This window comes from Prionailurus bengalensis, chromosome D4 (genome assembly GCF_016509475.1).
Source record: "Prionailurus bengalensis isolate Pbe53 chromosome D4, Fcat_Pben_1.1_paternal_pri, whole genome shotgun sequence".
NCBI classification, from domain to species: domain Eukaryota; kingdom Metazoa; phylum Chordata; class Mammalia; order Carnivora; family Felidae; genus Prionailurus; species Prionailurus bengalensis.
Window position 1 is genome coordinate 52,610,252 of NC_057359.1, and position 72,089 is coordinate 52,682,340.

The window sequence follows — 72,089 nt, forward strand, 5'->3', positions numbered from 1 at the left end:
CTCCACCTCAGTTAAAGATAATCCTTTTCTTTTAGTTGTCAGGTTATAGTACTTGAAGTCATTCTTAATTATTCTCTTCCTCTCATACTCCTCATCCACTCCTTTAGTAAGTTATGGTTACCTTGCTTTTAAAATAGATTCATCATCTTTTCACTACCTATACTCCTACCAGCAGTTTGGACCTACCATCGTCTTTCTTCTAAACATCTGCAATAGCCTCCTAGCTGGCTCCTTGTTTTTAACCTTGGTCCCCTATTTATCTTGAACTTTATTGTCATACATGAAGCAGCCAGAATGAATATTTTAAAACCTAACTTAGCATATGTCACTCAAATCTGACCAAAACACCACATTAAATGGCTCTCCATTTCATTAACAGTAAAGCCAGAATCTTTCCATAGTCTACAAGGAACTACAAAGCCTTCCGTCACCAGCTGTAGATTTCTTCTTCTTCTACTTCGCACCTTGTTTCCCTAACTCTTGATGCCCCTCTAGCATTCCAGGCCCATGCTGGCCCTACTGACGTTGCTCCAATCTTGTGCCTGCAGCTGCTTTTCCCCAGATATGTGCTTGGTGCCGTCTCTTCAAGCTGTTCCCAATTTTCACTTTCTCAGGTAGGTTTTTCTTAACTACTCTAATATTACAGTCTGTTCCCTTTACCTCTTTTCACATCATTATAACTTTCATCTCTAACCCCTGTTACCATGCTCTACTCTTATTCTTTATACTTGCTGTAGTTTTTTTAACATTGGTTTTTTCTTTCGTTCTTTTGTAATATCAATTTCTTCTTTAATTCATCTCTTTTGTCTCATACTCTATCCCAGGCAGATAATAGAAGCTGGAAATCCTCTAGCTGGAATCTCACTAGCCAAAGCAATGAGCTTCATTAATTCCACCCCCCTCCATTTTATCTGGTAAATAACTATGGGTTACATCTGTAGTGAGGCCTAAGATCACCCACCCTTCAGCTTGGTTAAGGGAAGAGCAAATCAAGCACCCATGGTGGTCTCCCCAAAGTGAAAAGACAGAGAGTGACTAAGGTGACTGGAATTTGTGGAACAGAATACTAGAAAGTAGGGAGCTACACAGAAGAGTTCCCATAACCACTTAATGTAATTACTAAGGAGATATAGTGAACAATTCTATAAACCTTTGCTCTTCCCTGACCAATAAAATTCCTGCCTTATTCTCTTACAGAATTGTCTCTCCTCTAAATCATCACAAATACTTTGTATTGTAGGTACTTCTCTATGCTTTGCTTTTACCTGCTTTGTATTCTGTAAATTTTTGGAAGGAAGGTGGTCATGCATAGCTTTGTATCCCCACCAACAATCAATAAATATTTGTTGAATAAAAAAATTGATAAAATGTCTAGCATTTGGATGTAGAAGCTGTTCATCTTATGTCTTTAAAATAAATGGGATAACAAACACTGCTATTATGAACACATATTTATTAACTATGCTCTAACTTTTGGTAACACAGTTAATTGTTATGTTTTTATCCTTGAAAAATTTTAACATATATTTAAAACCTAATTGCCATTACATGTACTCTTTAACAGTGAAAAGCTGCTACTAGATACAATCTTTATACCTAATTTTAAAATAAAACTGCTTATGAGATATATGGTTTTTAAGGGTTAAAAAAAAAAGGCTAGTTCTGGTGGGACACATGGATGGCTAGGTTGGTTAAGCATCTGACTTTTGGTTTTGGCTGAGGTCATGATCTCACAGTTTGGTGGGTTTGAGCCCCACCTCAGGCTCTGCACTAAAAGTGCAGAGCCTGCTTGGGATTCTCTGTCTCCCTCTCTGCCTCTGCACCACTTGTGCTGTCCCTGTCTCTCTCAAAAAAAAAAAAAAAAAAAAAACAAACTTAAAAAAAGAAAGCTAGTTCTCGGTCTCACCCTCATAAAAATCTAAGCTTATGAATTTTATCCAATTACCAATATATGATAAAGAAGTAAAAATTATTAACAAATTGAGTTTTTAGTTTTAAATAAGAACTATCCAAATTAGCTAACTTGTAGCAGCATTTCCTTTAGCATTTATCTATAAAATATGGTGATTACATAGGCAGGCTGTAACCCCTTATCTATTATCTTCCCTTAGTACTCTCTAGAAATGGAACATGATGAGTGGCATAAGCCTATAAAATGTATCTTAAAACTCTCCAAAGTTTCTTTATGAAAGCCCACATTATGTTCTAAAACTCTAACATTTCTGACTATTTTACTTTATAGAGATCTAAGATTAAGAAATAGGAACAAAATATTTCTCAGGTATAAATTATAGCCTACTAACTCTTAAAAACCTTTTTCAAATGGAGTCAGCCTAATGCCAATTTAGTTATGATGTTCCAATTCAGATTTAAAGTTTCATTATCTTCTCAGCCTAATCCACACTATTTTTTACATTATGATCTTTAAGAAATGTGTTGCTATATCTTTAGCTAATGACTGAATTGATGGATTTTATTTATAAATTGGTAGCATCATTAAAACAAGATTATATTTAACACATTTTTCCTAATTACTTCTAATTCTAAATTTGAAATTAATGAGGCTTATTTTTAGATTTAAGATGATATATGTGATGGTCTTAATTAACCAAAAATCCTGAATTTATTATTAAACAAAAGAGGGGAAGTTTTTAACCACTTTTATCCCTTATAATAATTCATTAAAGTATAAACAAGACATACTGTTTTGAGTCAATAATATCTTGTTGTCTAAAATATTATTCATTGTACTTAAATATGTCTTTATTGCTACTATTTTTTAAATCACTGTTAACTTTCCAAAACATGGTTGTGGATCTAACCAATAGGCTAAATGTGGATCTAACCAATAGGCTAAATAATGCTCTCCCCCAAAATAAGCTCATGCCCTAATCCTCAGAATATTACCATATAAGTGAATACCATATGTGAATATTACCATATAAGTAAAATATGGGATTAAGTTGTGGATCTTGAGATGGGGAGATTATCTTGGTTTATTCAAGTAGACCCTAAATGCAATCACAAATGTCTTCATAAGAGGGAGGCAGGAGATTTGACACAGACAAGAGAAGTCAATGTGACCATGGAAGCTGAGAGTGTAGTTACAAGGCCACCAGCTAAGGAATGATAGAAGCAGCAAAGGACAGATTCTTCCCTAGAGCCTTCACAGGGAGTATGGCTTGGCCAACTTCATGATTTTGGCCCAGGGAAACTGATATTAGACTTCTGGCCTTCAAAAACATGGGAGAATAAATGTATGTTTGTGATAATTTGTTACAACAGCTGCAGGAAACTAACAGAATATTAATAATTAGTCTTTAACAAGAGGAGCAAATGAGATGTTTAGAATCAGGTGACGGAACTCTTCTGTAAATTTTTGTATTTAGGAAAATTAAAGACACACAAACATTTGGAGTAAGTCCTTATATTTTTTTCCAGTTCTAGAACCTCATATGTATTCTGCTGTTCTTAGAAAAAGGATAGCAAGAGACTTTAAGGTGCAGAATTCCTAGGACCTTTCATTTCCCCTTTTGAAAACTCAATTACTTTATTCTCTTGGAGGAACAGTGAATCTGGGTGGTTAGCCTCCATTTCCCTATCTCTGTTTTCCACGTTATTTTATGATTTCCTTTTCGTTGGGTGCAAAGCTTGAGTTAAGGATAAGCAAAAGAGCACTAAAAAAGATCCCATCTCAGCCAACAACTTATGTTATGGTTAAAAATACAAAAGTGGGAAAGGTAAATGCCAGGAAAAGAGGGTTCCCCAAAGAGAAGAGGTTTGTAGAAAAGTTCTCTGGACTGGTCTGTATTTTCTCAGATGTAGGGAAGTGAATATTAGCCTGCGACGGAAGGAAAGGATACTCCTGAACTTTCTCATGCTCTGTTTCACTACTACTATCAATTTCTACCATCTGAAATCTAGCGATTAGATTTGTCTCAGGTCCTTTCAAGTTGCAAGAAAGGAGAATACAGTCACAAAACAACAGATGGAAAGGGCTTATTAAGTTCACATGAGAAAAAGAATTCCAGAAAGCTAAGTATCTGGTTAGGTCTGTACTTTAATAAGTTACAATTGCATTTTTATTTAAAGCAGCCAGAATTTAAGACCACTATTGAGAGCCATAATTAATGTTGATATGTTTTTGATAGGGAGGAGAAATTTCCCCCAACTCTGTTGGCTTTAAAATAGGTTGTGAGGAAGGAAGCTGTAGAAATATTTGGTAATTGCATCTTCCTGGAGTAAACATGGTATTTATGGTAGCTGGTGTTCCAAGCATTTCTATTTTCTTGATTTAATTACTTCTTTAGATTCACAGTGCTTCTGCCACTCCAGCAACAGAAGTTCATGCACCTTCCCTGTAAACATCAGTTGCATTTTATAGAATCTATTAGGTTTTATTTTTTTTTAATTTTTTAACATTTATTTATTTTTGAGACAGAGAGAGACAGAGCATGAACAGGGGAGGGTCAGAGAGAGGGAGACACAGAATCCGAAACAGGCTCCAGGCTCTGAGCTGTCAGCTCAGAGCCTGACGCGGGGCTCGAACTCACGGACCGCGAGATCATGACCCGAGCCGAAGTCGGCCGCTCAACCGACTGAGCCACCCAGGCACCCCTGGTTTTATTTTTTTAATTCTCTTCTGATATTTGTACTTTTTAAATAAGTTTATTATTTTGAGAGAAGGAGGGAGAGAATGAGCAAGTGTGGGAGCAGGGGAGGAACAGAGACAGAGGAAGAAAGAATCCCAAGCAGGCTCTGTACTGGCAGCACAGAGTTGGATGCAGGGCTCAAACTCATGAACCAAGAGATCATGATTGGAGCTGAAACCAAGAGTTGGATGCACAACTGTCTGAGCCACCCAGGCACCCCTGATTTTTGTACTTTGTGACTTACTGATTAGGCTTCTGCTCTTTCTCTTAATGTTATTTTTCTGTTTTTCTTACATAGCATTTCTTCAAGCTCGCTAATTTTTTCTAAAAAGTTTTGCAATCACTTCACTCAACCTTGGGCCTTATGCATAATGAAGTTGGCAAATTCCAATCTGCATTATGTTTTAACCTAGGTACAGGAAATGAGTAGATGCATTACATACATATAACAATAGAATTAATTTGTACTCAGTTTGTCTTTTTTAAATTACCATACAATAATCATGCTAAATAGTATCAGTGATAAAATATTTTCCCTTACTGGGACACATGGCTTCCACTGCTCCCCTTCATTTGATACACCAAGCAGATAGTGCTCATCTTTTGCAAATGTTTATATGAATTATATCTTTGGTGAATTTTTTCTTACTATATTTTTTTTGAGAAATAATTTATATATGATAAAATACTCTTTAGTGTACAGCTTGATGTGTTCTGACAATTTAGCCCCTGCAACCAGCATCTCAATCAAAACATAGAACATACCCAATAATATTCCTCTAGTTTAATTCCAATGAATTTGAAGACACTCGCCCAAACCATCAGAAGCAACTCCTTCCTGGTTTTATCAGTATCAGTTACTTTTTTCCTATTCTCAGCTATCATTGAAATGGAATGGACTAGCAACATTTGCTCACAGTAACATTTAAAAAACTTAATTTGTTTTATTTTTTTTTAGTAATTTTATAATTTTCTTTATGTAGTTTCAATACATTCATAGATACTTATGCCTAGTTACCATTTGGATTTTGGAGCTGTGGTGAATATAATTTTTAAAGTTTTACTTTGTACATTACATTTTTTCAGAAAACTTAGTTTAATGAGTAAAATAGTGAACTAATTTTTAATTAGTCCTTTTATATTTTATATTGACAATTTGCATATAATTTAAATAGTGATGTTTCTTTCCTTATGTTTTCCCTTTTAGTTTCTTTGTGAGTCAGAATTTTAGGATAAAAATATTAAAGTCCAAGCTTTTTATAAGCAAATGAACTTTCATATAAAAACACATTAATAGTATCAGAGTCAATAATGAAAGTAATTTGTAGTCTGTGTAATACTAGAACTTCAGTTTTTAGGGTTTTTTTTCCCCATAGCACTTGTACAAAAAAATCTGAAATAAAAACAACTCACACACACATCTGAGATATATTTTTGCTGTATGTCCGTTCCTGGTCTTATAAGATAAAAATCATACATTCAAAGTCATCAATGCCTAATCTATTTTTGTTAGTCCATTTATATTTAGATTAGTTTTTTGTTTGCTTTTGTTTTAAATTTGTCCCTTAACCTGTCCCTAGATGGATAAAGAATATTTTTTTAAAATTTTTTTTTCAACGTTTATTTATTTTTGGGACAGAGAGAGACAGAGCATGAACAGGGGAGGGGCAGAGAGAGAGGGAGACACAGAATCGGAAACAGGCTCCAGGCTCTGAGCCATCAGCCCAGAGCCTACTGCGGGGCTTGAACCCACGGACCGCGAGATCGTGACCTGGCTGAAGTCGGATGCTTAACCGACTGCGCCACCCAGGCGCCCCAAGAATATTTTTATTAAAATTATTTACAAAGTATTTCTTTGTGGGGCCCTGGGTGGCTCAGTCGGTTAAGCATCTGACTTGCTCAGATCATGATCTCAAGGTTTGTGAATTAGAGCCCCGTGTCGGGCTCTGTGCTGACAGTTCAGAGCCTGGAGCCTGCTTCAGATTCTGTGTCTTCCCTTCCTCTTTCTGCCCCTCCCCTGCTCATGCTCTCTCTTTCTCTCCCAAAAATAAACATTAAAAAAAAGTTAAAAAAAAAAAGTATTTATTTTTTAAGTCCCAGTATCAATTTTATCTATTTTCTACACATTTTTCTCATGTAAATATATCACAGAAGGCTGAAAATGATAGTTTTCAACTCCTTAGAAATACTTGCCAGTAAAAAAAAAAATACAAAGGTTTGTATTTTTAAAAACTAACATTTTTTTCTTTTCTTTTTTTTTTTGAGAGACAGCGAGGGAGGGGCAAATGGAAAGAAAGAGAATCTCAAGCAGGGAGTCTGACAAGGGGGCTCTGTCTCACAAACAATGAGATCATGACCTGAGCTGAAATCAAGAGTTGGATGCTTAACTTCTTGAGCTACCCTAAAAATTAACATCTTGAGCCAAGTGTTATTTTTGAGAGAGAGAGAGAGAGAGACAGAGAGACAGAGAAAGCAGGGGAGGGGCAGAGAGAGAGGGAGACACAGAATCCAAAGCAGGTTCCAGGCTCTGAACTGTCAGCACAGAGCCTGACGTGGGGCTCATGAGTTCATGACCTGAGCTGAAGTCTGAAGCTTAACTGAGCCACCCAGGTGTCCCTTTAAACTGTATTTTTTATTCTTTGTTGTGTTAATGTGCTGTGTCACATTTATGGATTTGTGAATGTTAAACCATCCTCGCTTCCCCAAAATAAATCCCACTTGATCATAGTGAGTGATCCTTTTAATGTATTGTTGAATGTGGTTTGCTAATATTTTGTTGAGGATTTTTGCATCTATGTTCATCAGTGTATTGGCCTTTTCTGTGGTGTCTTTGTGGGGGTTTTGCTACCAAGGTAAGGCTGGCCTCACAGAACATATTTGGAACCTTAATTTCCTCATGTATCTTTTGGAATAGTTTGCAGAGAATAAATATTAACTGTTTTTTAAATGTTTGATAGAATTCATCTGTGAATCTAGCTTGTCCTGGACTTTGCTTTTGGTAGTTTTCTGATTATCAATTCAATTTCATTGCTAGTAATTAGTCTGTTCAGATTTCTGTTTTTCCCGATTCAGTGTTGACGTACGTTTCTAGGAATTTATCTACAAATACTATCTTATTATAGGATACTAGTGGTGTTCTCCAAAAGAATTTGTATCAAATTTTCTTAGTATTACTATGATTAGGATTTCAAGATTTGCATAAAAGTGGAACCAACAAGATGCCTGTCTGTCCAGTTGTATGTCTTCATACTTTATTTTTATAAAATGCTGTTTATTTCATGCCTAAAATATTCTTAGTAGTTACTATTTCTGTATAATTTAAGGCAGTAGCATAAAGTAGTTAAGCTTCATGGAAAGTATATTCACCTAACACTCAGGTGACATATTGCCTGATTTCTAGCCCCCTTCTAAAAATTGCCGTTGTTTAGAAAATAATATTTAGGGGGGCGCCTGGGTGGCGCAGTCGGTTAAGCGTCCGACTTCAGCCAGGTCACGATCTCGCGGCCCGTGAGTTCGAGCCTCGCGTCGGGCTCTGGGCCGATGGCTCGGAGCCTGGAGCCTGTTTCCGATTCTGTGTCTCCCTCTCTCTCTGCCCCTCCCCCGTTCATGCTCTGTCTCTCTCTGTCCCAAAAATAAATAAATGTTGAAAAAAAATTAAAAAAAAAAAAAAAAAAGAAAATAATATTTAGGATTAACTCCAGATCTAACATTTAAATAAAATTGACCAGTACATATTAATGGAAAAAAGATTTTGATCAAAGAAATTATGCAAAGCTATGAACATAAGTTTTTCTATAATAGAGAATAAAGAAATACAGAGATATTATATGAAATTTGATAGATTATAAAATATTTTTACTGTAAATAAATTTCTTCACTTTCAAAAGAAAAGTCATGGAAAAAGCAAACAATGATAGGCAATTTAAGGTACGTTAGGCATTCTCTAGGGAGTAACATAAAGTCGTTGCTTATTCACTCTTGCCTATTAAATTGTCTGAAGCTTTCTTTACAATGAGACTCAATAGTGTGAATGATGCTCCTGAAGAAAGTCAACATACAGAGCTATGCATATAATATGAAGATGCATTTCAAAAACTGGTAACTATTATATTTTAGTAAGATCTTCTGCAGTTATTTTTAAAGATTTTTTTATAATTTAGTTAACTAGTGCATGCTATTTTCCAGATAAACCAAATATTTCCCGCAACATTCAAGCTAGATGAGATTTTCCTAAACTTGCATAAGGCACATGATTTTCAAATATAACCTAACTAGAAAATATTTCCAAACCTAGTTTTCCTTTCTTCCTAGGCTGCCTGGTAAATTGCAGAATTCAGAGATTTGAATAGGCTGTACTGTCTAAGCACAGATACCATAGCAAAAGGGCACACAATCTATTTTAAGTTAATTTTAAATATGGGTAAAGTATACCTTGTATGGTAAAGATTTCTAAACTGGCTTGCTTTATTCAGCTCCTGTGACTTGTTCATTTCACAGCAGTGACCACCCACTAACTAAATCCATAATTATCTTTGCTGCATTAATAAAGACACTGGGAAAATTATCACATTAGGCTGTCTCTGCAAGAGGAGAAAAATTCTTGTTTCCATTCTTCAGCATTAGCTATTTGGAGTATAAAGGGAAATTTACTGGTACTTTGATGATCAACTTTAAGTCCACTGAAGATAGTTACAAAGGTAACAGCAGTGACATCATCTAATTTGTGCCCAAATCACGTACAAGTAATGTGCAAACTAACAGTGAGGTCCAAGATCCCTGTATGCATTTTGATATACTGCCCACACTTCAATTAGTTACTTAAAAGTTGTATTTACTACTCTGTTGGCTAAATGGGATTCTAGAAGGAGATAAAATTATTGCATCTTTTGAAACTCAAGGGCATATCACAGAGGGCATGCTATATGTATTTTTCTTGTTCAAGATTTATTCTTTTTTTTTAATGTTGATATATAATTGAAATATAGTGTAAGTTTAAGATGTATGTGTTCATTTGATACATATGTATTGCAGAATGATGACTACTGTAATATTAGCTCACATGCTTCTCATGTCACATAATTACTTTGTGTGTATGATAAGAACATCTAAGGGCTCTCTTAGCAACTTTTTAGCACTATAGAGTAAAAATGCTTTACATTAAATCCCAGAACTTAATTATTTTATAAGTAGAAGTTTGTACCCTCTGACCAACATCTCCCTTCCCCCGCCAAACCACCCAGTTTCTGGTAACCACCACTCTGTTTCTAGGAATTAGGCTTTTTTAGATTCTACGTGTAAGTGACACCACACTCTATTTGTCTTTGTCTGTCTGGCTTATTTCCCTTAGTTTAAGGCTCTCCAGATTAACCCATGTGGTTGCAAATGACAGGATTGCCTTCTTTTATAAGGCTGAATAATAATCCTTTGTGTGTGTGTGTGTGGATAGAGATAGATATGTATCCATACCCCATTTTCTTTATGCATTCATCGATCAGGGGACACTTAGGTTGTATCCATACTTTGCCTATTGAATAATACTGCAATGGACATAGGAGTATAGTTAACTCTTTGATCTAATGATTCCGTTAACTTTGGATATCTACACAGAGGTAGGGTTGCTAAATCATACATATGGTAATTCTATTTGTAATTTAAGGAACTTAAATACATTTAAGTACATTTAAATACATTAAATACATTAAATACATTTAAATACATTTTTCCATAATGGATGTACTGATTTATTTTCCCACCAACATTGCACAAGGGTTAGTTTTTTCTTTACATTCTCATCAACAAGTACTCTCTTTCTTTTCCACGATAGTCATTTTAACTGGTGTAAGGAGATATCTCATTTTGGTTTTGATTTTCTTTTCTTACTAACATTCAACACATTTTCATGTACTTTTTGGCCATTTGTATGTTTTATTTGAAAAAAAAGTCAATTTAGGTGTTTTGCTCATTTTTAATTGGGTCATATTTTTGCTATTGAATTGTAGGAGCTGCTTATATATTTTGGATATTAGCCCCTTATCAGATGTGATTTGCAAATATTTTCTCCCATTCTGTAGGTTGCCTTTTCATTTTGTTTTTTGTTTTGATGTATCCTTGTTTAGTTTTGCTTTTGTTGTTTGTGCTGTAGGTATTGTGTACAAAAAATTATGGTCAAGACCAATGTCAAGGGTATTTTCTGTATTTCCTATAATTTCTTCTAGGTTTTTTAGGTTTTCAGTTTTTATGTTAAAAGCTTTCATTTTTAACTTATTTTTTAAGATAAGGGTCTGAGGGTGATTATCCACTTTTCCCCGCCATTAATGAACAGACTATCCTTTCCCATTGAGTATTCTTGATTCCTTTGTCAATTATTAATCATATATGTGAGAGTTTATTTCTGGACTCTCCATTTTGTTCTGTTGGTCTATGTTGTGTATTTTTATGCCAGAACCATACTTTGTTGACAACTATAGGTTTGCAGTATGGTTTGAAAACAAGAAGTATGATGCCTCTAATTTTGCTTTTATTAAGGCTGCTTTCAGAATTGGAGTATTTTAGATTTTTTATATTTCTGTAAAAAATGCCATTTGCGTTGAATATATACATGTATTGGTGTAGTATGGACATTTTAACAATATCCTGTCTTCATGGATGAGAGAAATATCTTTCCATCTGTTTATTCCTTCTTCAATTTGTTTCATGAATCTTGTAATTTTCATTGTATAGAACTTTCAGCTCTTTGGTTAAATTCATTCCTATGTACTTTATTTTTGATGCTGTTGAAAATGATGTTTTTTGTTTTCAGATGTTTTGTTATTGTATAGAAATGAAACTAATTTATGTTGATTTTTGTATCCTACTTTATTGAATTTAGCTGTTTTTAGAATTTTTTTGTGTGTGAAGTCTTGAGGGTACTATTCTCTATATAAAATCATATCTGCAAATAAAGACAATTTTACTCTTCCTTTCCTATTTGGATTCTCTGTATTACTTTTTCTTACCTGATTGCTCTTAGACTTCTGGTACTGTGTTAAACAGGCATGGTGAAAGTGGGTATTCTTGTCTTTTTCCAGATATTAGAGGTAAAGCTTTTAACCTTTCTCTGTTAGGTACAATATTGCTGTGGGTTTGTCCTTTATGGCCTTTATTGTGTTGGGAGTCTGTTCTGTCTATACCCAAGGTGTTGAGTGTGTGTTTTTTTTTTCCTTCATAAAAGAATGTTGTGTTTTGTTAAATGCCTTTTTGTCATATGTTGATGTGATTATATAGATAACTTTTACTTGTCCTTCTGTCATTATGGTACATAACATTGACTTGCATATGTTGAAAATTCTTGCATCTCAGGGATATATCCCACTTGATCACGGTGCATTATTCTTTTAATGTTTTCTTGAATTTGGTATCTGAGAGTTTTGTATCTCTATTCATTAGGGATATTCGTCTGTAGTTTTCTTGTAGTGTCCTTATTTGGCTTTGGTGTCAGGTTATAATGCTGGCCTTGTAAAATTAGTGTGGAGGTATTCTGTCATCTTCATTTTTTTTTTTTTTTGGAAGAGTTGGAGAAGCATGGACATTAATTCTTTAAAGATTTGGCAGAATTCACCCATGAAACTATCTGCCTCTGGGTCTTTCTGTATTAGGAGGTTGGTGATAATTGATTCATTTTCATTATTCATTTTTGGTCTGTTAAGATTATTTCTTGATGGTTAAGTCTTGGTAGGTTGTATGTTTCTAGAAATTTAATTTTCTCTCAGTTATAAAACTTGTTGGGATGCAAGTATTTGTAGTAGTCTGTTAGGTTCCTTTATATTTCTGTGTTAACAACTATAGTAACTCTTTTATTTCCAATATTGATGTTTCTTTTTTTTTTTTTTTTCCAGCAAAAGGTTTGCCAATTCCATTTATCTTTACTATTGTTTTTCTGGTCTCTGTTTCATTTATTTCCATTCTGATCTTTGTTATTTCCTTCCTTCTACTTATTGTAGGTTTACTATTTATTTTTGTAGTCCCTTGAGGTATAGACAGGCTGTATTATAATTCATTTGAATTCTTCCTCTTTTCTTCAAGTAGGTATATATTGCTGTAAAGTCCCTCTTAGAACTGCCTTTGCTGCATCTCATAGGTTTTGATATGTTGTGCTTTTATTTGAAAAAATGTATGTATTTTAAATTTCCCTTTTGGTTCCTTATCTGACTCATTAGCTGTCAAGAGTATGTTAATTTCAACATATCTGTGAATTTTCCAGTTTCTCTATTACTGATTTCTAGTTTTATGCCATAGTGGTTGGAAGGATAAGTGGTACTATCTCTGTATACTTAGCGTATGGTTCAAGTCCAACATTATGGTGTTGACTTTCTGTCTGGGAGTTCTATTCATTGATGAAAGTAGGCTATTGAAAGTCGCTTCCTATTTCTGTATAGTTGTCTATTTTTCCCTTTCAGATCAGTTAGTATTTGCTTAATATACTTCGGTGCTCTCATGTTGGGTGCATATGAATTTACTGTATTTTCCCAATAAACTGATGTCCTTATCATTATAGAATGACATTGTCTGTCATGTTAATTTTGGCTTAAATTTGTTAATTTTGTCTGATACAAGGATAGCTACCTTGTTTTCTTTTGGTTTCCACTTTCATGGTGTATCTTTTCTTCATCTCTTCATTTTGAGCCAACAAATGTCTTTAAAGTCAAAGTGAGTCTGTTATAGGCTTTTTTTTTTTTCCACGTCTCTCTAGCCACTCTACATCTTTTGGTTGGGGAATTCAATCCATTTACATTTAAAATAATTATTGATTGGTAAGGACTTACTGCTGCCATCATACTAATTGTTTTCTGGCTGTTTTACAGTCCCTCTTGATGTCTTCCTTTGTGAATAGTTTTCTGCAGTGGTATGTTTTGATTCCCTTCTCTTTATCTTTTGTGATCCTACTGTAGATTTTTGCTTTGTGATTACTATAAGACTTATCTGATCAATATAATAGTATATTTTACACTGATAACAATTTAACTTTGATTGCATATAAAAACCTTACCCTTTTACTCTCACTTTTCATGTTTTTGATGTCACAATTTCTATTTTTATGTTATGTATCCTTTAACAAATTATTATAGCAGTAGCTATATTTAGTACTTTTGTCCTTTAAAATTCATACTAAGAGGTTAACACACCACTATATTATATTATTCTCAACCTTTATACTCACCTCTATGACTGGTTGTATATTTTCATGTGTTTTCATATTACTAATTAGAATCCATTTATTTCAGCTTGAAGAACTCCTCCCAGCATTTCTTGTAAGGCAGGTTTAGTGCTGATAAACTCCCTCAGCTTTTGTTGATGAGGGAAGTACGATCTTATCTTCATTAATGAAGGACAACTTTCCTGGGTAAAATATTCTTGATCTTTCTTGGGGGACAGAGGCTGGATTCTTCTGTCTCACCATTTTGTTGGAGATGGTGTGCTACTTAGGATAAAAAAATATTTAAAGATTTTAATTTACAGATGAATTTCCTTTTATTATAGCCTCAAACTGCAATTCTTCAAATTTGAAATGATATGAATACATTAACAAATCTGCAATATCACAAAATAAGTTGTGGGTAGCTCAGCCTAGACTCAGCCAAATACCAACAGAGACATTTTGTGATAATATTTTATTTAGAATGTAATCTAGTATTTGGTCTCTGCAGTCAGAGTTATGCCAAATCAGTGAAATCTAATTTAGAAAAAAAAAAAAACTTGTCTCAAATTTTCAATAAACAAAACTTTAATGAAAACTTGTACATATCAATATTTTGTTTCAGTATAAAGAATATTATGTGAACTCAGACCGTTTGTCCAATGCAATGATATAAATTATACAACAGAGCTTCTTAGATGGAAGTAAAAAGTACTTAGACCATGGGGAAATAACCCAAAATAAGAGTACTGAGTTTGGCTTACATTTAGTCTGCATTTTTACAAAGTAAAAAATAATTGTGAGACAATGATCTAGATTTTTTTTTAATCTTCCTTTTATAGAAATGCAGGTTTAGCTGCTTTATTTTTGATTGATAACCCGTGGTAACGTACCTGAACTTTAGAAGTTTTCTATGTTGTAGCATTTATAGACAGAGACTTAAATGTTAAATTCTAGAGTTGAATTTTGGTTTCACTACAGCCAGGAATAATGAAGTGTACTGATGGGGTTTGTAATAGTATCTTAATATATTTATTCCTCCAGTTATGCGACATTTATTAAATGCCCACCACATACAAGAGGCTGAGCAAGGCAATTTATTCTGCTTAAACAAAAATAACATCAATTTAACAGCTTACCCCTGAACTTTGTTGTAGTTATCTTGGTGGGAGTAACTCGAATCCCTTTGTTCTCCACAAGAAAAATTCAAGTCAGACAGTAAACAAAAGTATGGGAAGAAAAGATCAGGAAAGCCCATAACATTAGAGAAATGTAAAACTGACAATGTAGAGGTAGAAGTTACCAGGGTTAGGATAGTGCCTTGCAGTACATTGTAGAAATTTAATAGTTAGTTGTTCATATCATTACAAAATCCACAAAAGAGGAAGTTGTATCACTCCACATTCTAGCTAAATGCTTACAGTACTTTCAGAAATTTTTCTAAGTGCTCTCTTCCTCAGTTTCCTTCTACTTGGTAAGCGGATACTGATAATTCTCTCATTTGATTGTTATACAAAATTGACAAAATGAAAATAAAAGTTCTCACCATGTTCTTGGTACAGATTAGGCATTTATTAAGTGTTCATTCTCTTTTGCTCTTGTGAGAGTTGTGTGATGAAAAAAATCTGTGACATATTCAAGCTTGTGGTACCTGTGGATGTGACTCATTTGAGTGTTCAACCCTGTCATCACCCTCTTTTGGAGTAATTCTAGATTTTAAGGTCTAATTTCACCAAAATCCATATAATTTCAAAATTAAAAGCTGAAAAAAAAAAAAACACCTTGTATTATTGTCAGAAACAGAATGTAAACCTAGCCCTTCTGATTGCAATTTCTATCCTGTACACTAAACATTGTCATCATTTTCATTAGTGAAACCACCATCTAAAGTAGGATACTTGAGTGGTTCTTCTCTTAGTCTTTCATGTGTTAGTAACTCTTACTGCCATGATGTCACAACAAGCACAATCAAGGAACTAAGTCATGCTAACCATTTTGTTAACTACATTTCACCAGAGGAATTAGTATAATAAAATTTCTAGATTTTCACACGAAGAGAGACTTATCTGAGAGAAAATTTTACTTCTTCTGTAGCTCTTTAAATCAGATGTGATTGTCAATAGGGTTCTGACTTTTTGACTATAAGATAGGGAAAACAAGCAAAGCATTAACTGATTTTATCTGTTTATAGAGCATACATCTTCTAATAGAACAGAAGGATTCTTCAGACTTTATGAAAAAGTTTCCCAAGGATCAAGATTACCTCTACGAAAGCACTCCCATTTTTCTCCCTGAATAACTGTTTAACATTGAGAAAATGTCTTCATTAGATTAATAGCAATTAAACTCATAGATTAAATAGGACATTTTTTTTTAAATTTTTTTTTTTCAACGTTTATTTATTTTTGGGACAGAGAGAGAGGGAGACACAGAATCAGAAACAGGCTCCAGGCTCTGAGCCATCAGCCCAGAGCCCGACGCGGGGCTCGAACTCCCGGACCGCGAGATTGTGACCTGGCTGAAGTCAGACGCTTAACCGACTGCGCCACCCAGGCGCCCCAAATAGGACATTTTAAAACATCTTGGTTGTACTTGAAATGCACATAGACACAGTTCTCTTTGTCCAGTCCCTTACATCTTTCCTCCCAGCTTCCAGACCTCATTGTTGACTCTGCTTTTGTGCCATCTAACACAGTAAGTTCTACAATATTCTCCAAACTCAGATGACAGGATAGTAAAAATATTTGGATTCTTCTTCCCAGGTTTACATCTCTTTGCCTTTTAGTGGAGTGTTAGCCTGAGAAACAGAGACAGAGATTGAGAGTACTGACTTTTTTCTTCCATAGAAGTATGTAGCTTTTAGACAAAAACAAACAAAGAACAACAACAAAAACAATTATTTAAGAGTAATATGAATATGTAGGTCAAAGAAAGCAATGCTATGATCCTTTATTTAGTTGTATTACAGGGCTTTTAAACACTGAGAGTTGGAAGTTAGTCACCTCATTGGCTAGATGATCTGTGCACCTGTTCCTTAAATTTCTCATGTAGCTTGCTCACAGGAAGGTTCTTTTCATCTGACAGATTTAGAGTGCAGCCTCTTCATTAACACCTATAATAGGTTCACCACTCATCCCTTAATTCACATCAAAGACAAAAGGATTCCTCCCTGTATTCTCAATAAAATGCCTCAGGCATGTTTACCACAGGGTACTTTTCTATTGCCAATTCCCATAAGTTCAGATTTTAGCTTTGCTATCATACATCATGTTCTGATACCTTTTCACAAGATCAGTTGGAAGATTGCCATTTTGATCTCATGTGCTCTATTTTTTAAGTGCTAAGATTGTGCCTTCTGCTTTTGTTTTTTCTTTTAGACCCACAACTTTATGGCTGGATCTTGACTAAGCCCTTGTTGACAGCTAATCTTGGACTGTTTGCCTTTCTCTGGACCTGAAAGTTGGTTTTTTATTTTTTTTCCATAGAATGTGGGAATAAGCATGGGTTCTAGAATGAGTACACCCTAGATATTGACTCTCATAGGAACAAAAACTTAGTGCCTTTCTTGTGGTTGAGAATATAGAGCTGTTCAAACTTTTTCTTCTCTGAACAGGTAAACAAAATGGATACAAGAGGCAACTACAGGTTTGATTTCTGGAATGTGTGGTAATATTAGATTTTCCACTGTTCTAAAAGCATACAAGCTAGGGCAGAGTGACAAGAGGAATACTTTCCTTGACCCATCTTTAAGATTCTTGGTCAACTTTAACTGCTTCCATTGCAATTCCCTGTGCCACTTAAAGTAGACTCCATAACACCTGTAAAAGAAGAGTCATGACTACTTAAAATTATGATGCCTGGCTCCTACTAGCCCCTCATTACTTTTACTTCTAGTGATCCTGGCTAATTGACTAGGAGGAACTTCTTTCCTTGGCTTAATAACATAACATTTTTGAAACAGGAGTATAATGCTTTATCTGGAGGGCACATGCCCAGAAATGTTAAATGCTTATTATACATCTGATAGCCACATATGAAAAATAACAAAATACAGCAATTGTATGCCAGATGTCACAAGGCATTATGTGATTAAGCCTCCAATTAAGGCAAAATTCTGGTTAGCTTTCATGTGTACAAAAGTATAGCTACTTCTCAACGTGTTAACTTATTATGACTTTGCTCACTGCAAATCCAAGCATAAGCACTCCAGGCCTTGTCATAGAATGCACCTGTCTGCTCTTATCACACATTTTATTTAGACACATTCTATTTATAGGATATGTTGAAATATATGGTTCATCCATTTGGGGTTAGCTACTCATATGACCTGTACTTTTTCAAGTCGGTCTCTAGAATAACATATACTTAGTCTGCTGAAAGGCCATGTTTCCTAAGGTGCAGTTTAATATTTAAAATGTGGTCTTTATCCAAGAGCACTTTAAAGAGTCCCCACAGAAAACCCATTACTGCATTAGCTGTAGCATGTTTTTCAGGAAAAAGCTATTGGTGATAGTCCCCAGTTTCAACTTCCTGAGGCTCCACAAAACAAAATTATTTTAGAGACTGATGTCACAAATAGCTTTGTTTTCACTGAGAATCATGCGTTACTTTCCACTATAAATATGACTGACCCCATCTTCCTCTAGTTGTTGCTGTAAGGAAGGTAAGCACAAAATTTGAAACCTAAATCAGTCAGCAAATTACTTCAAATGTTATCTAAAATGAAGTCTGGTAAAAAAGATGAGGAAAGGTATACAAAACAAATGGGGGAAGAAGAAAGAAAAAAAGAGTATATGTTTTTATGTTTTGACTACTAATACTTCTGACATTAATTGCTCAAAATGAATTCTGGAAATACTTCTTGTCCAGTGTATTGTTCCTCTGAATAGAAATTAATTAATTTGCCTTCTTGTACCTAATTTACACACAAAATAATTACAAATGCCACTAGAAATAAGCATTCAAAAATCAAAGCAAATTATAAATTAATATTGGCATGGAAACATGTACTGCTAAGCATATAGGTCAATAGTGATAAATGGCTCCAACTGAGAATTGATATGGAAAATGGTGAATAATTGTCAGATTGGAAAAATACAAGATAATCACTGATTAGATTTTTCTTTCACAGCAATCTCTAGGTGATTTAAATAGCAGTTCCATTTACTAACAACAGATTATCTGCGAAAGAAGGGAAAAAAAACTCTTACAGCTCAATAGCAAAGGCCAAATAATCCAACTTAGAAATGGGCAAAGGACCTGAATAGACACTTTCCCAGAGAAAATATTCAAAAGGCTAACAGGTACAGAAAAAAACATTTAATTAAACATCACAAATTATTAGGGAAAGAGAAACCAAAACCACAGTGGCATATAAACTCACGATTGTTAGCTATTCTCACAGTCATGGGTTTTATTCTGTCATCAAAAAACAATAGATAAGACATACTGATGAGGACATGCAGAAAAGGGAACTCTTGTGCACTGTTAGTGGGAATGTAGACTGGTATAGCCACTACCATTTGATCCAGCAATCCCACTATCTAAATAATTTGTAATATACATATACACGTGTGTATATATACATGCATAAGTGTATATACATACATACACACACTCATACATAGGAATGCTATTTAACTATAAAAAGAGAAGGAAAATATTTCCATTTATGACAACAGGGATGGATTTTGGGGCATTATGCCAAGTGAATGAAATAAGTCAGAGAAAGCCAAAACCTGCCTGAACTAACTTCTAGAATCTGGAAAAAAAAAAAAAAAACTCATTGAAATTTGATTGCCAGAGGCAATGAGTGGGAGTGAGAAAATTAAGTTAGGTGGTCAAAAGGTAGAAATAAGTTCCCGTTATAAGTAAGTTCCGGAGATGTAACATACAACACAATGACTGTAGTTAACACTGTATTGTGTATGTGAAAGTTGCTAAGAGGGTAAGTCTTAAATTCTCATTACATGGCTGGAACAAAATTAGAACTATGTGAAGTGATGGATTTTAACTAATTCTATTGCGTTAATTATTTTGCAGTATTAAATATATCAAATCATGATGCTGTATATACCTTAAACTTATACAATGTTATATGTCAATCATAGCTCATGAACATTTAAATGATTTTCTTAAGATGTTTCATTAGCATATTCTTATAGAGTTGAGCTATAAGGAAAGTAAAGAGAACAAATTCTTATTTAATGCCTGCAAACAAACACTTTTGGTTACTATTTAGCAAAGTGGGTAAATTAAGGTTACACAGCTAAATGACAGAGACAGGATTCAAACACAAGTTATATAACTAAAAATTTTTACACTTTTCTGCCTTATGTCCTGCCCCCCCATTATTGAACATTTTTAGTATTCTACCTCTTAGTGAAAATACCAGAAGGTATCTTCACTCACTGACCCAGTATTTTAAAAATGTCCTTTCAATCATTGATTCATTCATTCTTTCAAGAAAGAACTTTTGGTTGTCTGTTAGGTTTTTATACACTGTGCTTCTTATAACTAGGTGCTTGGAATAAAAAATGAAAAAGCTTGTTTCATCATGGCGATATTAGTCACAGCAGTTGGCCTAATTCTGACTTGAGTGATTCCATTTTCACATGCTTAAATCTTTCTTCTCAGGAAGAGAAGTGATTAAACATGACAATTTCATTTTTACTTTTTTGCAGCTAAGCTTCTGTTGTGCACCCTCTTAGAAATATATATACTTCAGAGAAGATGAATGGATATTTGTAGGTACTCAAATATTAAACAACAATTTCATAAGCTACTTTAGGATTTAATATGGGGATTTGGAGCTCCCTTTGGTTCTCAGGAATGGTTAGTTAAAAAGAAACAAACAAAACTTTTTCATGTTAAAGTAAAATTCTAAATGCTTTCTACTTGGACTATATTAATACCTAAATTTATTTGTGACTAAGCTTTTATGGGATTTAAGGGAGTTCACCAGACTGTTATATATAACATTTAGCTGATTTTAGTGGTGTAAAAGAAAGTATGTAGAATAAATTGATGCTTCCTTTTCTGTAATTACTAAATACAGTCTAATAAATTCTTCTGGGTTATCGTTTCTTCTGAAGACAGGCAATTATACCTCTAGAGGCATATGCATAAAACATGGGATTTTGAAAGCAAGCAACAGCACAAGTGGATAGTTCCATGCATTTACTTAATATGAAAATGAAAATACATACCTTTCAGTAAACAAAAGAAAAACCACATATTGAAGTTCAATTTTTATCAATATTCAATAAAAATTGTCATGAATATTTTGGTTAAAATTGTAGATAAATTGATGCAAGGGAAACAGAAACCCCATATAATTTAAACAAAAATAGGTGACAAAGTATTTACAAAAGCCCCCAAATACAAATGGTGGAGAAAAATTATTACAACCAAAAAGCTTGACAAGAGAAGAATCACAAAAATGTAACAAATTTTCCTTGGATAGCACAGCAGAATAAATGTACAAGATTTATATTGTTAAGTAATTTAGATTACCATGAAATATTTAAGACAGTCACCACTTTATACTACAGTGAAACAGACTAACATTTGAATTACTCAAGAAAATAATCAGCTGAAAGGCATGTGGTTTTTGCTTCCTGCACTGACAAATCTTAATTGGGCTGTAAAAGCCAAGTCCCTGTAAAATCTCAACACTGACACACAAGGATGTGTCTCCAGAGAAGGGCTCCATAATGAGGAGAAACTTCTGGGAATATAATCAAAATTGAGTAGGACAGAGATAAGAGTTAAATTCTAGATAAAAGTGGAGAGAAACATAAGCAGGAAATCTCAGAAAGCAAACTGCCACATTTTAAAACAAAGCACACAAACAAGAGTAAAAGGAGATTTGTAAATTTTTAAAAGCTACCCTAAGACATACCACCTTGTGAAAATTCAGAAAGTTCAATGCATATAAAATGAATAAATACGAAAGTATTAAGGCCAGATACCATACTTGGTTAATATAAGAAAATAAAAAATAGACTAAAGAGTAGAATAATACACATTCAAAAAAAGTATGAAGCCAGAAACATATTAGAGATTTATGCAAGGCATGATTTTTTAAAAAAAAAATTAGCGTTTATTTATTATTGAGAGAGTGTGAGCAGTAGAGGGCAGAGAGAGGGAGACACAGAATCCGAAGCAGGCTCCACACTTGTCAGCATGGTGCCCCCAATGGGGTCCTTGAACTCACAAACTGTGAGATTACGACCTGAGCCAAAACCAAGAGTCAGGTACTTAACGGAGCCACCCAGATGCCCTAAGTCATGAAATTTCTTAAGAATATTATAGGAGGAGTGCAGGAGCAAATAAATGCAAAATAATGCCTTCATAGCCACTGACCACAAACAAGGGGGAAATTTTATAGATTAAAAAAAGGTTAAAATAATTTCAAGGAAATTAGCAGTTATTGAAGGCAAGCAAATAAATTCCAATATATGGATAATGATAGTATGTGAAGAAAACCAGAAGGTAGAAGACATAGAGGATATATTAAAACTGTAATTTAAAAAACTCTTGAAATTTGTTTCAAATGTCTCTTTTAAAGAGAAAAAAATACCTAAAACTAATAATAAACAACTTTGACTATACAAACAGAAAACGTACAAGATTTATTTATATGAGAAAGCAAATTAGATTATCATGAGATATTTAAGATAGCTACACCTTTTGCTGCAGTAAAATTGGCTAACATATTTAAGGTATGCAAGACAAGAAAATGTACGCCAAAGATTTCTACTCAGTAAAACTGATTTTCATTTCTAAAGGCCATAAGCTTATTAATATGCAAGTATTAATTGAATATTGTTCCCATGAGACTTTCTCAAGTTCTCTTCTAGGGTAAGAATTAGACAACAAGAAAAGCCAGAAAGATAACATAAGGACTCGTGGTAAGAATTACACACTTAGTTACTTGCAGAACTAGGATAAGGTCTCGAAGAACGTATACCATGTAATGGCTCTACTAGACATGGATTAAATGTAAAAGTTGGGACAGGATGTGGAGAAATTTATGCAAAAAATGTAAAAACTGTTTTCAGTAATCCTAGTGGTATTGATAGGATTCCTAATGTTCTGGATCTGTTCACATGTAATATGCTATAAAGCAAAATGAGCAAACATAAAATATTGTAATTCTGCCACATTCTTTATTTTTCAGAAACAAATCTCTGTGTGGAAGAAAGTGGATAAATATAATACGAATATGATATAGAAAAAATTAAGTGAAAACTCTACATTTAGCTCCATAAGCACATAATGTTTTGTTCTTTTAACCTAAAATATCTTTTTATATTCTGTTTCCCTTTGTATCCCTGTCTTCCACCTATTGGAGATGCATATATTTTCAGATGATTTTACACATACATATTTATTACATCTATACATATAATCTGAATATATAGTTTTTCTTAAAATTATCTATAAACTTAATAACAATAAACATCCATTTTCTTTTCCCCTTAAAAGAATCCAGGACTAATAGAGAATTGGCTGATTCCATGTGTGAAAGGAGCCCAGATGAACCTGTACCTCTCAAGGTACCTCTCAGTGAATATTAAAACTATGTTTGAAGGTACCTATACAAAAAACCATAGAAAAGATCAAAGAACTAACTGGTTCTTTGATAAACATTTACCCAGACTCATCATGAGAAAAAGAAGACACACATAAGAAATGAAAGAGAACAGACACCACAGAAATAACATGGATTATGACACTAATATGAGGAATTTTATGCTTATAAATTAAACACCCTAGAAGAAATGGATAAACTTCTAGATATATATAATTATCCCAAGGTGAATCCTGAAAAACATTCTGAAAAGACCAAATACTAGTAATGAAAAGGAACTGTAATCAAAACACTCCCAATAAACAAAATTCTAGGACCAGATACATTGACAGGTGAATTCTAACAATCAACTAAAGAGTTTGAGAATAGGCATAAAGTATTCAAAAAAGATAGAAGAACAAGAAAAGCATCAAAATATATTTTATGATGCTACATTACCTTGATAACAAAACCAGACAAAGCAACGACAAAAAAAAAAAAAAAAAAAGTACAGGTCAATATCTCTAATGAATATAGATGCCAAGTATCCTCCAGAAAATATTAGCAAACCATGTACAACAATATAGTAAATGATTTATTTCGGGTAAGCAAGGATGGTTTAATATTCACAAATCATTATGATACATCAATAAAATAAAGGATAAACACCATATGATCATCTCAATAGAGGGAGAAAAAGCATAAGATTAAATTCAATATCCATTCATGGTAAAAACTCTCAACAAAGTAGGTTAGAGGGAACATACACATCAACAGAGTAAAGGCCCTATATGACCAAACGATAGTTAATGTCATACTCAATAGTGAAAGGCTGAGAACTTTTCCTCTAAGATCAGCAACAAGACAAAGATGTCTGCTCTCACCACTTGTATTCAAAATAGTACTGGAAGTCGTAGCCATAACAATCAACCAATAAAAACAAGCAAAAGGCATTCAAAACTGTCACCATTTTCAGAGAGCCTGATACTGTATATAAAAAATTTTAAAGACCCTGACAAAAAAAGAAAAAAGAAACCTATTAGAACTAATAAGTGAATTCAGTAAAAACTTCAGGATACAAAAAATTTAAAGAAATTAATTGCATGTCTATATAGTAATAACAAAGCAGAAAGAGAAGTTAAGAAAACAATCCCATTTGCAATTACACCAAAAATAATAAACTGCCTACAAATAAACTTAACCAAGGAGGTGAAAGACCTGCATGCTGAAAACAATGAAGTATTGATGAAATAAACTGAAGATGACAGAAACAAGTAGAAAAATGTAGCATGCTAATGGATTGGAAGAATTAATGAACTACTAAAAAAAAAAAAAATCCACAGATTCCATGCCCTCACTGTCAAAACAACAATAGTATTGTTCATAAAATAAGAATAATAATGAAATTTATGTGGACACAAAAGACACCAAAGAGCCCAAGTAATCATCCCATATCTGAAGATGGGATGGTATAATAATCAAAAGAGTATGGTATTGGCACAAAAGAGACCCACAACTTAAGGACACAGCTCAGAAAGAAATGCACCCTTATATATGGTCAGTCTATGACAAAGGCAAGAATATCCAATGGGTAAAAGAGTCTCTTCACTAAATGGTGCGAGGAAAATTAGCTACATTTATAAGAATGAAACCAGACCATACATGAAAATAAACTCAAAATGGATAAAGGCCTAATGTGAGATGTGAAACCATAAAACTTGTCCAAGAGAAATCATTGGCAGAAATCTCTTTGACACTGTCCTTAGACATATTTATGGATATATCTCCTCAGGCAAAGAAACAAAAACAAAAATAAACTACTGGGATTATGCCAAAATAAAAACCTCTTGCACACACAGCAAAGGGAATAATCAAAAAAAATGAAAAGGCACCATACTGAAGGAGAGAAGATATTTGCAAACTACATATGCAATAAGGGATTAATATCTACCATGTATAAAGAACTTTTACAACTCAACATCAAAACACCCCAAACAATTCAATTTAAAAAGGGCAGAGTATCTGAATAGACATTTTTCCAAAGAAGACATACAAATGGTCAAAAGACACATGAAAAGATGGTCAATGTCACTAATAATGAGGGCAATGCAAACCAAAACAGTGAGATATCATTTCACACATATCAAAATGGCAAGAATCAAAATCACAAGAAATCACAATGTGGGCAAGGATGTGGAAAAAAAAAAGGAACCCTTGTGCTCTATTGATGGGTATATAAAATGATGCAGACACTGTGGAAAACAGTATGGTGGTTCCTCAAAAAATTAAAAATAGAGGGGTGCCTGGGTGGCTCAGTTGATTAAGCATTCAACTCTTGATTTTAGCACAAGTCATGATCACACAAACTGTGAGATGGAACCCAGGATCAAGGTCTGCACAGACAACATGGAGCCTTCTTGGGATTCTCTCTTTCCTCTCTGCCCCTCTTCCTCTTATGCTCTCTCTCAAAATAAATAAATAAACATTTAAAAAATATTAAAAATAGACATATCCTATGATCCAGTATTTCCACTACTGGGTAGTTACCCAAAGAAAACAAAACACTAATGTAAAAAGACATTTGTACCCCTCTTTTGTACCCCTATTTTATTGCAGCATTTTTTTACAGTAGTCAACCTAAGTGTCCATCAGTAGGTGAATGGATGAAGATGTGGTATATATACACAATAGACTATTACTCAGCCATAAAAAAGAGATCATACCATTTGTAACAACACAAACGGACCTAGAAGTTATTGTGCTAAGTGAAATAAGAGAAAGAAATACCTTATGATTTCACTTATATATGTGGTATCTAGATAACGAATGAACAAACAAAAATATAGAAAGAGACCCATAAATACCGAGAATAATTTGGTGGTTGCCTTATGGATGGGGAAAATGGAGATACAGGCTTCTGGGTATAGAATGATTAAGTCATGGGGATACAGTGATAGCAAGAGAATATAGTCAATTATACTGTAATACCATTGTATGGTGACAGATGGTAGCTACACTTGTGAGCATAGCATAACATATAAAGTATAAAAAAAACACAGTAAAAGTTTGGTTTGTGAACACAATTTGTTCCAGAAACATACTTCTAACCCAAAGTACTCATATATCACAGCAAATTGCAAGAAACATTGGCTTAGTTGTTATGTGACATTCAGCATTATGTACGATTCGTATTGCAAGACAATGGTTATTTATCAAGTTACAATTTATTAGAAATGTTTGCTCATCTCGTGGGACACTCACAGAACAGGTTACTCACAATCCAAGGTTTTACTGTACTTGGGGGGAAAAAAAAGGCCGTGTCTGTATAACCAAAAGGACACAGTAGTCAATTTGGGAAAACTACCACTATCCAAAGCTGGGCCATTTAATTGCAATGGGTAGAACCCCATCAAATATGTTTAATTCTGAGTTTGTAATTATATTAAAAAACAAAATTAGGAAGTTTATATTGTGAAATTTACTTATAATATCTACAATCTGAAATCAAAGCTGTTTGAAATATAATGCTGAAAAGTAATGTTACCAATATTGTGACATTGGTCATTCTCGACTCTCCTTCCTCTTAGAATACTATCTAACAACTGTAGATAAGACATGGTTATGAAAATTCAATAATATGGAGGTGAGGTTGAAGGACCCCCCCGGCACCACAGAATCTGATATAGACCTCATTGCTCCTCCCAAACACCTCCCCTGAGCCTCCAGTTGGAAAAAGAGAGCCTAAGGTACCATCTAAGTCCTCTAGCATTGTGTGTTTCTTTTCAGGAGGCCCACTTGGGTCCTGTGTTATGGAGATCCATCTTTGGAGAATGATCACTGGGAATGAGATTATGATGGAGAAGAGGAGTACAGTTTAGAGCACCCAGCTTGGATCAAGGCAGACTAAGCTCTTACCTCAAGAAATACTGCTAGGATTTCTACTTATGTGCTGCTCATCTATAGAGCTAAGATAATGTCACAGTTTGACCAGAGAACATGGCAGAACACAGGTCTGCTGGATTTGGGAATCCAAACAAAGAGCCTTGGTGGCCTTGGAGTCTGGTTTGTTTTGCTCCACTCAGGCAGAAAACCTAATCTGTATCTCCACCCACTGTGAGTACAACCTCTAACAGTGCCAATCAGCAAACCTAACCAGAGATGCCAGGAATCCGCGTAGTCCATCCTGCAATTCCAATTACAGTGGCACTTGAGAACAGAACCTAGCCAGTGGCCCTATCTGGACAGGGAGCTTAGTGGAGTTTTGCCTTGCCAGCCCTGGGTCCTGATCTGTAGCCCTACCTAGGCAAGGAACCTAATTAGTAACTGTTCCCAAAGTTGAATACAGTCTCCAGCTGGGATACCCAGGGAATCCAACCCAAGATCCCAGGAATCTACATACTCCATCCTGCAACTCAGAATACAACAGCACTTTAGCAGGGACCCTCATGAATGATCCTGCCCAGCTGAGGGATAGGACAGTAGCCCACCACTTCAATGATATTAATGCACAGCTCTGCTAATTTGATCCACAAATAAGACTCTTGGCAGCCTTGGGGCCTGTATGATGGCCCCATCTGTGAAACTAATGCATAGTCCCACTCACTGCTAAATATGACCTTCACCACCTGGACTAAGAAACTAACCAGGGCACACTGACAGCTGTGTAGTTCATCCAATACCCCACTTACAGTGGCACTTGAGTAGAAAGCATACCAAAACCACTTGCCCCTTCAGGCCAGGGAATTTACTGCAAACTTCTGCTTGATTTGGGTCTCCAAAGGATGAACTCTGCTGGCTGTGGGGCCCATTTGGCAGTCCAGCCAGGGAAAGGAATTTAATTCATAACCCTATGTATTGCTGATAGGAAACCTGACAAGAGAATTCAGGGAACCACATAGCCCATCTTCTAGCCTAACTTGGGCCAAGAACCAAGCCAGGAGAAAATGGGATGATAAACTTTAACAATAAGTGAGAAGTTCATTACTACTAGATCTTCTTTACAAGAAATGCTAAAGAGTTCTTGAAGCAGAAGTAAAGACACTAATGCTAAGCAAGATAAGTCAGTGAAAGACAAATACCATATGATTTCACTCATGTGGAATGTAACAAACAAAATCAATGAACATGGGGTGAGAAAAAGGGCAAACCAAGAAGTAAACAACAAACTGATGGTTACTTGAGAGAAGGTGGGCAAGTGGGATGGGTTAGATAGGTGATAGGTATTAAAGAAGGGACCTTTTATGATTGGCACTTGGTAATGTAAGTGATGAAACACTAAATTCTACACAGTAAAATAACATTACACTGCATATTAACTCACTGAAATCTAATAAAATTTTGGAAGAAGAAACCCCCACTAATTAACATTATAAAAATGTGAAGGTGGAGTAAAGCCCATGATGGTAAATATATAGTCTATATCAAATTCTTTGATATGTTAATGTTGATGCCTAATTCAGTGATGACTATAACACTGATAAGATCAAATATAAGGGAGAGGAGAAGTAAAAAGTGTAAAGTTAAGGAATGCTGTTAAATTATCAGTTTAAAATAAGGTGTTCAAAACTTAGGATAATTTATGTAAACCTCATCGTAATTACAAGGGAAAAAAGATGTAAGAGTGATACAAGAAACATGATAAAGAAGCCAAAGCATACAGATACCAACAGTCATCAAATTACAAAAGACAGAAGATGAGACGCAACAATGGATTTACAAAACAGAAAAACAAAAAAATATCAATACTACATTCTTTGCTATCGATACTTAAAAAGTTAATGGATTAAATTTTCCAATCAAAAATTTGTAAGTGGCTGATGGCATTAAAAATGTAAGATCCGGGTTGCGGCAAGATGGCGGCATAGGAGGACACTGGGCTCACCGCACGTCCTGCTGAGCACTTAGATTCCATCTACATCTGCCTAAATAACCCAGAAAACCGCCAGAGGATTAGCAGAACGGAGTCGCCGGAGCCAAACGCAGACGAGAGGCCCACGGAAGAGGGTAGGAAGGGCGGCGAGGCGGTGCGCGCTCCACGGACTGGCGGGAGGGAGCCGGGATGGAGGGGCGGCTCGCCGGCCAAGCAGAGCCCCCGAGTCTGGCTGGCAAAAGCGGAGGGGCCTGACGGACTGTGTTCCCACAACAAGCGTGACTTAGCGTCTGGGAGGTCATAAGTTAACAGCTCTGCTTGGAAAGCAGGAAGGCTGGAGGACAAAGGGAGGGAGAGCTGCTGAGCCCCCTGACAACAGAGCTCAGTTTGGTGGGGAACAAAGGCGCTCGCCAGCGCCATCTCCCCCGCCCATCCCCCAGCCGAAATCCCAAAGGGAACTGGTTCCTGCCAGGGAACTTGCTCGCTCGCGCAAACACCCAACTCTGCGCTTCTGCGGAGCCAAACCTCCGGCAGCGGATCTGACTCCCTCCCGCTGCCACAGGGCCCCTCCTGAAGTGGATCACCTAAGGAGAAGCGATCTAAGCCTGCCCCTCCTGCCCCTGAGCACCTTGCCTACCCACCCCAGCTAATACGCCAGATCCCCAGCATCACAAGCCTGCCAGGGTGCAAGTAGCCCAGACGAGCCACACCACCCCACAGTGAATCTGGCCCCTAGGAGAGGGGAAGAGAAGGCACACACCAATCTGACTGTGGCCCCTGCGGTGGGCTGGGGGCAGACATCAGGTTGGACTGCGGCCCCGCCCACCAACTCCAGTTATACACCACAGCACAGGGGAAGTGCCCTGCAGGTCCTCACCACGCCAAGGGACTATCCAAAATGACCAAGCGGAAGAATTCCCCTCAGAAGAATCTCCAGGAAATAACAACAGCTAATGAGCTGATCAAAAAGGACTTAAATAACATAACAGAAAGTGAATTTAGAATAATAGTCATAAAATTAATCGCTGGGCTTGAAAACAGTATACAGGACAGCAGAGAATCTCTTGCTACAGAGATCAAGGGACTAAGGAACAGTCACGAGGAGCTGAAAAACGCTTTAAACGAAATGCATAACAAAATGGAAACCACCACAGCTCGGCTTGAAGAGGCAGAGGAGAGAATAGGTGAACTAGAAGATAAAGTTATGGAAAAAGAGGAAGCTGAGAAAAAGAGAGATAAAAAAATCCAGGAGTATGAGGGGAAAATTAGAGAACTAAGTGATACACTAAAAAGAAATAATATACGCATAATTGGTATCCCAGAGGAGGAAGAGAGAGGGAAAGGGGCTAAAGGGGTACTTGAAGAAATAATAGCTGAGAACTTCCCTGAACTGGGGAAGGAAAAAGGCATTGAAATCCAAGAGGCACAGAGAACTCCCTTCAGACGTAACTTGAATCGATCTTCTGCACGACATATCATAGTGAAACTGGCAAAATACAAGGATAAAGAGAAAATTCTGAAAGCAGCAAGGGGTAAACGTGCCCTCACATATAAAGGGAGACCTATAAGACTCGTGACTGATCTCTCTTTTGAAACTTGGCAGGCCAGAAAGAATTGGCACGAGATTTTCAGGGTGCTAGACAGAAAAAATATGCAGCCAAGAATCCTTTATCCAGCAAGTCTGTCATTTAGAATAGAAGGAGAGATAAAGGTCTTCCCAAACAAACAAAAACTGAAGGAATTTGTCACCACTAAACCAGCCCTACAAGAGATCCTAAGGGGGACCCTGTGAGACAAAGTCCCAGAGACATCACTATAAGCATAAAACATACACACATCACAATGACTCTAAACCCGTATCTTTCTATAATAACACTGAATGTAAATGGATTAAATGTGCCAACCAAAAGACATAGGGTATCAGAATGGATAAAAAAACAAGACCCATCTATTTGCTGTCTACAAGAGACTCATTTTAGACCTGAGGACACCTTTAGATTGAGAGTGAGGGGATGGAGAACTATTTATCATGCGACTGGAAGCCAAAAGAAAGCTGGAGTAGCCATACTTATATCAGACAAACTAGACTTTAAATTAAAGGCTGTAACAAGAGATGAAGAAGGACATTATATAATAGTTACAGGGTCTATCCATCAGGAAGAGCTAACAATTATCAATGTCTATGCACCGAATACAGGAGCCCCCAAATATATAAAACAATTACTCCTAAACATAAGCAACCTTATTGAGAAGAATGTGGTAATTGCAGGGGACTTTAATACACCACTTACAGAAATGGATAGATCATCTAGACACACGGTCAATAAAGAAACAAGGGCCCTGAATGAGACATTGGATCAGATGGACTTGACAGATATATTTAGAACTCTGCATCCCAAAGCAACAGAATATACTTTCTTCTCGAGTGCACATGGAACATTCTCCAAGATAGATCATATACTGGGTCACAAAACAGCCCTTCCTAAGTTTACAAGAATTGAAATTATACCATGCTTACTTTCAGACCACAATGCTATGAAGCTTGAAATCAACCACAGAAAAAAGTCTGGAAAACCTCCAAAAGCATGGAGGTTAAAGAACACCCTACTAACGAATGAGTGGGTCAACCAGGCAATTAGAGAAGAAATTAAAAAATATATGGAAACAAACGAAAATGAAAATACAACAATCCAAACGCTTTGGGACGCAGCAAAGGCAGTCCTGAGAGGAAAATACATTGCAATCCAGGCCTATCTCAAGAAACAAGAAAAATCCCAAATACAAAATCTAACAGCACACCTAAAGGAACTAGAAGCAGAACAGCAAAGGCAGCCTAAGCCCAGCAGAAGAAGAGAAATAATAAAGATCAGGGCAGAAATAAACAATATAGAAACTAAAAAAACTGTAGAGCAGATCAACGAAACCAAGAGTTGGTTTTTTGAAAAAATAAACAAAATTGACAAACCTCTAGCCAGGCTTCTCAAAAAGAAAAGGGAGATGACCCAAATAGATAAAATCATGAATGAAAATGGAATGATTACAACCAATCCCTCAGAGATACAAACAATTATCAGGGAATACTATGAAAACTTATATGCCAACAAATTGGACAACCTGGAAGAAATGGACAAATTCCTGAACACCCACACTCTTCCAAAACTCAATCAGGAGGAAATAGAAAGCTTGAACAGACCCATAACCAGCGAAGAAATTGAATCGGTTATCAAAAATCTCCCAACAAAGAAGAGTCCAGGACCAGATGGCTTCCCAGGGGAGTTCTACCAGACGTTTCAAGCAGAGATAATACCTATCCTTCTCAAGCTATTCCAAGAAATAGAAAGGGAAGGAAAACTGCCAGACTCATTCTATGAAGCCAGTATTACTTTGATTCCTAAACCAGACAGAGACCCAGTAAAAAAAGAGAACTACAGGCCAATATCCCTGATGAATATGGATGCAAAAATTCTCAATAAGATACTAGCAAATCGAATTCAACGGCATATAAAAAGAATTATTCACCATGATCAAGTGGGATTCATTCCTGGGATGCAGGGCTGGTTCAACATTCGCAAATCAATCAACGTGATACATCACATTAACAAAAAAAGAGAGAAGAACCATATGATCCTGTCAATCGATGCAGAAAAGGCCTTCGACAAAATCCAGCACCCTTTCTTAATAAAAACCCTTGAGAAAGTCAGGATAGAAGGAACATACTTAAAGATCATAAAAGCCATTTATGAAAAGCCCACAGCTAACATCATCCTCAACGGGGAAAAACTGAGAGCTTTTTCCCTGAGATCAGGAACACGACAAGGATGCCCACTCTCACCGCTGCTGTTTAACATAGTGCTGGAAGTTCTAGCATCAGCAATCAGACAACAAAAGGAAATCAAAGGCATCAAAATTGGCAAAGATGAAGTCAAGCTTTCGCTTTTTGCAGATGACATGATATTATACATGGAAAATCCGATAGACTCCACCAAAAGTCTGCTAGAACTGATACATGAATTCAGCAAAGTTGCAGGATACAAAATCAATGTACAGAAATCAGTTGCATTCTTATACACTAACAATGAAGCAACAGAAAGACAAATAAAGAAACTGATCCCATTCACAATTGCACCAAGAAGCATAAAATACCTAGGAATAAATCTAACCAAAGATGTAAAGGATCTGTATGCTGAAAACTATAGAAAGCTTCTGAAGGAAATTGAAGAAGATTTAAAGAAATGGAAAGACATTCCCTGCTCATGGATTGGAAAAATAAATATTGTCAAAATGTCAATACTACCCAAAGCTATCTACACATTCAATGCAATCCCAATCAAAATTGCACCAGCATTCTTCTCGAAACTAGAACAAGCCATCCTAAAATTCATATGGAACCACAAAAGGCCCCGAATAGCCAAAGGAATTTTGAAGAAGAAGACCAAAGCAGGAGGCATCACAATCCCAGACTTTAGCCTCTACTACAAAGCTGTCATCATCAAGACAGAATGGTATTGGCACCAAAACAGACACATAGACCAATGGAATAGAATAGAAACCCCAGAACTAGACCCACAAACGTATGGCCAACTCATCTTTGACAAAGCAGGAAAGAACATCCAATGGAAAAAAGACAGCCTCTTTAACAAATGGTGCTGGGAGAACTGGACAGCAACATGCAGAAGGTTGAAACTAGACCACTTTCTCACACCATTCACAAAAATAAACTCAAAATGGATAAAGGACCTAAATGTGAGACAGGAAACCATCAAAACCTTAGAGGAGAAAGCAGGAAAAGACCTCTCTGACCTCAGCCGTAGCAATCTCTTACTCGACACATCCCCAAAGGCAAGGGAATTTTTGATCTTATGAAGATCAAAAGCTTCTGCACAGCAAAGGAAACAACCAACAAAACTAAAAGGCAACCAACGGAATGGGAAAAGATATTCGCAAATGACATATCGGACAAAGGGCTAGTATCCAAAATCTATAAAGAGCTCACCAAACTCCACACCCGAAAAACAAATAACCCAGTGAAGAAATGGGCAGAAAACATGAATAGACACTTCTCTAAAGAAGACATCCGGATGGCCAACAGGCACATGAAAAGATGTTCAGCGTCGCTCCTATCAGGGAAATACAAATCAAAACCACACTCAGGTATCACCTCACGCCAGTCAGAGTGGCCAAAATGAACAAATCAGGAGACTATAGATGCTGGAGAGGATGTGGAGAAACGGGAACCCTCTTGCACTGTTGGTGGGAATGCAAATTGGTGCAGCCGCTCTGGAAAGCAGTGTGGAGGTTCCTCAGAAAATTAAAAATAGACCTACCCTATGACCCAGCAATAGCACTGCTAGGAATTTACCCAAGGGATACAGGAGTGCTGATGCATAGGGCCACTTGTACCCCAATGTTCATAGCAGCACTCTCAACAATAGCCAAATTATGGAAAGAGCCTAAATGTCCATCAACTGATGAATGGATAAAGAAATTGTGGTTTATATACACAATGGAATATTACGTGGCAATGAGAAAAAATGAAATATGGCCTTTTGTAGCAACGTGGATGGAACTGGAGAGTGTGATGCTAAGTGAAATAAGCCATACAGAGAAAGACAGATACCATATGGTTTCACTCTTATGTGGATCCTGAGAAACTGAACAGGAACCCATGGGGGAGGGGAAGGAAAAAAAAAAAAAAAGAGGTTAGAATGGGAGAGAGCCAAAGCATAAGAGACTTAAAAACTGAGAACAAACTGAGGGTTGATGGGGGGTGGGAGGGAGGAGAGGGTGGGTGATGGGTATTGAGGAGGGCACCTTTTGGGATGAGCACTGGGTGTTGTATGGAAACCAATTTGTCAATAAATTTCATAAAAAAAAAAAAAAAGAAAAAATAAATAAATAAATAAAAATGTAAGATCCAACTGTATTCTACTTAACGAAAAAAAAAACAACACGGGGCGCCTGGGTGGCGCAGTCGGTTAAGAGTCCGACTTCAGCCAGGTCACGATCTCGCGGTCTGTGAGTTCGAGCCCCGCGTCGGGCTCTGGGCTGATGGCTCGGAGCCTGTTTCCGATTCTGTGTCTCCCTCCCTCTCTGCCCCTCCCCCGTTCATGCTCTGTCTCTCTCTGTCCGAAAAATAAATAAACGTTGAAAAAAAAAAAAAAACCTCCAGCTTTAAAGGCACAAACTGCAAGTGAAGGGAGGGAGAAAGATATTTCAATCAAATGATAACCAAAAACACAGAAGTAGTTATACTTATATCAAACAAAATAGAGTGGAAACTAAAAATAAGAGAGGAAGAAGTTCACTGTATAATAATAAAAGGTTCAATCCATCACAAAGATTTAACAATTGTAAATATTTATGCACTCAACACTGAAGCAACTAAATATATAAAGCAACAGGAAGCAATAAACAATGCGATAACAGTTGGGGAATTTAATATCCCACTTTCAGCAATGGACAGAACATCTAGACAGAGAATGAATAAAAAGCAATAGATTTAAACCACACTATAAACCTAATGGACCTAACTAATGTATATAGTGCATTCTACCCAAAATAGCAGAATACATATTCTTCAAGCCCACACAGAACATTTTCTAGGATAGATCATATATTAGGCTACTGCATAAAGATTCAAATTCCAAGTATCATTTCTTGAAACTAGAAATCAATAACAGGAAGAAAATTTGGAAACGCAACACTCTCCTAACCAATTAATGGATCACAGAAGAAATTAAAGGGAATAAGGACACTATCTTGACACAAATGAAAACAACACTCCAAAATGTATGGGATACAGAAAAAACAGTTGCAAGAAAAACATTTATAGCTATAAATGAATACAGAACAATAATAGAAATATCTCAAACAACCCAACTTTCTGACTCATGGAGGTAAAGAAGACCTAAGTCCAAGTTAGGAGATAAAATGAAGTAATAAAAGAGCAGAAAAAGAGGACTTCAAGAACAGGAAAACAGTAGTAAAGATTAGAGAAAGGATGCAAATCAAAATTATATATGAAAAAAGACCACACAACTGATGCCACAGAAATATAAAGTCTCATAAGAAGTTACTATGAACAGCTATCTGGTAACAAACTACACAACCTAAAAGAAATGAATAAATTCTCAGAAACATACAACCTACTAAGATTGAATCAGGAAGAAAGTGAAAATCTGAATAGGACAATTATTAAGATTTTCAGTTATCACAAACCTCTCAACACTGAAAAGCCCAGGAACCGATGATTTTACTGGTTGATTCTACCAAATATTTAAAGAAGTATTAGTACCAATCTTTCTCAAACTCTTTCAGATAATTGAAGAAAAGGCAGTATTTTTAAACTCATTTTACAAGACCAACATTATCCTGAGAAGAGAGGTGGAGGAACAAGACGGGGAGGGAGAGACCACATACATACAGATGCAAAAATTCTAAATAAAATACTAGGAAACTGAAATCATATTAAAAGAATTGTATACCATGTTCAAGTGGGATTCATCCTTCAGATACAAGGATGGTTCAACATAATCAAATCAATAAATATGATACACCACATTGACAGAACGAAAGATAGAAATCTTATGATCATTTCAATAGATATAGAAAAAACATTTCACAAAATGCAACATCCGGTCATGAGAAAAACTCTCCACCAATAGAAGGAATGCAGATCAGAATAAGGTCATATGTGACAAACTCATAGGTCACATACTCAATGCTGAAAGGTTGAAAACCTTTTCACTAAGATCAGGAAGAAGACAAGAGTGCTTACTTTTACCACTTGTAGTCAACATAGTAGTAGAAATTGTAGTCAAAGGGATCAAAAAAGAAACAAGGCTTTAGAACTGCAAAGAAAGAAGTAAAATTGTTTCTATTTGCAAATGATATATTCTATATAGAAAATTCTCAATACCACCCCAAATCTGTTAGCACTACTCAACAAATCAAGTTGCAGGATACAAAATAAATGTACAAAATTCAGTAGCTTTTCTGTACAGCGACATTGAATTATCTCAAAAAGAAATTAAGAAAATGATTGTTTTTACAACATCACAAGAGGGGCACATGGGTGGCTTAGTCAGTTGAGCATCCAACTCTTGATTCTGGTCAGGTCATGATCTCATGGTTCCTGAGATTGAGCCCTGCTTTGCACTCTGTGCTGACAGTACAGAGCCTGCTTGAGATTCTTTCCCTCTCTCTGTCCCTCCACCGCTTGCACGCACTCTCTGTCAAAATCAATTTTAAAAATAACATTACAAGAATAAAATACTTAGGAATAATTTAACCAAGGAGGTAAAAGACACCCTACACTTGAGAGCTCAGAAATAAACCCATGCATATATGGTCAATTAATATTTGATAAGGAAGCCAAAAATACTCAATAGAGAAGATGAAGTTTCATCAATAAATGGTACTTTGGAAAATTGGATGTTAATATGCAAAAGAATGAAACTAGATCCCTATTTTTCACCACTCACAAAAATTAACTCAAAATGGATTAAATTCTCAAATAGGAGACAATAAAACTCCTAGAAGAAAATACCAGAAAAAGGCCCTCTGGCATGGGTCTTTGGCAGTGTGTTTTTGGATGGGACATCTAAAGCACAAGAAACACTATCTAAAATGAACATGTTAAACTACATCAAACTAAAAATGTTTTTCACAGCATAGGAAATCATTGATAAAATGAAAAAGCAACCTATGTAATGGGAGAAAATATTTGCAAATCATATGTGATAAATGGTTAATATCTAAAAAGTTTTTTTAAGAACTTATGAACAGCTCTGTTCGTTTCAGCAGCACATATGCTAAAAAAGAACTCATGAATAGCAAAAAAGAAATAATCCAATTAAAATGGAAAAAGAACCTAAACATTTTTCCTACGAAGACACAACAATGGCTGATTGGTATGTTCCACGTTATTAATCATTTGTGAGACAGAAATCAAAACCACAATGAGGCACCACCTCATTCCTTTTAGAATGGCTACTATCAAAAACATAAGCAAGAAATACTGGCAAGGATATGGAGAAAAGAGAACACTGTGCCCTGTTTGTGGGAATGTAAACTGGGATAGCTATATACAGAAAATGGTGTGGAGGTTCCTCAAAAAAAAATTAAATATAAACCTACAAAATACAAAACATTGAAATTAGGATCTCACAGAGCTATCTGAACTTGTATGTTCACTGCATCATTACTCCCAATAGCCAAGATGCATGGAAACACGCTAAGTGTCCATACATGGTTGAATGGATAAAGAAATGGTGATATAGACATGCACACGATGTAATACTGTTCAGCCATAAAAAAGAAGGAAATCCTGCCATTTGCAACAACACTGATGAACCCTGAGGATATTATGTAAGTGATATAAGTCAGACAGAAGAAGACAAAGACTACAGGATTTCATTTAGATGTAGACTCTAAAAAAGTCCCTAAACCCATGGGAAAAGAGATCTGTGGTTGTTGGAGGCCAGAAGTGGGAGATGGGAGAATTGGGTAAAGGTGGTTAGAAGATAAAATTTCCAGTTATTAGATAAGTACTGGGGATGTAATGTACAATAAGAGGTCTATAGTTAACACTGCTTGAGTGTAAATTTAAAGTTTGCAAGGAAATTTAGGAACATCACAAGAAGGTAGTGACGTTAACTTATTGTAATCATTTTGCCACAATCATGTTAAATCATCCTACTGTACAGTTTATATGCATTGCTGTGTGTCAATTATGTCTCTTTAAAAAAAAAAGCCACTGTGTAGATGTTGAGCTTTTGTGATTCTTCTAATTAAAAGTTGAAAGCTTATGAGTTCTCCTTCCAGCCTGTTAAAATTAAATCACTATTATCAAGCATTATACTGTACGTACAAAGTTTATCTGCTTTGACCTTCATGACAAAAGCAGTAAGCTACTGTTTTCCCCCTCAGAATTATTCATTTTTAAAATTAACAATGAAGCTCTTTGGCAACCTTGTCTGCTACACATTTTGACCTTTTAGGTACATTCAGTTATCTCCACTTCATATATAAGATGTATTTGTATGCCATTGAATAAGTTTAGAGACATGGTAGGTTTTGTTTAGAGGTGCCTATATTTCACCAGTAAATAAGTATTCCCTTTTGTCCTAGAATCCAAGAATTTTAGCTAACATAGGAATCAGTTCCATACTCAGTTCCAAGATAAAATTTCCTCTAGGAAGTCTATTAGCTCATCCACACCTCTGCAAGTTTGAAAGTTTTATGCTTAAAAAACTTTAAATGTTTATTTTTGAGTGAGAGAAACAGAGCATTAGTGGGGGAGGGGCAGAGAGAGAGGAAAACACGGAATCTGAACCAGGCCTCAGGCTCTGAGCTGTCAGCACAAATGTCTGACTCAAGCCTTGAACCCACAAACTGAGATCATGACCTGAGTCAAAGTTGGATGCTTAACTGAGTGAGCCACACAGGTGCACCTTGAAGGCTTTATGCTTATCTGTTTTTGTTTTGGTGGAAATAGTAGTGTCCCAAAATCTTTCCCCAAAATATTTGCTCAAATAATTTAACATTCTCATTTGAATGATCTGTTTCAGATAAGTGAATAAACAGCATGTTTGTCGTAACACCTCAGTCCTAAAGAATAGCAGGTATATCTATACTCCCAATAATTTTTTAGAGGCTGTGAATTCTTCCTTTTCTTTGTTATTTTTCATAGCCTTATCTTTTACACATCCCTTTGTAACAACAATCAGAGGAGGCAGGGGTGAAAAGTCATTGGAGGTTCACACATTTCACATACTGGTGTATGAACTTGTTGGAACATTAACTTGATAACAATTTTTATTCAATTTTAATACTGATTTTTTCCTTTGTTGGTTTATTTAAAAATCAAAATAATGGAAAAATCTATAAAGATTCCACACTTTCATTTTTAATATAAATTACTGAATGATATCATCAGCCATTTCTAAATGTTTGTCATATATCAACTAAAGAGTAGAAACAAAGAAAAACAGAGTATCTTCATTATCATCATGTGCATCTCTTTACTACATCTTTAATCTAGATGCACAGCAACAAGAGAGTCTTACTATTTCAATTTTCAGCTAGTTAGTAATCTTTCACATATACCATAACATTTCTAAAGACATCTGGGAAGAATAAACACATGTATGGTAGGGGAAAAAATAATAATATTGAGAATTAGATTATTTCTTCAATGGAAAATATAAAATAAAGAATAAAGGAAAAGAAAATGTGTAAGTATCAAAACTATTATTTTCCTTAATCCAATTAAATATACCAAACCCACTGACACACAGAGAACCAATTGTTTCTTGATATGAAAAGGTGTGAAAAGAGAGATACTGAAAAGTGTGAAGCCTGTTTTATTTACCTAAGGGGCATAAAAAAAGCTAGGAAAGTAAAAGTCCAAGGTCTCCCAGAAAAGGTAATGAAAAGACAAAGAACTCAGTAGAAACAAACAACAACAACAACAACAACAACAACAAAAACAGTTCAGCCAAGAATAAATAAGAAAGGTTTGGAGTCTAAAATGGGCCTACATTTTATTAAACATTTATATAATTTAATAATTTGAGTCAATTTCACATAGCTTTATTTTTGTACTCCTCTATAGAAAACAGTGGTTTCAAAAAAACTGACAAAATCCTTATTAGTTTAAGACTACCATATGCTACAGTCAGAAATGACCTTAAACTCTCAGCAGCTTAACTGAGAAAACCACTATTTTCTACCACTGTTACATGTAATAGCATTGAAAAACACCTTTGTCATAGATTCATTTTGCCATATTCTTAAAAAAATGTGTTTAATGGCTTTAAATTAAATATGTAGTACTGTGCTTTTATCTTCCAAGCATAAGAGCAAAGATATGAAGAGACTATGAATATCTCATTTATCCCATTCTCTAATCAGAAAGATGATTACACCACAACAAAAATTAACTCAAAATTGATTAAAGACTTGAAAACAAGACCTGAACCATAAATTTTCTAAAACAAAACATAGGTGATAAACTCCTTGACATCACTCTTGGCAATGATTTTTTCAATTTGATTCCAAAAGCAGGACTGACTATATCAAACCCAAAAAAAACACAGAGCAAAGGAAATCACCAACACAGTGAAAAGGCAATAGATGAAATTGCGTGTTCACTTATGCTAAATGAAGTCAGAAAGACAAATGCCATATGATCTCAATTATATGTAGAATCCGAAATAAGAAAAACAGAAACAAAGCTCATAGATGCAGACAATAGGTTGGTGATTGCAAAGGTTGCAGTTTTGGGGGTGGGTAAAATGGGTGAAGGGAATCAAAAGTTACAAACTTTCAGTTATGAAATAAGTTACAGGGAAAGTAATTCACAGCATGAAAACTATAGTTAGTGATACTATGTTGCATATTTGAAACTTGTCAACAGAACAAATCTTATATTCTGTTCACAAAAAAAAATAAAAGAACATTAACTAGTCTTATTGTGGTGATCATTGCTCAGTATATACAAATCTATATGTATATACAGAAAATATATGTATACAAAAAATATATATATATACATAATATATGTACACACAATATATATATATACACAATATATATATCTAGTGTATATATATTGTATACACTATGTATATATATGTATATATATACACACAAACACACAAAATATCATGTTGTATACCTGAAAGGAGTACATCAATTGTACCTCAGAAAAAGAACATAAATAACACAAATGTAATGTAGATACAATGTGTATTTGCTAACAATGAAATGTTCATAATGCCTCAACATTTATTAACATTAATTTATTAAGTATTAATATGTGATAAGTAGTAAGCATTAAAGTTAAGGCCATAACTCAATCCACAGTGTATTTATACAAGAACTAAAGAAAACAATGAAACTATATCCTCTATACCTACACTATGCTGTTCCTACGGTTCAACCCAATGGTAAATGGCTTACATTCTGCAGAAGACAAGCATCCCGGAACTCTGTAATTCTCTGAAAGTTTGGCAAGAGACTTCTATTGTGTGTCTGAAATGTTTTATAAACACATGAATTGTACCCTATGGCTAACTATGGGGAAATTAATAAATTAGATTATAAAGACCCCTGTCTCTGAAAGAAAAAAAAAGAGAGAGAGAGAAAATAAGTGAGAAAATTGCAGCAGGATGTATGTAATTATCCAACAAACCATTGATACCTAGATTAGAAGACTATCTTTCTCCCATTTCTTCAGTGTTGTTGTTGTAGGAAAATAGTAACATGCCATTGATACTTAAATGTTTTTCCATGGGGCGCCTGGGTGGCGCAGTCGGTTAAGCGTCCGACTTCAGCCAGGTCACTATCTCGCGGTCCGTGAGTTCGAGCCCCGCGTCGGGCTCTGGGCTGATGGCTCAGAGCCTGGAGCCTGTTTCCGATTCTGTGTCTCCCTCTCTCTCTCCCCCTCCCCCATTCATGCTCTGTCTCTCTCTGTCCCAAAAATAAATAAACGTTGAAAAAAAAAATTTAAAAAAAAATGTGTTTCCAAATAGGTGTTTTCCTCAAGATCTCAGCCATTGCTTGCTTGAATAATTTCCTTTTATGCACTCAGTGTGCTGAGAATTTACATTATGTGCAATATTCTTGAGTATTCTAAGTGGTTTTATCACATCACTGGTAGGCTGTTAAATTACTATGTGTGACATTGAAACAAAAGACATTTTCTTCTTTGGGTGCACACATATACAGCACAATTAGATTCGGTAAAATGATTCTGAAGGCATTCCACATATTAAGACGTGCAGTTTCTTACCAAAAATCACTTTGTTCTTAGACATGCTTTCTAACCAATGATGTGTAATACTGGTAAATTATATTAATATTACACTGGAACTGAAGTCATCTTTCACATCCTTCCTTGAAGTTTTTGAGAATTCATTGGAATATATAAATTGAATAGAAGAAATCTAGCAAAGTAGCCTATAACCCATCCAATTTTCCCCTCATTCACCATAACACTATGTACCGATACATTTGATAAATCCTTGTGATTATTGTCTGTCCATAGAAAACATTAAACCCCAATGATATATAATCAGAATGAAGAAGAGTGTTTGGTGAAAAACAACTGGAAAGATAATTTTTTTAAGATGGCTATTTGTTTCAAAATAACATTTTACTGTTAAATATTCTACTCATTTTATTGTTAAAGAACAGAAAAGGTACCAAGAAAAAAGCAAAAATCACCTTAAAATACACTGAGAGAAATGACTGCTAAAATAGTGCTCTCCACACTTGCAGAAATCATAATTCCTTAATTACACGTTATTCACCTACATATACTTATTCATGGATGTTTTTCACAAAAATAAGATCCTTAGCTATAGCATCATTGCTGGTTATTGTCTCCTTGTTTGACTTTGAGGATTTGTGCAAGAAGTAAGTAAAAGCTAAGACACAGTTGTAAGATACCTCACTATATGTTGAAAATGTACCCAAATACACACTTATTAAAAGACTAGGAGCTACTGTGTTCTGAAAGTTCAAGAGTATCTTTGTTCACTGCTTGAGTGCTAAGATAATGAAATAGACTTCAGGGGTCACAGATGACAAAAATAAGTGGGCAAAATTTGTTCAGGAAAGTAACTAAACAGTGATGACTGCAACAAATAATAACAATAATCCCTGAAGGGGGAGGAGAATAGGACTACCAGTATTTCCATATTAAAATATTCAAATAGTCCAATTTTCAGCATTAACAGAACCCTGAGGTGTACAAAGAAAGCATGCTTTATGTTCAGGAAATAAAATAATTAATCAAAATCATTACTGAGGAAGCAGAGACCTAAGGACTAAGCAGACATTAATAGAAAATATTAGTTCAATATTTTAAACATCTATTTTAAATATCTTCAAAGAACTAATAGAAACAATGTGTAACTAAAAAAAAAGGATATGTCATAAAATAGAAACTATGAAAAGGAAATAAATATAAATTGCAGAGTTGAGAAATACAATAACTGAAATGGAAAATTCACTAGAGGAGTTCAACAGCAGATAGAAGCAGGCAGAAAAACATTTAGTGTAGTTCAAGTAAGTTCAGACTGAGAAACACACACACAAAAATATCAAGACAAATGAACACAGTCTAAGAGACCTGTTGGGTACCACCAAACCTATGAACATTATCATAATGTAAGTCACAGCAGGAGAGTGAGGGAATAAAAAACAAGTATTTTAAAAATAAGGCTTAAAAAATCCCCAAACATGATATAAAACATTAATATACACATTCAGAAAGTTCAGTGAACTTGAGGTAAAATACACTCAGAGGTCCACACTAAGACACATAATCAAACTGTCAAAACCCAAAGTCAACGAGACTATCCAAAAAAGCTGCAAGAGAAACAAGGTATCACATATAAAGTATCCTCAAAAACATTAACAGCTGATTTTCATAACCATAGAGTGTAGAGGAAGTAAGATGCTATCATCAGAGTTTTAACAGAAAAAAAAAAAAAAACATCATCCTACAATTCTGTGTCTTATAAAATTATCTTTCAAAATGAAGGAGAAATTAAGATATTACAAACAAAGCCTGAGACAAGTGCTTACTAACAAACCTTCCCTACAAGAAATGCTAAAAGTAGTCTTCAGGCTGAAATAAAGATATTAGATAGCAACTTGAATACACATGGAGAAATAAGGAACAGCAGTAAAGATAAATGTAAAATACAGTCTCTGTAGAATTTTGTTTGTAACTGCACTTTTTTTTCTTATCTCATTTAAAATACATTTGCATAAATCGATAATTGCAAAATTGTGTCATTGAGCAAACGATACACAAAAATACACTTTTGGAAATAACACAAGGGAGAATATATAGGCACAGAGTGTTTGCAAATTAACTGAAAATAAGTTGGTGTTAATTTGATCTATAAAGATATTAATTGTAATTCTCAGAGTAACCACTAAGAAAATAACTAGAAAATCTGTAATTATGACGAGGTAACTAAAATGTTGCCATATAAAATATATGTTTAATACAAAAAAGATATAATACATCAAAAAATAAGAGTGGCAGAATTACAAGTAATTAGAGTAAATGTACATGGACCAATCTCCTCAGTTATAAGGCAGAGATTGACAGAATGGATTTTTTAAAAAACAATCCAATTATGTGCTGTCTACAAGAGACTTAAAATTCAAAGATACAAATAGATTGAAAGTAAGTGTATGGTAAAATATTTTCCAGGCAAACAGTAATCACAAGAGTTGGAGTTACTATACTAATAGCAGACAAAATAGACATTGAAAATCATTAAAAGATAGCAAAAAAAGACTTTATAAATTATAAAAGGCTTGAAGCATGTGGATGCTCAATTGGTTAAGTAGCTGACTTCAGCTCAGGTCATGATCTCATGGTTTGTGAGTGCAAGCCCCACATGAGGCTCTCTGCTCTAAGCACAAAGCCCACTTCAGATCCTCTGTCCCCCTCTCTCTCTGCCCTTCCCCCACTTACTCTGTCTCTCTCAAAATAAATAAATAAACTTGAAAAAATTATGAAAGGGTCAATCCATTAAGAAGATATAACATTTATCTATCTATCTATCTATATCTATCTATCTATCTATATATCTATCATCTATATATTTAAACAGGATTTCAAAACATATGAAACTAGCTAGGAGGAGTTAATATGGCACAGTACTAGGGCGATCCTGGGCTTGCTTCATCACTCAAACACAGCTAGATCTACATCAAATCATTTTTGAACACCTAGGATATTGAGGATTAAGAGAACAATCTGCACAACTGACGAGAATGATGTAGCCGACACAAGGTACAGAGACTTGAAATGGGGGAGAGAAAAGCAACAGTGCTGCAGAAGGGAGGGAGCCCTTTTCAGGGAGAGAGCACAGAGACAAGAGGGAGCGTGGGAGAGAGCAGCACATTCACACAAGAAAAATACTCTCCCAAAACCATTGACTGAGGAGTAGGGAAGAATGGACTGTTCCAAGTTTTTGCAAAGAGTGGAGGTCAAATTCCTAGGTTTTAGAAGTCCATGCCATTCACTGGAATCAAACCTGGCAGGCAGCGGTGCTCCTGGGGAGAAGGTGGGTGGAAGCCCAGGAGTGGACAGTGGACAACATGGTGTAGGGATCCCTGGGTCACACTGGGAGAGCATGTTCTCCTTCCTGGAATACATATAGAAAGGGTACATTGCCTCTCCAAGGACAAAAGACCCAGTTGACACCAATGAGTGGCCATTCAACAGCAAGGTACAGAAACGGGCACAGAGGGCAGATAACATCGTCTCAGCTTTTTGCTGTGCTTCACCGTAAACTCTCAGCATCAGAGTGACCATGAGACTGCTTTTCTGGAACAAAATGGAACCAGACACAGCACTTTGAGGCTCTCCTCCAGAGGAGGAAAGTGGGTCTGTATCATGCTGGGTCCTTTAAGATTTGCAGTTTTGAATCAGAACCATGAACAAGTGATAAAACACAGGGATAAAACTGTAGGGCCAAGCATGCTGGTGGCCCTGCCCATGGACAAGTGGAAGGCAAGATCTGATGGAAGCCTGGGACACAACAAGGGAAATTTTTCACTTTTGTATGACGGTTTTTGAAATAGTGGTGGGCCTGAGCTCCCCTCCTTGGGGACAAGAGTGCAGAGTGGTGCCATCTTCCCCCTACCCAGCATGGTCTGACTTCACACTTGCACTCTTCATAGACTACATGATACTCCATGGAGAAAACCCAAATAACTCCACCAAAACATTGCTAGAACCGATAAATGAACTTAGCAAAGTTGCAGGATATAAAATGAACATAGAGAAAACTGTTGCATTTATGTACACCAATAATGAAGCAGCAGAAAGACAAATCAAGGAATTGATCCCATCCACAACTGTACCAAAAATATATAGGTATCTAGGAATAAATCAAACCAAACAGGTAAAAGATCTGTACTCTGAAAATTAGAGAACACTTATGAAAGACGTTGAAGAAGACACAAAGAAGTGTTCCATGCTCAGGGGTGGGAAGAACAAATATTGTTAAAATGTCTATACTATCTAAACCAACATATGCATTCAATGCATTCAATGCTATCAAAATAATACCAGCACTTTTCAAAGAGGTAGAACAAATGATTCTAAAGTTTGTACAGAGCCAGAAAAGACCCCAAATAGCCAGAGTAATGTTGGAAAAGAAAAGAACGTGGGAGGCATCACAATTCCAAACTTCAAGCTGTTTTACAAAACTGTAATCATCAAGACGATATGGTACCAATACAGTAACAGACACAAAGAGCAATGGAACAGAATCGAGAACCCAGAAATTGACTTCAAACTACATGGTCAACTCATCTTTGACAAAGCAGGGAAGAATATCCAGTGGGAGAAAGAGACTCTTCAACAAATGATATTGGGAAAACTTACACACAAAAAATAAATTCAAAATGGATGAAATACCTAAAAGACAGCATATGAAAATTTATTTAATGCATAGAAACTAGTGCTCAGAGGGAAACTTATTTCCACAAGTACATACATCAAAAAAGATGGGAAAAATCTAAAATCCATACCTAAACTTCCACTTTAAGAAAGTGGAGAAAGAAAATCAAACTCAAACAAGAAAAATAAATATGAATAAAAAAATAGCAAAATAATGAAGAAAAATGAAATCAATAGTGTATTTTTTAAAAGATCAAGAACATGGACAAACTTTATCCAGACTTAACAAGAGAAGAAAAAAGGAAGAATCAAATTGTCACAATTAGGAATAGACATGTGGACATTACTATGGACCTTACAGAACTGGTAACAGAATATTGTGAACAATTTTAAGCCGCATGTTGCTGTAACAGCCAGATGGAACAGATGCATAGGGAAAAGAATGGGGAAGAGCACTAAGCTGCCATGCCCCTCAGAGCATGCTACTCTATTTCAGTCTGTACATGTTCACCAAGCTGGACACTCTGAATTCTCTATTTTCTGGTTTTAATGGAAGTTTCATTACATAAGCACAATTGATTGAATCACTGGTTACTGACAATTGATTCAAGCACCAGGCTCTGTCCCTCTTCCTGATGTGCGTAAGGGTGGTGGGACTCAAAGTTCCAATTTTCTAATCATAAGTTTGGCTCCATAGACACTGAGTCTGATTCATAGGTGTTTTCCAAAAGTTGTCTCATTAACTTAATACAGATACTTTTATTGCTTTAGGTACTTAGCAAATTCCAAATCTTTTGGGAGCTCTTATGCCAAGGACAGAGATGAAAACCAAGTATATTTTTCTAATTATAAATCACATTGTCACAGGTGTAATGAAAATGTTCAGGAATTAGTGGTGATGATTGCACAACACTATGAACATACTCAAAACCAATAAATCACACAAGTTAATGTGGTTAAAATGGTGAATTTCATGTTATATAAACTTAAATAAAAAAATTTTAAAAGAATCAAATGAGTTTTAGTACTAAAAAATACAGTAACAAAAACGGCTAAATAGGTACGTTCAACAGTGGAATGGAAAAGGGAAAAGAGTCTATAAACATGCAACTAGAACAATAGAATTACATAATTTGAACAAAATAAATAGTGAAAAATTGCTTGGAGCTTCAAACAATTATGAGCCTATAAGAAAAACAATCTGTCAATCATATCATCTGAATCCCGGAAGAATAAACTGAAAGACTAAACAAATAACTATTGATTTTCCTTAACTTGGTCAAATACATAAACCTAAAAATTTAAAAACTGAGTAAACCTCAAACATGATAAACCCAAATAAATCAATGCCAAGAGACCTCATACTTAATAATCTTGTAAAAATGAAGACAAAGAAATTCTGTTGAAAGCAGCTAGTGTGAAATAACTCTTTATCTACCAAGGTAAAATAATGAAGATATGGCCTAATTTCACAACAGAAATTATACATATAGAAGTAAATAAAACTGCATTTTTATTAGGATAAAACAAAACAAAAAAGAACTGGCAACTAGGAATCCTATATCTAGCAAAAATATCCTTTGACAAGGAGTGAAAAATCAAGATATTCTCAGATAGCAGAAACCAGGTTTTTTGTTTTTGTTTCTGTCTTTTTTTTTTTTTTTTTTTTTTTGTAGGCCCATACCTACCTAAAGAATGTCTAAAGAAGTTCTCTAGACATAGTGGAAACAATACAAGCAGAAACTTGGTGACATTAGGTAAGAAGAAATGGCAGTAAAAACAGAAGAAAATAAATATGGGAATTCAACAGATCATCTTTCTCTTGAGATTTCAAAATCATGTTTCAAGCAAAAACTATAATACTGCTTAATACAGTAAATATTTCCACAATGTTGATTATAAATGGGAGAGGGTAAAAGGATATAAATAGAGATAAGTTTTTTTACACTTCAGTCAGATTGGTAAAATGTTAACATCATAGATTTTGCTAAGTTATTTATATATAACAATCTTAGAGCAAGCACTAAAGAGCCATATAAAGAAATACAGTAAAAAATACTGGAGACAAATATTTTTTTAGAGTTCCACTTTTACGTGACCTCAGAAGAGCAGGAAAAAACAAAACAAAACAGGGAAACAGAAAACAAAGAGACACTAAACAGAAAATAAAAAAAGAAAATAACAAATATTAATATAGCAATACTCACAGTAAATGTAAAGTGTTTAAATATTTAAAAGAGGTCAATAGGGGGAAAAAAGCATATCACCTAATTTCATGCTGTAAACAAGAAACTCATTTCAAGTATAATGGTATAAATGAGGGAAAATAAGTGACAGAAAAATATATACTATAAATCATTAGTCAACATTAATCAACAGTAAACAGGGGGGTGCCTGGGTGGCTCGGTCCATTAAGTGACTGACTTTGGCCCAGATCATGACTTCACGCTTGGTGAGTTTGAGCCCTGCACCAGACTCTGTACTCAAGGTCCTGAGCATGCTTGGGATTGTCTCTTTCTCCCTCTCTCTATGCCCCTCCCCCACTAATGCTTTTGTCTCTCTCTCAAAGTAAATAAACTTAAAAAAAAAAAAAAAAATGTAACCAGGAGTGGCTATGTTAAAATGAGATAAATTAGGGGCGCCTGGGTGGCTCAGTCGGTTAAGCGTCCGACTTCGGCCCGGGTCACATCTCTCGGTCCGTGAGTTCGAGCCCCGCGTCAGGCTCTGTGCTGACTGCTCAGAGCCTGGAGCCTGTTTCAGATTCTGTGTCTCCCTCTCTCTCTGCCCCTCCCCCGCTCATGCTCTGTCTCTCTCTGTCTCAAAAATAAATAAACGTTAAAAAAAAATTAAAAAAAAATGAGATAAATTTACTTACTAAAGAAAATTATGGAGGACAGAGAGGTAAATTTTATAATGAAGAAAGGGTCAGTCTATTAACTAGATAGAGCAATCTTAAGGTCCTGAACAAGAGACCTGCAAAATACATGAAAACATATAAAATATATGCAAAAACATCTAAAACTAAAAGGAAAAAGAGATGAATCCAGAATTACACTTAAAGACATCAACATCTTGTAAATATTTGATAGAAATATAGAGAAAATTAGAAGTAACATAGATGAAAATCATAAATTTCCCTAAATTAATCAAAATGAAACAATCTGAATAGACCTGTTACCTTTAACAAACTGAATTTGTAATAAAAAATCTTCCAAGTAGAAGTATTTAGGTCCAAATTATTCCACTGGAGAATTCATGTAAGTATTCAAAAAATAAACATCAATTTTACAAAATATTTTTCAGAAAAGAGAACACTAAGGAAGTCTTCCCATCTCACTTGCAAGACCACTTTATCCTGTTTCTGATTCTATAATCAGACACACACAGTAGGAAAAGGTTAACTACAGATTCATTATTTTCCAGGAACTTAAATGCAACATCTTTAGGTTAATATTAGCAAATCAAATCCAGCAATATATAGAGAACCAAGCACCATGAACAAGTGAAATTTCTTCCAGATATGGAAGGTTGGTTCAATATTCATGATTTTATCAATATAATCAAACATATAAAAAAGCTATAGAAAAAATATCATGTGATCATAATCAACTGAAAGAGAATGATCATTTGACAAATCAAACACCCACTCACTATAAAAACTGTCAGCAAACTAAGAATCTAAGAATAAAATAGAACTTCCTCAACTTCATAGGAATATCTACAAATGTGTGTATGTGTGTAGTTAACACTATACTCAAAGGTGAAATTCTGAATACTTCTCCCCTAAGAATGGAATAGGGCTAGGATATTTACTCTCACCAATACATGCAGCATAATACTGGAAACTCTAGTCACTGAACTAAAGCAAGAAAAGGAAAAGGCATACATATTGGAAATTGAAGGAAAAAAACTGTCCCCATGTGCCTATGATATGATTGTCTGTGTAGAAAATCCCGTGGAAAGAAAAAGGAAAAAGAAAAAGGAGAAGAAAAAAGAAAAGAGAAGAGAAGAGAAGAGAAGAGAAGAGAAGAGAAGAGAAGAGAAAAGAAAAGAAAAGAAAAGAAAAGAAAAGAAAAGAAAAGAAAAGAAAAGAAAAGAAAAGAAAAAGAAAAAGAAAAAGAAAAAGAAAATCCCATGGATCAAACAACCTTCTTAAAACTATTGAGTTCACCAAGTTTGCAGGACAATATATCAAAACACAAATGTCAATTTCAGGTCTACAGACTAACAGACGGAAACAAAAATTATACAGTATCTGTGTGATGAAAATTCCATAATGTTCATTAAAGAAATCAAAGAAGCTCTGTACCAATGGATAGACAGGGGCGCCTGGGTTGCTTAGTTTGTTGAGCACCTGACTCTTGATTATTGCTCATGATTGAGGTCATGACTGAGTTCCACATCAGGCTGAGCATGGAGCCTGCTTAAGATTTTCCCTCCCTCTCCCTCTCCCTCCCCTTTCCCACCCCCGCAACCCTCACCCCCCCCCCCCGCTCCTTCTGCTCCTCTCCCCTGCTCATGCTCTAAAATTAAAAACATAATGGATATACACACTGCATTATGGACTGGAAAATTCAACAGTGTAGTGATCTTAATAATTCCCAACTTGACCTATAAGTTTAATGTAATTTCTATCAGAATCTCAGAAATCCTCTTAAATAGTTTTTACATTTATTTATTTATTTGGAGAAAGAGAAAGAGAGACAGAGACAGAGAGTGCATTCATGAGTGTGCAGGGGAGGGGCAGAAAGAGAGGGAGCGCGAGGATCCCAAACAGGCTCTGTACTGTCAGCATAAAGTCCAAAGCAAGGCACTTCCTATAAGATCTAGCAATTGCACTGTTTGGCATTAATTTTTATTAAATGAGAACTTATGTTCATACAAAATCTGTATACAAATGTTTAATAGCAGCTTTGGTCATTTGTAATGGTCACAAACTTGAACGTTTAATAAGTGAATGGCTAAACACACAGTGGTACATCCATGTCATGGAATATGAGTTACCACTGAAGAGAATATTGATACACATACTACCTTAGATAAATATAGTCCAACAATTATCTTGAGTGTAAAAAGCCAATTTGAAGTGGATACACGCTATATGATCCTACTTATACAACATTCTTGAAATGACAAAGTTATAGAGATGAAAACAGTAAGTTGTTTCTAGGTGTGTGGTGGTAATAGACACAGGTGACTGTGGCTATAAGAAAGCAACACATGGGCTCCTTGTGATGTTCTGTATCTTGACTCACAAAGTGGTCACATGAATGTAAACATTTGATAACATAATAAATAACAAATCACACATACATGAACAAAGTTAGTGCATGTAAAACTGGTGGACTTCAAAAAAGGTCCAAGGTTTTTTTTAATACCAATATCCTTGTTATGATTCATAGCTTAATTAAGAAACATGTTTCCATCTTGGGAAAACTGGCTGAAGAATATAGGAACCTCTCTGTTATATCTCATAACTATGTGTGAATCTATAATGTCCCCAAATAAAAGGCTAAAGAAAGAGAAATAAAAGCTTTAGAAACAAAATAGTTTATTTAGGGATCCTAAGAAAATGTAAAAAGGAAATAGCAGTCTTTTCTTTTTTATTATTATAAAAACTATTTCATAAAAGTCATATACTTCCTTAAGTGCATGGACACACATCTAAACTTTTGTTTATATCACTGCAGATTAGATTGTCAAAAGAATTATTCTGTAAAGTTATTTTATCTGAAAAAGAAGTATATTCCTTGTATAATTTGATCCTATTTGAAGGAAATGCTTCAGGTGTTCTATTTGAATCACAATATTTCAAACTAAAAAGAGTATCTCTATTAGTATTTAACATCCTGAATACTTAGGGCTTAAACTGGAATCCTTGAAAATGAAAGTTTTATTTGAATTTCTAAAATGTGCCAGTTTACATGCATGAAATAGCTTTCTATGATATTCTATTCAAGCCATCAGATTTAATTCAATCTTTATCAGGATCCCAATGGCATTTTTTGTTTTGTTTGTTTGTTTCTTTATATTTGTTTACTTTTTAGAAAGAGAGACAGAGGGTGAGTTGGGGAGGGGCAGTGAGTGAGGCAGACACAGAATCCGAAGCAGGCTCCAGGCTCTGAGCTCTCAGCACAGAGCCCCACAAAGGGCTTGAACTCATGAACCCGTGAGATCATGACCTGAGCCAGTCGGACACTCAACTGATGGAGCCACCCAGGCACCCGAATGCCATTTTTTACAGAAGTAGAAAATCTTAAAATTCATATGGAACCATGAAAGGCCACAAATAGCCAAAGCAATCCTGAGAAGAAAGGACAAAATAGGAGATCAAAAGTCCTGATTTTAAACTATATTAAAAATCTATCTTAACCAAAACCATATCATACCAGTACAAAAAATGGACACATAGACAAATGGTACACAATTCAGAACTCAGAAATAAACCCATACATATATGGTCAACTAGTATTTTACAAGGGAGCCAAGAGTACTAAATGGAAAATAAAAAAGTCTCTTCAACAAATGTGCTGGGAAAATTGGACATTCACATGTATTAAAAAACTGAAATTATACACCTGTCTTTCACCATAACAAAAATTAATTCAAAAAGGATCAAAGACTTAAATATAAGACCTGAAACCACAAAACTCTTAGAAGAAAACAGGAATAAAGCTCCTTGACGTGGCTCTTGACAACAATTTCTTGGATATGACATCCAAAGCACAAGCGACAACATAGGAAATTGAAATTAGAAAACTTTGTACAGCAAAGGCAATCATCAAGAAAATTAAAAGACAACCTATGGATTAGGGAAAATATTTGCAAACCACATATATGATAAGGGGTTAGTACTCAAAATATATGAAGAACTCATTCAACTCAATTATCAAAAAGCCAAACAATCCAAATTTAAAATAAAGGCTTTGAATAGACATTTTTCCAAAGAAGATATTTAAATGGTAAACACGTATACAAAAAGATGCTCGGGGCGCCTGGGTGGCGCAGTCGGTTAAGCGTCCGACTTCAGCCAGGTCACGATCTCGCGGTCCGTGAGTTCGAGCCCCGCATCAGGCTCTGGGCTGATGGCTCGGAGCCTGGAGCCTGTTTCCGATTCTGTGTCTCCCTCTCTCTCTGCCCCTCCCCCGTTCATGCTCTGTCTCTCTCTGTCCCAAAAATAAATAAACATTGAAAAAAAAAATTAAAAAAAAAAAAGATGCTCAATATCATGAATCACTAGAAAAATGCAAATCAAAACCACAATCATGTAAGATTTCACCTAACACCTGTTAAAATGGCTAATATCAACAAGACAAAGGTAACAGATATTGGTAAGGATATGGAGAAAAAGCAACCCTTGTATACAGTTGGTGGGCATGTCAATTGGCTACGGCCAATTTCTCAAAAAATTAGAAAATAGAATTACCCTATGATTCAGCAATTCTGCTTCTGGGTATTCATCTGAGGAAAATGAAATTACTATGTTGAAGATATATCTGCACCCCCATTTTTATGACGTTATTTACAATAGTCAAGATATGGGAACAACCTACGTGTCCATAAGTAGATGGATACTGAAATTGTGGGTTGTGTGTACACACACACAACACTCATGCACACACACAAAGTGGAATTCTATTCAGCCATAAAAAATGGGAATCCTATCATTTTGACAATATGGATGATTCTTGAGGAGATTATGCAAAGTGAATTAGGTCAGAGAGGAAAAGACAAATACTACATATTCTCACTCTAGATGTCAAAGGCATAAAAAAACCAAACTTAAGAGATCAGATTTGTGGTTGCCAAAGGCAAGGGGAAGAGGGAAGAGAAATTGGGTGAAGGTGGTCAAAAAACAAACTTCCAATTACAAGATAAATAAGTACTGGGGATGCAATGTACATTATATTTGCAAGTTGCTAAGAGAGTAGTAGATCCTAAAAGTTCTCAGCAAGGAAAAAAACATTTTTGTACTCATATGATATAATAGATGCTAATTTATTGTGGTAGTCATTTTGTAATATACAAAAGTAAAATCATTATGCTATACACCTTAAACTTATACGATGGGGTATGCCAATTATATCTTCGTAAAACAGAAAGAAAAAAAGCACTCTATTTAAAGTGTAAAGTACTTACCCATTACTTGGTGGTCACATGGTTCTTGTATCTCCTTTTTCTTCATATTTGTAGGTGTCTGCAAAAGATCATGATACACATATTCACATTAATGCATCATAGTTAATATTCATAAAAACTAGCCAAATCCAAAAGTCTGTTTCATCTCAAATATGTCTTAAAATCATGACTTTATAGTATCTTCACTTTGTGCTTCTACCCAAGATGGAAACTCTAAAGCATAGCTGTTATTACAATATTTTGTCATTGCAGTTTTTATTCCAAAGCATAGGAGATTGACAAATATTTCACCCTTTCTCAAGCACTAAGGACACCAGAGCTTTCTTTAGTAGGTAGAGCCTGCGGTTACACTTTATAAATTGTGTAGCATCTGAGAGTCATAAGATAGCTTCTTTCAGGGTAATTTATTAGCTTGAACACATGATAAGCCTTCCATATTCTACAATCCTAAGTAAAATGGATCTAAATTCAACTACTTTAGTGTGATAAAGGAACTCATCTTCTTCTATATCCTCTTAGGGTCATTTTTAATATTACAACTTAATGTGTTTTTCTTTTTTTCACCAGGTCAGTTAACATAGAGTATAATAAACATTTCAGGAATAGAATTTGGTTATTCATCTCTTACGTGTAACACCCAGTGCTCATCCCAACAAGTGCCCTCCCTAATGTCCATTGTCCATTTACCTCATTCCCACACAACACCCTGCCAGCAACCCTCAGTTCATTCTCTGTATTTAAGAGTCTGTTATGGTTTGCCTCCATGTTTTTGTCTTCTTTTTGTTTCCTTTCCCCTATGTTCATATGTTGTGTTTCTTAAATTCCACATGAGTGAAATCATGATTCCTGTCTCTGACTTATTTTTCTTAGCAAAATACACTCTCGTTCTATCCACATTGTTGCAAATGGAGGGCTGTTTCCATACTTTGGCTATTGTCAATAGTGCTGCTATAAACATTGGGGTACATGTATCACTTCAAACCAGCACTCCTGTGTCCTTTGGGTTAATACCTAGTAGTGCAATTGCTAGGTAATATGGTAGTTCTATTTTTAACTTGGTGAGTAATCTCCATATATTTTCTAGAGTGGCTGCCCCAATTTGCATTCCCACCAGGAGTGCAAAAGGGCTCCTCTTTCTCTATATCCTCACCCAAATCTGTTGTTGTCTGAGCTGTTAATTTTAGCTATTCTGACAGGTTTGAGGTGATACCTCATCGTGGTTTTGATTTGTATTTCCCTGATGATGAGTGATGTTGAGCACCTTTTCATGTGTCTGTTAGCCATCTGGATGTTTTCTTTAGAAAAGAGTCTATTCAGGTCTTCTGCCCATTTCTTCACTGGATTACTTGTTCTTTGGATGTTGAGTTTGATAAATTCTTTATAGATTTTGGACACTAACCCTTTACCTGACATGTCATTTGCAAATATCTTCTCACATTCCATCAGTTGTCCTTTAGTTGTGTTGAAACTTAGCTGTGCAGAAGCTTTTTATTTTAATGAGGTCCCAATAGTTCATGTTTGCTTTTGCTTCCCTTGCCTCTGGAGACATGTCAAATAAGAAGGTGCTGTGGCCAAAGTCAAAGAGGTTTTTGCCTGTTTTCTCCTCTAGGATTTTGATGGCTTCCTGTCTTACATTTAGGTCTTTCATCCATATTGAGTTTATTTTTGTGTATGGTGTAAGAAAGTAGTCCAGGTTCATTCTTGTGCGTGTTGCTGTCCAGTTTTCCCTACACTGTTTGTTGAAGGGGTTTTCCATTGTATATTTTTTCCTGCTTTGTCAAAGGTTAGTTGGCCATATGTTTATGGGTCCATTTCTGGGTTCTCTATTCTGTTATATTGATCTGAGTGTCTTTTTTTGTGTGTGTGTGTGCAAGTACCAGACTGTCTTGATGATTATAGCTTTGTAATGTATCTTGAAGTCCGGGACTCTGATGCCTCCAGCTTCAATTTTCTTTTGCAAGATTGCTTTGGCTATTCAGAGTCTTTTCTAGTTCCATACAAATTTTAGGATTTTGTTCTAGCTCTGTGAAGAATGTTGGTGTTATTTTGATAGGGATTGAAATGTATATGTAAATTTCTTCGGGTAGTATTCACATTTTAACAATATTTGTTCTTCCTATCCCGGAGCATGGATTATTTTCCTTTTTTGTGCTTGTCTTCTTCTATTTTGTTCATAAGCTTTCTATAATTTTCAGTATATAGATTTTTCAACACTTTGGTTAGATTTATTCCTAGGTATTTTACGGTTTTTGGTGTAATTATAAATGGGATCCATTCCTTGCTTTCTCTTTCTGTTGCTTCGTTATTGGTGTATAGGAATGCAACCAACTTGTGTGCATTTATTTTATATCTTGCAATTGTGCTGAAGTCATGGATCAGTTCTAGCAGTTTTTTGGTGGAATCTCTTGGGTTTTCTATATAGAGTATCATGTTGCCTGTGTAGAGTGAAAGTTGGACTTCGTCCTAGCCAATTTGGATACCTTTTTTGTCTTTGTGTTGTCTGATTGCTGAGGCTGACTTCCAATACTATGTTCATTAACAGTGTCAAGAGTGAACATCCCTGTTGTGTTCCTGACCTTCGGGGAATGCTCTCAGTTTTTCCCCATGGAGGATAATATTAGCAGTGGGTGTTTCATATATGGCTTTTATGATCTTGAGGCATGATCCTTCTATTCCTACTTTATTGAGGGTTTTTGTCAAGAAAGGATGCTGTATTCTGTTAAATGCTTTCTCTGCATTTATTGAGAGGATCATGTGGTTCTTGTCCTTTCTTTTATTGATATGATGAATCAGATTGATTGTTTTGTGGATATTGAACCAGCCCTGCATCCCAGGTATAAACCTACTTGATCGTGGTAATTCTTTTGATGTATTGTTGGATCTGGTTGGCTAGTATTTTGTTGAGAATTTTTTCATCCATGATCATCAAGGAAATGTGTCTGTAATTTTCCTTTTTAATGGAGTCTTTGATTTTGGAATCAAGGTAATGCTGGCCTTGCAGAATGAGTTTAGAAGTTTCCCTTACATTTCTATATTTTGGAACAACTTCAAAAGAATAGGTCTTAACTCTTCTTTAAATGTTTGGTAGAATTCTCCTGGAAAGCCATTGGCCCTGGGCTCTTATTTGTTGGGAGATTCCTGATTACTGATTCAATTTCTTTACTGGTTATGGGTCTCTTCAAATATTCTATTTCTTCCTGTTTCAGTATTGGTAGTTTATAGGTTTCCAGGAATTTGTCCATTTCTTCCAGGTTGCCCAATTTGTTGACATATATTGCTCAGATTATTCTTGTTTGTATTTATGCAGTGTTGGTTGTGATCTCTCCCCTTTAATTTGTGATTTTATTGATTTTCATCCTTTCCTTTCTCTTTTGACCAATCTGGCTAGGGGTTTATCAATTTTGTTAATTCTTTCAAAGAAACAGGTCCTGGTTTGATCCATTTTACCATTTTTGTTTGTTTTGTTTTCTGATGTTGGTATCATTGGTTTCTGTTCTTATCTTTATTATTTCTCTTCTGCTGGTGTTGGGCTTTACTTGCTGTTCTTTTTCCAGCTCTTACAGTGTGAGGTTATGTTGTATATGTAAGACCTTTTTTCCTTCTTTAGGAACACCTGGATTGCTATAAACCTCCCTCTTATGACCACCCTTGCTGTATCCCAGAGGTTTAAGATTGTCATGTTCTCATTTTCATTGGCTTTTTAATTTCCTTTGTAATTTCTTGGTTTACCCATTCATTCTTTAGTAGGATTTTCTTTAATCTCTAAGTATACATGGTCTTTCCAGATTTTTTCTTACAGTTGATTTCGAGTTTCATAGCATTATGGTATCAAAATATGCAAGGTACAATCTCAATCTTTTTGTACTCCTTGAGGGCTCATTTGTGACCCAATATGTAATCTCTTCTGGAGAATGTTCCCTGTGCATTTGAGAAGAATGTGTATTCTTCCTCTTTATGATGAAATGTTCTAAATATATGTCTTAAATCCATCCAGTACAGTGTGTCATTCAAAGCCATTGTTTCCTTGTTGATTTTCTGCTTGGATAATATGTCTATTGATGTAAGTGGGTTGTTGAGGTCCACTACTATTATGGTTTATCAATGAGTTTATGTTTGTGATTAACTGATTTATATGTTTGGGCTATTTCACATTGGGGGCATAAATGTTTATAATTGTTAAATATTCTTGGTAGGTAGACCCCTTAATTATGACATAATGCCCTTCTTCATCCCATTACAGTCTTTGTTTTAAAATCTAGTTTGTCTGATATAAGTATGGCTACTCCAGCTTTCTTTTGGTGACCCTTAGCATGATAGATGGTGCTTCATCCCCTTACTTTCAATCTGCTGGTGCCTTTAGGTCTAAAATGAGTCTCTTATAAGTAGCATATAGATGGGTCTTGTTTTCTTATCCATTCTGATACTTTATGTCTTTTGACTGGAGCGTTTAGTCCATTTACATTTTTATTTTTATTTATTTTTAATTTTTTAAATGTTTATTTATTTTTGAAGGAGAAAGAGACAGAGTGTGAGTAGGGGAGGGACAGAGAGAAAGGGAGACACAGAATCTGAAGCAGGCTCCAGGCTCTGAGCTGTCAGCACAGAGCACGACACGGGGCTCGAACTCACAAACCGTGAGATAATGACCTGAGCCGAAGTCGGACACTCAACCGACTGAGCCACCCAGGTGCCCCTAGTCCATTTAAATTTTGAGTGAGCAATAAAAGATATTAATTTAATGCCATTTCAGTGTCTGTACAGTTGGTATTATTGGTGATGTTCTCTGGTCCTTTCTCGTCTTTGTTGCTTTTGGTCTTTTTTGTTTTGTTTTGTCTTTTCCTCAAAGAGTCCCCATAGTCGCCATTAAAATTTCTTGCAGAGCTGGTTTAGTGGTCACAAACTCCTTTACTTTTTGTTTTGGAAACTCTTTATGCCTCCTTCTACTTTGAATGAAGGCTTGCTGGATAAAGAATTCTTGGCTGTATATTTTCTGATTCAGCACACTGAATATATCTTGCCACTCATTTTTGGCCTGCCAAGTTTTTGTGGATAGGTCTGCTGTGAACCTGACCTGTCTTCCATTATAGGTTAAGGACTTTTTTCCCTTGATGCTTTCATGTATCTCTCCTAGTCTGTGTATTTTGTGAATTTGACTTGATATGACTTGGTGATGCCCAGTGTTTGTTGTATTTAATGGGAGTTCACTGTGCTTCCCGGATTTTGATGTCTGTGTCCTTCCCCAGATTAGCAAAGTTTTCTGCCATAATCTGCTCACATAAACCCTCTGCCCCTTTATCGCTTTCTTTATCTTCTGAGATTCCTATGATTTGGATGTTATTCTTTTTAATAAGTCACTGACTTCTCTAAATCTTGTATAGTGATCATTTGCCTTGGTCTCCCTCTTTTTCTGTTTCATTATTCCCCATAATTTTATCTTCTTAATAGCTGATTCACTACTCTGTTTTGTCCATCCTTGCCATTGGGCATCTGTTAGAGACTACATCTCAATTATAGCATTTTAAATTTCATTTGACTAGCTTTTACTTCTTTTATGTCCACAGAAAGGGATTCTATGCTTTTTTTCAAGTCCAGTTAGTATTCTTATTATCGTGGTTCTAAATTCTAGTTCAGACACCTTCCTTATATCTGTATTGCTTAACTTACTGGGGTAGATCAGTGTCCATGAACACATGGTATTCATGGGAGAGGCAGATGTAGCGTCACCTGGCTTCCTAGTCTCTGGTGCAGGAACGTCGTGCTCTCCCTGACCCACAGTCAAGCACCCCTACTTTGCGTCAGGCGTCCTTCTACTCACTGCCTCTACCCTGTCCATGTCCAAGCTGTCCGCTTGCCAAGGGGTACCTCCATCCATATTTTTATTTCAGATGGGGTTTTGTTTCAAAATCCCAAACTTCAGAGAGCCCTGTGGCTTGGGCCCATGCCAATTTGCTAGGGGAGGGTCTCACCGAACAACGGCTGGGTACCAGCTTGCCCCAGAAAACATTTTTGCAATCACACAGGGGCACAGGTTTAAAGATTATTGCAAATCACAACATAGCCAATGCCAAGTTTCACCACACTCTGGTATCTTTGTCCCCACACCATCAAATGTGGCTTTTTTCTGGGGTCTGCTGGAACCTTTGCCTATGGGGAGGCCCTGTGGCCTCTATCAAATGCACTCCAGGCAGGGAAACTGCTTCTCCACATGTGGCACACAGTACCCTTCGGTCCTTGCTGCCTGCTCCTGAGGATTAGCCCTACTTCCTCAGCAGAGCACCGCCAGGCACTGAGCTCCAAAACTTCAGACTCTGTGCTCCAATGTTTATGGAATCCTGGTAGTATTAAAGCCCTTTTTGTTTCTCCCCATCAATGGTTTTGGGAACAGATTTCTTGTTCAGTCCCTTGCGAGTGTTTTCACTCTTTGTCTTTCTCTCCAGCTACTTTTGGAGGAGTGCTTTTCTTGCACAATCATGATGTACCACACTCTCCCCATTTCTCTTTCTCTCTCCACGAAAATGGCTCCCTACTCTCCATGGTTCTTCTCTCCCCTAGTTCACCTCTCTGCACTGCCTATCTGCCAAGTTCTTTCATTCAAGTTATGCAGATTGTTCTGTTAATCCTCAGATCAATTTCCTAGGGTTCAAAATGGTTTAGTGCTGATCTGTGTTTCACAGACAACACAAGCTCAGGGTCTCCATGCTGATCTGCCATTTTAACTTTCTTCTAATGTGTATTTCTTATGTACCTTCTATATGCCAGACATTGTGCTAGGCACATAAACAAATATAAGTAGAAAAATCTGCTTCCTCCAGATGGTATTATGCTAAGTGAGATTAGTCAGTCAGGAAAAGACAAAAATCCTATGACTTCACTCAGGTGAGGAGTTTAAGATACAAAGCAGATGAATATAAGGGAAGGGAAGCAAAAATCATGTAAAAACAGGGAGAGGGACGAAACATAAGAGACTCATCAATATGGAGAACAAACAGAGGATTACTAGAGGAATTGTGGGAGGGGGAATGGGCTAAATGGATAAAGGGCATTAAGAAATCTACTCCTGAAATCATTGTTGCCCTATATGCTAACTTGGATGTAAATTTAAAAAAAAATAAATTTAAAAAGTATTAATATAAAAATAAAATTAGAAAAAAAAGAAAAATCTTATTCCTAATCTCAAAAAATTTGAAACAACCCCAGATGAAAAACTTTGCACAAGTATTTATACTAAAGTATTGTTAGAAGAAAAGAAGACATTGTGCTCTTTTGTTGGTTACTCTTCAGTCTTATGCCAATCCTGGATCTCAAATTCACTATATGTAAATAATTACCATATTGAATCAGTATGGTCATTAAGACAACCCAGTGATAATCCACATGATCTCTCATGAAATTCTCTTTGAGAAAAAAAAAATAGAAAAAAAGAAAAAAACCACAGCAACACTAAATTTTAGCTTAGTAATGTATCTTTTGATGGTTCCTGATCTTTGCTGAAAATCAAATTTATGGCTACCGAGGCATATATAGTCAGTTTATTCTAAAAGGTTCATCAATAATCTGTCAATCTTCAAAAGAAATGTAGAATCTACACTCTCTTTTTCCTCATTGTGTTCCTTAGATTTGTTTCCTGGATAAACTGATGGAGGAAACTTCAGGCTCCATTTTTTTTTTATTGTATAATCACATGTTAATTTTTAGGAATATATATTTCTGGAATCTTGTTATTAGTAAGGCAAGTACTAGTGATTGAAAGATATAAATGAGATAGATATAATATATAAATATTAGCTCCAGAATATTTAATCCTTCTCTATTACTTATTTTTAATTTTTTATCTTCATAATATCCCCAACTTTTTTATGTTTTTCCTGTTTCCTCATGACAAAACTAAGGCTATATTGCTTTAAGATATAGTAAATAAATAAAATAAAATAACACAGTAAATTAATAAAATTTCTTGCATAAAAAGTTACTCTAGTAATAAATGACAAACCTGGGATTAAAAACAGAGTTCTTTTTCATGTAAAAATCTTGGCATACTATGTGGCAGTGACAGCTTTCTAGTGACACCAAGTTTTATGCTTTGAAATTTGAAAATTTTAAGATTCAGCCAATCAAACCTTTCTGGTGATGTTTTATAATAATTTCAACTATATGTTTGCTTTGAGACTTGAACTTAACTACTAGTTATAATTTTATATCGGCTACTTTATGCTCTTAACACAAAGGTAAGTAAAGGAGTGCCACTTGGGGCAGAGTGACCTGTACAAGGACAGAATTCATTCGATGTATTTACAACTAACATAAAAACCAATTTATTAAAAGAGGAATAATTTGGAAGGAAAAATTTTCCTGTTGTTTTTGAAGATAAAGTGACTTTGCAAACTATTAATTTTAAGTCTCTTCCAGAGAGGATTTTCAGAGTGGTAAATAATTTGGGACACAATATTCTTATACATTTAAAATCTATATAATTTACTATTTCATTAATTTTTCAGTGTAAAGATGAGAAGTCATTTTTACCAAGTCTTCCTAATTGGTACATGCATTCATGCAGATCATTCCAAACTGAATGTCTACGAATTAGGAAAAAACCTGCTGACATATTCTAGTATTTCTATGTAATTTACTTTATGATACTTAATGATATTCCAACAACTTCACTGTTCTGTAACACATTGTTTTTGTCTCACTGGCCAAACAATGTCCTAGCATATCATCCTGAAAATTTGGATTCCCATGTCATAATTCATATGACTCATTCACTTAAATACTTATTGATCACTTTATATATAATGTGCTGGGGAGGGGTCTACAGGTGCATTTATGTCCCTTGTTTGAAAGCCATTTTCTACAAATTGAGGTAAAATGATTGTCTTTCCTTAATGCTATCTTCCTGGTTTCCATATACTCCATCTCCTAGACTATAGCAACTTTAAAAGAGTGAAGAGAAAATCTAGTAAATAAAAGCATGAATGAACATTTCCTTCCTAGAGTTAAAACCTAGGAACTGTAGGATTAAACCATAGAAGTCCTCAGCTCCTTAATGCACTAGATTCACCTTCATGCACTGGAAGGGCTACTTGTGATCACAGAAAGGTCCAACTCTCCCAAGGCCTTCTAACCTTATCTGTCAGTGGGTAACTCTCTCAGTTTGTAGGATCTTTTTGTATTGACCACAGTTGTAGAATGCCTGAACATATAGAGATAGAGCTTCACACAGATTTGGAAGTTAAAATGTAGTAACAACAACAACAAAAAAGTGCCACTGCTCCAGCAGGAATTAGAAGTGGACCTTTGGGGAAACAGAAAGTGATAGATTAGGCTCATCTGAAATCACCGATGGCTGTAAAAGATGCTGCTCTAATAACCAGGATGTTAGCCCCAGTGTTCTGGAGATGTTCCAGTTCTATAATTACTTCTGCCTACCTACTTTCCTCCTTGAAGTTTCAATGGAATTATTTTCCTTGCCTTTTGTGGAAAGGAAAGAAAGAAGCTAATAAGGTTATATCCAGTTAAGACAACACTAATATATAGTTACTGAATTTTTAAGTAAGAATAAAATAACATTTCCTTGTTAAAAGATTTAATTATGTGCTCCAGATATGTCTTTGCTCATATAAAGATAATTAGAAACTGACATATTCCAAATATAAAGTACTCATGGGAATTTAAAAATTTCATAAATGTTCTGTTTACAATGTAATTTTGAGAAATACACTTAACAGACAACACAGTTTTAACTTTTTCCTCACATAACAAGGCCATATTCCATATAATTTTAAAATGGCTAACTTTTAAAAAAAAATTTTATCTATTTTTGAGAGACAGAAAGCATAAGCGGGGTAGGGGCAGAGAAAGAGGGAGACAGAGAATCTGAAGCAGTTTCCTTGCTGTCAGTGTAAAGCCTGATGTAGCCTCGAACCCATGAACCATGAGATCATGACCTGAGATGAAGTTGGACATTCAACCCGCTCAGCCATCGAGGCACCACCCCAAAATGTTTAAATATTAACTCATGACTCTGAAGTCTCTAGATTGACACGTCCTTTAAAGTTGTTTACCAGTGCCTTAAAAAAAATATCATTAATGCTAGTGACAAAGTTGTTTTAAAGGTGAATTAACAGATTTTCAATATTGTGGCAACAAGGACAATTCATTTTATTACTCAGTATGAAAGGAAACTCAGATTTGAAAGAGAGCTTTGATATTGCCCTAGCCTATTCTTCTGAGGAATTGAGAACTTTAATACTTGAATTATAAAAACAGTAGAAAAAAGGAAACTTGTTCAGGAATGTAAATTTTTTTACATTTTGAGTTATTATCAATTTACTAAGTGGAAACTCATTTTAGTTTACAATTAAAGTTATATTTATATTATTTTTATTAGCCTCCTATTATGACATTAATAAAGCCATAACAAGATTTATATCATAACAAAATTTTGCAACAATTTTTCCTGTGTTAACATAAATGTGACCATCTAGAAATCAATGTGTTATTCTGCTAACATCTTATTCTTACAATGATTGCTATTCTGAAAAACGTATTTCTTGCTACTAACCTTCTCCACAGTGTGACAAATGCAGTTTACAAATTATCAATTAGAGCATAATTTGGGAAGCATTGAAACAGTACTGACTGAAGATCATTTGAAGGAATTTAGGAAGAAAGGTCGTAGCTACAGCAGAGTGGCTTTGAACCTCTATCACTACTGGGTTAGTAAAGTCTTTTCTCTGGTACATTGTTTGGCTGCATCCTAGGGTGAAAATTTTGTTCCTAATACTGAAGACTCAAAAGCATTATTATCTCTTTCTTATTCTCTTGCATGTATACTTGAAATAGGGAGTAAACTATTTCATGGATAGCGTTATTCTCACCCTTAAAATGTCTATTCCTCCATTTGCTCTGGCATACCTGAATTATTTCTGTGTCTTCAGTTCATCTATTTGTTAACATGTTGATGATCCTACATATCTACTGCCTTCAGCTGTCCAAAAGATACTATAAAGTTTAATATTTGGGGTGTTAATATGTACCTTAATAACTAAAGCTGTCATTTTCTGATATGGGAATTAAAACCCTTACTAAAACAATTTGGCCATATTCAGAGTCAGAGTACAGCTCTGTCAGAGCATATTGAACAAATCTCTCTGAATTTAAAAGTAAAATAAATTTCGTCAAAATAGTCATGTGGGAGATGAAGAAATATCTACATTATAGCAGAAGATCAAAACACATTAGATTTCCATTATATGTTAATAGTACAGATATATTTATACTACATAAAATAGAATACACAGGTAGTAATAGGTTCTTCATTTATTTATTCAAGAATGCAGCCTATTTTACTCAGTGAAGTTAGAAGATACAAATGAGTATAATGTAATATACTGGTCACAGTCCATGTGCTATGTATCTGGACTGTGCCTACTACAGATATTAGTGTTTTAATCTTGTGCAAACCACTTCTCTGATGCTCAGGAGGGAGATGAACTAGATTATTCTCCCAATATCTGAGACATTACAACAACGTACAAGAAATCTTAATTTATTTAAAATACATAAACGCTTTAGACACAAGGGGCCACTTTTATGCATTTATTGTGTCTTTTTATCAACTTCAGGTAACTGGAAATACTTTATGCTTTGTTTTGGAGTTATTTAAAATATGTGTTCCCCTGTGCTCACTTTTTATTTTTTTTACTTTGCATGTACCTGTGGTATAGGATGTACGTTATGTATAGCATATCTTTGTGCATTAAATTAATTAAAAATAATTATATAGTTTTCCTTCAATTTATATGGACATGCAGAGGACCTAGCGTGGTGAAAAATTTTTATAAAAGATGAGCAAAGTAGAAGGAGTAACACTGCCTGATTTCAAGACTTATTTTAATTGTACAGTAATTTTTAAAAATGGTACATTTATTAAGGTTGAATGGAACTGACATACAGACGAATAAATAGGTCAATAGAAAAAAATATACATTCTAGAATCATTCTCACACATTAAAAAAAAAAACAGTTATTTTTCACAAAAAAAAAGTGTAAAAGCACTTCAATAACTGGAATGACTGATATTCATGCACCAAAAAAAAAAAAAAAAAATTCTACCTTAGATCTTTATTTCACCCCGTGTACAAAAATTAACTTAAAATAAGTAATGGATCACAACTAAAAACTACAACTATAAGCTGGAAGGAAGATGGCGGCATAGGAGGATGCTGGGCTCACCACGTCCAGCTGACCACTTAGATTCCACCCACATCTACCTAAATAACCCAGAAAACCACCAGAAGATGAGCATAATGGACTCTCCAGAGCCAAACATAGACTAGAGGCCCACGGAAGAGGGTGGGAAGGGCAGAGAGGCGGTGCGTGCTACACAGACTGGCAGGAGAGAGTTGGGGCAGTGGAGGGGCAGCCAGCCCACCCGGCAAGGCAGAGCACCTGAGTCTGGCTTGCAAAAGCAGAGGGGTGAGAGGGAGTGTGTTCTGACAGCCAGCGGGACTTAACATCTGGAAGGTTGTAAGTCAACAGCCCTGCTCAGAGAGCGGGAGGGAGAGTTGTTGAGCCCTGGAGGACAGAGCTCAGCCTGGCGGGAACAAAGGCACTGGGAAGCACCATCTCTCTTGCCCATCCCCCAGCCAAAATCCCAAAGTGAACCGGTTTCCATCACAGAACTTGCTTGCACCGGGCAAACACCCAACATTGTGTTTCCGTGGATCCATTCCTCTGATGGGTCTGCCTCCCTCCCGGTGCCACAGGGCCCCTTCCAAAGGAGACCACTGAAGGCAAAGCAGGCTGAGTCTGCCCCTCCCGCCCCCATGCACCTTGCGGATCCCCCCAGCTAATACGCCAGATCCCATCAAAGCAGCACCACAAGCCTGTCAGTGTGCATACACCCCAGACAGGGGCCACATGACTCCACAGTGAGTTCTGCCCTGGGAGAGGGGAAGATAAGGTACACACCAGTCTGATTGTGGCCCCAGTGGTGGGCTGGGGGCAGACATCAGGTCTGACTGCGGCCCCGCCCAACAACACAAGTTATTCCAGACAGCAAAGAGGAAGAGCCCTGCAGTTCCACGCCACTCCAGGGACTCTCCAAAATGACGAAATGGACAAATTCTACACAAAAGAAACTCCAGGAGTAGCGACAGCTAACGAACTGATCAAAAACAATTTAAGCAACATAGCAGAAAATGAATTTAAAATAATAGTCATAAAATTAGTCACTTGGCTTGAAAAAAGTATAGAGGACAGCAGAGAATCTATTACTAGAGAGATCAAGGGACTAAGAAACAGTCAGGAGGAGCTAAAAAAATGCTATAAGTGAGCTACAAAATAAAACGGAGGCGACCACAGCTCGGATTGAAGAAGGAGAGGAGAGAATAGGTGAATTAGAAGATAAAAAAATATGGAAAAGAGGAAGCTGAGAAAAAGAGAGATTAAAAAAAAAAAGTATGAGGGGAGAACTAGAGAACTGACACAATTAAACGTAATAACATACGTATAATTGGGATTCCAGAGGAGGAAGAGAGAGAGAAAGGTGCTGAAGGTGTACTTGAGGAAATCATAGCTGAGAACTTCCCTGATCTGGGGAAGGAAAAAGGCATTGAAATCCAAGAGGCACAGAGAACTACCTTCAGATGTACCTTGAATCGATCTTCTACATGACATCTCATAGTCAAACTGGCAAAATACAAGGATAAAGAGACAATTCTGAAAGCAGCTAGGGATAAATGAGCTCTAACATATAAAGGGAGACCGATAAGACTCGTGACCGATCTCTCTACCGAAACCTGGCAGGCCAGAAAGGAAGGGCAGGAAACCTTCAATGTGATGAACAGAAAAAAATATGCAGCCGAGAATCCTTTATCCACCAAGTCTGTCATTTAGAATAGAAGGAGAGATAAAGGCCTTCCCAAACAACAACTGAAGGAATCCGTCACCTCTAACTCAGCCCTCCAAGAGATCCTAAGGGGGATCCTGTGAGGCAAAGTACGAGAGACATCACTACAAGCATGAAACCTATGGACATGACAATGACTCTAAACCCGTATCTTTCTATAATAACACTGAATGTAAATGGACTAAATGCGCCAACTAAAAGACATAGGGTATCAAAATGGATAAAAAAACAAGACCCATCTATTTGCTGTCTACAAGAGACTCATTTTAGACCTGAGGACACCTTCAGATTGAGAGTGATGGGATGGAGAACTATTTATCACACCACTGGAAGTCAAAAGAAAGCTGGAGTAGCCATACTTATATCAGACAAACTAGACTTTAAATTAAAGGCTGTAACAAGAGATGAAGAAGGCATTATATAATAATCACAGGGTCTATCCATCAGGAAGAGCTAACAATTATAAATGTCTATGCACCAAATACAGGATCCCTCAAATATATAAAACAATTACTCACAAACATAAGCAACCTTATTGATACGAATGTGGTAACTGCAGGGGACTTTAACACTCCACTTACAACAATGGATAGATCATGTAGACACAGGATCAATAAAGAAACAAGGGCCCTGAATGATACATTGGAACAGATGGACTTGACAGATATATTTAGAACTCTGCATCCCAAAGCAACAGAATATACTTTCTTCTCGAGTGCACATGGAACATTCTCCAAGATAGATCACATACTGGGTCACAAAACAGCCCTTTGTAAGTCTACAAGAATTGAAATCATACCATGCATACTTTCAGACCACAATGCTATAAAGATTGAAATCAATCACAGGAAAAAGTCTGGAAAACCTCCAAAAGCATGGAGGTTAAAGAACACCCGACTAAAGATTGAATGAATGGGTCAACCAGGCAATTAGAGAAGAAATTAAGAAATATATGGAAACAAATGAAAATGAAAATACAATAATCCAAACGCTTTGGGATGCAGTGAAGGCAGTCCTGAGAGGAAAATACATTGCAATCCAGGCCTATCTCAAGAAACAAGAAAAATCCCAAATACAAAATCTAAAAGCACACCTAAAGGAAATAGAAACAGAACAGCAAAGACAACCCAAACCCACCAGAAGAAGAGAAATACTAAATATCAGAGCAGAAATAAACAATATAGAATCTAAAAAAAACTGTAGAGCAGATCAATGAAGCTCAGAGTTGTTTTTTTGAAAAAATAAACAAAATTGACAAACCTCTAGCCAGGCTTCTCACAAAGAAAAGGGAGATGACCCAAATAGATAAAATCATGAATGAAAATGGAATTATTACAACCAATCCCTCAGAAATACAAGCAATTATCAGGGAATACTATGAAAAATTATATGCCAACAAACTGGACAACCTGGAAGAAATGGACAAATTCCTAAACACCCACACACTTCTAAAACTCAATCAGGAGGAAATAGAAAGCTTGAACAGACCCATAACCAGCGAAGAAATGGCATCAGTTGTCAAAAATCTCCCAACAAATAAGAGTCCAGGATCAGACGTCTTCCCTGAGGAATTCAACCAGCTATTTAAAGCAGAGATAATACCTATCCTTCTCAAGCTATTCCAAAAAATAGAAAAGGAAAGAAAACTTCCAGACGCATTCTATGAAGCCAGCATTACTTTGATTGCTAAACCAGACAGAGACCCAGTAAAAACAGAGAACTACAGGCCAATATCCCTGATGAATATGGATGCAAAAATTCTCAATAAGATACTAGCAAATGGAATTCAACAGCATATAAAAAGAATTATTCACCATGATCAAGTGGGATTCACTCCTGGGACGCAGGGCTGGTTCAACATTTGCAAATTAATCAATATGATACTTCACATTAATAAGAACCATATGATCCTGTCAATGGATGCAGAAAAAGCATTTGACAAAATTCAGCATCCTTTAATAAAAACCCTCGAGAAAGTTGGGATAGAAGGAACATACTTAAACATCACAAAAGCCATTTATGAAAAGCCCACAGCTAGTATCATCCTTAATGGGGAAAAAATGAGATCTTTCCCCCTGAGATCAGGAACACGACAGGGATGTCCACTCCCACTGCTATTGTTTAACATAGTGTTGGAAGTTCTAGCACCAGCAATCAGACAACAAAAGGAAATCAAAGGCATCAAAATTGGCAAAGATGAAGTCAAGCTTTCACTTTTTGCAGATGACATTATATTATACATGGAAAATCCGATAGACTCCACCAAAAGTCTGCTAGAACTGATACATGAACTCAGCAAAGTCGCAGGATACAAAATCAATGT